The sequence below is a fragment of the Pogona vitticeps genome, chromosome 3 (assembly GCF_051106095.1).
Source record: "Pogona vitticeps strain Pit_001003342236 chromosome 3, PviZW2.1, whole genome shotgun sequence".
Lineage (NCBI taxonomy): Eukaryota > Metazoa > Chordata > Lepidosauria > Squamata > Agamidae > Pogona > Pogona vitticeps.
The window spans coordinates 34,047,914-34,120,002 of NC_135785.1; positions in this window are offsets into that span (position 1 = coordinate 34,047,914).

The following is a 72,089-nucleotide window of genomic DNA, read 5'->3' on the forward strand; positions in this document are numbered from 1 at the left end:
ACTAGTAAAAATGACTTTTTCATATAATCATTTTAGAGACATCGTTCATGCATATCTTGACTTTTAAAATTCATTTTCCACAAAATTATACACAGTATCTGAACAGTTCATTTTGTCAAATTATTAAATTCCTGATGTGAGTCCTTTTGTTCCTCTTCAATGTCACTGTTATCTAAGCTGAACAAATTGTATAATAACAGGCGACTGAATTTTATGCTCCTCACCATTAAACTTTCAGCAGATCATTAACCCTAATCCACCACCAGGACATTTTAATCATCCAGATCCCTGTTTTATTGCAGAATCCATGCAGAACTGGTCCCGCAACACCGGAATTCTGCAGCATAGTTCCCTGAACAGTTCTAAAACAATGTCCAATTCTGCAGCATAGTTCCCTGAACAGTTCTAAAACAATGTCCCCAAAACACTTGAATTTTTGAAGGAAAATTGCCCTAGCAAATCTTGTGCTTTGCTACTAGGCTACAAATCTTCTGTAGTGTACAGAAACAAAAAGAAAGCTTTGTCTCAATTGGCCTGTTGGTTGGTTGGATGGTTGCTTGGCTGGTGAACCACAAAAGGTAGGCGTAAGATATTCAGGTTTTTGGTAGGTTGCCCCCACAGAGGGTAGCACTGAGATTCTCAGTGGGATCAGGAAATACAGGAAGTGTGTACTAAACTTTTCCATTTGCCCTATCCACAACATCAACTTTAATGCTAACCCTCAATACATTGGAATTCTCAGTCAGAGAGTTACTCATAGTTCAAGCAGTGCAGGGTTGTTGTTGTTGTTGTTTTCATTGTGATGCATGAGAATTAGGGTTCCTCAATCAGTTCGGATAATAAATTTTATTTTAGTGGAATATTAATATAGAATTCTTTTTTCACTCCTCTCAAAAACACAGTGTGAAATCTGGATTTCGCCAAACAAAAGACTTAGTGTAAGTATCTCTCCCAAAACACTTTAATTTTTGGATTTAGTTTCCTGTAATCTTCAATCTATTTCCTGAAATGTGTTGTGCTACTTTTCAAGGAGATCTGTAGAACAGAAAGATTAATGCAATGCTACCTTTTACAATAATAATACATGTTTCTTGTTCAGTGTTTCATTGATATTCCATAAAGTGAAGATAAGTGCTGTTTTGCTTTCTAAGCTTTAGACTTGTCACCAGGCAATTTATAGTTTGCTCGTCATCCATCCCCATAGACATTGAGTGGCCTTAATATTTCAGTTTTCCAGATGGACTGATGGAATGAATGTATGAATAAACTGTACCAGTATACATTGTAGAAGATAGCAGTTCGGAAAATAATCTATTACATAGTACTGCTGTTGTCTGCTAATGTTGTTCATATGTCCATCTCTTCTTGTTACCATTGAAAACTCTTGGGACAAAGAAGACTTTTTGAAAATGTTTCAGATATCTATATGATGCCTACCCATGATGCTACTGTGATTAAATACCTTGGGCATTAACAATGCTAAGAAATATACTTAATTTAAAATATGAATTTAGGTACAGCTGTACCCAAAGAATTGTATTCTGAGTACCAAAATACATTAGCTCATTATACAATTTATACTTTCAGACTGTTGATTAACGTGAAGATTGTTGTGTGCTAACAGGGAATGCGAGACAGGATTACATTATTATCAATAAATTAAAATGTTTTAGCCACAGAAGCATAGCATAGCAGCTGCAAGTCTAGTGGAAAAATAACTAAACATCCACCATCAACATGCCAGATTTATATCTTATCTGATTTTCTGTTTTGTAATCTTGTCTTAGATGTGCAATCTCATCTTGTGGATCATATAGGCCATCCATGTGTTCAGAACAGGAAACCCAGCACTTGTGAAACAGCAGATCTGTTGTTACCATCAAGATCTCACTCCTTATGTTCAACTGAAATTTAACTTTCTTTAATTTAAACCTAGGATTGCTATTTTAGGGCCACTTTGCTTTCCCACAGAACTTGCAAGGCTGAAATCTCTTCTGATACCAACCAGTCGCTTCTGCTTTTCAAAGAAAAACCTAAAACAGATGGGAGGAAAAGTACACGAAAATATCATGTTCTCAGAAACCAAAATGGGAACATGGAGCAAAAAATGTTCCCCTAGGGGTAATTTAAGGGGTCCTGCAGAGTCATCCTGAGGGGTCCATGGGCTGCATTTGCCTTGCCTTGGATTCAAATTAATTAGTTCTAGTCCTGTCCTTTGGGTATTAGAGAACAGATTTTTGCCCTCTATATGGTGGCCTTCTGGGTGTTTGAAGGGTGCTGATATGTCCCAACTTAACAAATAATTTCAGACATTCAGCATTCTAACTACTACAGCACCCTGACTCCCAGTCTTGATGTTTCAGCCATATGTATGACTTTGACCTTGGTTTCCAATTACAATCTTTGCTAACTCCAAACTCCTCCTTTTTAAAAAAATTTCAAAACACAAAGGAACTTTTTTGGAAAACATGCAGACAACATATCTTTTTTATTTATTTGTTTGTTTGTTTAGAGTTTCTGTTATCAGTTTTAATATTTCTATTTTCATTTGTGTTTTCTATTTTACGAGATTGTAACCCACCCATAGTAGTGCTGCGACACTAATGGGAGCAGGATACAAATTGAATAATAAATTATAAATAAATATAAATATGGTTGTTGCAGGTTTTTCGGGCAGATAAATATATCTGCAGTACTTTAAGTCCAATATAACTTTTCTTCCTTGATTTGCCTAACTCAAAGAAAGGGTTAGGAAATTGGAACATAGCTTTCCAGTCAGCATTCTGTAGGATGAGCATAGAAACATTAATTTACCTGAGAAATTAAAGGGTGTGTATGTTACTCCATTATATGTGTTGTACTTACTCACACCTTTGCTTCAACATTTCATTAAGTCCAAAACATTTCTTCAAAATATTTTAGCACAGAGTGACTACAGCCACATCTAGCTGTTCTTTCTTCTGGCTTCTCCCAACAACCATAGTACAGATCATGTGCTTATCTTCTGGGATCTTCTATCACTGGGTAATTCTGGAAAGCAAACACTATGAGGAAAAGACTGAAAGAACGCAGCATATTTAGCCTTGAGAAAAGTAGACTGGGGGGATATATAACACTTTCCAAGTACTTGAAAGGCTGTTATACAGAGGAGGACAGGATCTTGGTCATGCCAGAGTGCAGGACACAGAATAACGGGATATTGTTCCTCTGGTTGGGCCTCATCTTGAGTCCTGTGCCCAGTTATGGACACTGCACTTTAAGAAGGATGCTGACAAACTGAAACATGTTCAGAGGAGGGCAACAAGGAGGATCAGGGGACTGGAAACCAAGCCCTCTGAGGAAAGATTAAAAGAACTGGGCATGTTTAACCTTGAGAAAAGAAGACGGAGGGATAGCTCTTTTCAAGTACGTGAAAGGCTGCCATACAGAGGAGAGGCAGGATCTGTTCTCAGTTATCCCCAAGTGCAAGACATGCAACAATAGGCTCAAGTTACAGGAAGTCAGGTTTCAGTTGAACATCAGGAAAAATCTCCTTCCTAACTGTTAGAGCAGTACAGTACAACAGTGGAATTAATTACCTCAAGAAATGGTGAGTGCTCCAACACTGGAGGTATTTAAGGGATATTTGGACAACTGTTTGTCATATCTGCTTTGATTGGGTTGGGCTTGATGGCCTTATAGGCCCCTTCCAAAATTATTATTCTATGATTCAAAACAATAAGATATGGCCTCTTCCCTGGAAAGGAGTCGCTATTGCAAATTACTATAAAATCCTTACAGCAAATCATCATCTTTGATTTTCTTGTGATCTGTTCCAGTCAATGGAAGGGACAGCATTCCCTTTGAAATGGAACTGCTGGACCATTCCTTAGACCAAGGCAGATTTTATTTTGAGGAAAGAGGAAGTGAGTGGGACTGCGAAGAAGCTGCTATTTGAGGATTGCCAGGGAGAAGCCTGCCTTCTGGAGCACACACCTATTCCTTCATGAGGCTGAAACAGTTTATCTGAAACAGTTTATCTGTGTATGTTGTGGGGGGGGGGGGCTGGGGCTTTAAAGTAAAGGTGAAGAAGTAAAGGAAGCAAGCAGCAGCGGTGATAGCCCCAACTGCCCACCTGTCCTTCAATCCTCTTTCCAAGCAGAAGATGAGAAAGAAAAAGAGAGTGGGTATTTCTTCTGTGCAGAGAAGAATCCAGCTGGATTTCCTGAAATGAAGAGAAAGGATCTTGCCTCATCTGGATGATATGGGGTAGAAAATAGTGCTCATGTTTAAAAAGAGTAGCATACTGAAACAGCGATACATCAATCTAGCATGGTATACATATTATACATATTGTACGAAAAGGCACCTCCAGTGTATTGCATGGCATCAATTAGGGAAATATTTTAAAAAGAAACAAAAATAGAGGAGGGGATTTCTCTGTTTTTCTTTTTAATGTTATAACCAACTGAGTACATCACAAAGTTTTTACCTCAAATAACACCACCCACAGCATCATTTAGGTGTGAAGTAACCATTCGCCCAGGCTGTGCAACAGGATAATTAGGAGAATGCCAAATTGGGCCAGAAAGCCCAGAAGCCCTAGCACTGTGTCAGAAAAGAGTGGGATGGCTCTAAAAATGGGCAGGATGGAGCACTCTAAGTCAAAATATGCAGGGATGCCATAATTTGATTTGAGGTAAACTGCACAAAAAGCAATCCAAATAGTGAGCTATATACTCATTTGGACAGGCCCTACGATTCTGTAGAAGTATTTTCACACACCCTTTTCCATAGTCTAATATAGTCTTGCCTGGCACCTTCCAGTACTCTTTTCTCATTCAATGCATTCATTTCAGCAAACAAACAGCCAACTAAACTATATGCACTTTACTTTCAAACAACCATTGGCAGGTGAGGACTGAAATTATCATATCAGAATATTATTTTGCTAATAGTAGGTTGCTGATTGTATTCTAAACATTTTGTCTTATTTTTAAAAAAATATTCATACATAAATAATAATAATAATAAACAGAGTAAAATAGTTGTACTACTCTTAATATGTTGTTGTGACCTTTAATTCGGGTTTTCAGCTTTAGCTGGGCATGAATTTCTTGGTACAGCAGCTGCTACTGTACAGCATTGTTCAAACTATCCAGCATAAGGTAATGACATAGAAATGGTTGGACCATTTATGAATTTGTGGCTTGTAATGTCTCCTTAGAGGAGAGGTCACTGCTCAGCTCCACCACAGGAGTCCATGGCTTTACTCTGTGGCTGAGTTAAGAAGCTAAATATTGGAAAAACATCAAGTTGCCAACCAATTTATCCTGCAAACTAAACCTGGGGGGCACAACACCAAATGTCACAATAACATTTTGTCTGACCTTGAAAAATCAAAATGAAGCTATTCTGCCCACTTCCATTTTTGTGGCCCTTTCAGCAGATTCTCAATTCACATTCTCACATTTCATTTTTTTTTTCTTAACTCTTCCCGGATTCCATTTATAGTACACACATAGAATATATCAGTTTATCTTGTAAAAGTTGTTACTTATGGATTGAATGACCCCCAGGCCCCATAGCTATAGTATATTACAAGAACAAGAAATGAAGAGTGACTGCTCCTCTAGAAATGATTGTCCAAAACCCATGTTTGTAACCAGGATTACAGCATGTTTGGAAGGAATGTGTTTTCCCCTCAAAATGAACATTTTGCAGTCCCAAAGACCTTTAGAATGTAATCTTGTATTACCAGTTCAACAACACTAGTTGTTTCCCAAAGAGGTCATATAGTTCATCTCAAGATGAGGCTAGTCTATTAAAAGGGAAACCAACAGTATTTTATAGGATTTCAGCATTTTATATTCTCAGCTACTGGAGCTACCAAAACCAAAACCAAAAAACCCACAAAAAACCTAAAGCTTTAAGTGATCCTGAGTGTAACAATTATCTGAATTACTGCTGTTTTTTTACCAAGCAGTCAGCCCAGTACTGATGTCTGAGTTTCTCTATCCAGGAGATACCATGGCAATCATATTTCCTGCAAAAAAAAATATTGTATAGACTCTCTGGCAGGTGTCTTCATTCTTTTTTAATTTTTTAAAAATTCATGTGCCATCTTAGCATCCGATTTCAAAAACATTTGAAAAAGCAGTTTTAGAAATCAATCCAATCCACAGATCATGAAACATTTTCCCAATTAAAGGCAACAGTTTGGGATGCACCCTATTAATGTTTATTTCAAAACAAGAATACAATACCCATTCATAATCATAGGCATCCTTCAGTCTCGAGAGACCATGGTAACGTGCTCTGTATGGAGGACTTCGACGCTGTATGCAAAGCTGGAGTGTCCTCTCCAGAGCATGAAGCCTGGGTAAAATAATATGGAGGATAGGCTGTTACCCAAGCAGCAAATCCCCCCTCTCCACATCACTGAAATAGTCCAATGGAAAGGCAAGAGCCAATACAACTGGTTCCAGCACTGTTGCATTATATAGATGTATAAGCGCTGCATTCTTTTAGAGTGTTTAAGTTTTGTCTCAGAAGACTTTGACTCTTCAACTATTTTGGTCTTCAACTCTCAGAATTCATGATCAGCATGGCCAATGGTAATGAATTATGGCAGTTCATTAGAAACTCCATGCTCTAGCTGTGAGGAGACCTGTTTGGCAGCTGGTTTAAAAAAAAAAAAAAAAACAGCCACCAGCCAGTTGACCAAAAGTTCATTCAAAACATTTCCAGTCATGAGTCTTGCAGCAATGTTACTAAATTTACCACAGTTCTCTTTAAAAATAGAACTGTCCCTGCTGGCGCATGCATAAGAATTCATGATCCAGTTCCTTCAAGTATTATTATAACTATCTATTTGGATTGGCCAGCACAATTGAATCAAGTCATAACTACTTCCATAGCCATTCAAACAATTGTTCTGCTATTTTCCTTCATGGGAGGTAGGAGGGGGCTTGGAGGAATATCATTAACAATAACAGCATTATGAATCACCACAGTGTCAGGGGAAATTGTCAGAACAGAAAAAAGTTAGCTTAATAAAGGACAGAATATCTCATATGAAACTATTGGAAAAATTTGCAGGAGTTCACAAAAAGAACAGTTTCTATTTTTTCAAAAAGTATGGGAGAAGCATAGAAATGATACCAGATTTTCATCTTCTATTAACTCATGGATTAGTTGCCTAAAAAAGAAACTAATTTGGAAAAGGATAGATGCAATGAAGCTGGTCACAATGACATGGAACATAAAGCTTTGCTTTCATTTAAAGAGATAGACTCTAACTGACATAAGAATATATTGAATTAAGACTCTACAATGTGCCAGTTCAAAACTTTTGATAGCTTTTTCCAGACAGCAGACCAAGTCTAATGTGGAAGATGATGTCTGAAAAGGGCATTCTTTTTCCACCAGTTTGATTTTCATCTTATTATTTGACATATGACAGAAAATAAATCTGCCTGATATTAAAGTAGGAAGTAGCTACAAGTACAGTCATGTGAAAAAGAAAGTACACCCTCTTTGAATTCTATGGTTTTACATATCCAGACATAATAAAAATCATCTGGTCCTCAACAGATCTGAAAATTAGGTAAATAAAACCTCCTCTTACACCATGTTATGATTTATTTTACAAAAGTAAAGCCAAAATGGAAAAGCCATGTGTGAAAAAGTCAATACACTTATGATTCAATGACTCGTAGAACCAACTTTAGCAGCAATAACTTGAAGTAATCATTATCAGTCTCACACATTATTGTGGAGGAATTTTGGCCCACTCTTCTTTACAACATTGCATCAGTTCATTGTGTTTTGCGGGTATTAGTCTGTGCACAGCTCTCTGAAGGTACTGCCACACTCTTGTCTGGACTTTGACTGGGCCATTGCAACACTCTGATTCTTTTCTTTTTCAGCCATTCTGCTGTAGATTTGCTGTGTCCTTGGGATCATTGTCCTGTAGCATGAACCAATTTTGGCCAAGCTTTAGCTGTGGGACAGACCTCACATTTGATTCTAGAGTTCTTTGGTATTCAGAGGAATTCATGGTCGACTCAATGACTGCAAGGTGCCCAGGTTCTGGAACTGCAAAACAAGCCCAAATCATCACCCCCTCCACTACCATGCTTGACAGTTGGTATGAAGTGTTTGTGATGATATGCTGTGTTTGGTTTTCACCCAACATGGTGCTGTGCATTATAGCAAAACATCTCCACTTTGGTCTCATCTGTCCAAAGGACATTGTTCCATAAGTCTTGTGGTTTGTCCAGAAACAACTTAGCAAACCTAAGGCATGCTGCTGTGTTATTTTTAGACAGGCTTCCTCCTGGTAACCCCTCCAAACAAACCATACTTTTAACGTTTTTTTTTTCCTAACTTTACTGTCATGGATTTTAACATTTAGCATGCTAACTGTGGCCTGAGATGTAGCTCTTGGGGTTTTTGCAATTTCTCTGAGTATTGCACTGTCTGACCTCGGGGTGAATTTATTTGGACGTCTACTCCTGGGAAGTTAAGCAAGTGTCTTGATTTTTTTCTACTTTTGAATAATCTTCCTCACTGTAGAATGATTGACTTTAAATAGTTTAAATGGCCTTTGAACCCTTCCCAGATTGATGGGCAGCAACAATGGCTTCACTGTGATCATTGCTGACATGTTTCCTCCTTGACATTGTGTTAACACACACAAATTCTCCAGAGCAACAAATGGGTAAAACTTTAGCTTTTATAGAGGTGGTCACACTTGCTGATGATCAGTTACTCAAGGGCATTTGGTTAGCAGCACTTGGCTGCTACTTAGCCTCTTAATTCCTATGGAAGCATTAAGGGTGTACTTAGTCTTTCACACATGGCTTCTCCATTTCAGCTTTATTTTTATAAAATAAATCATGACATGGTGTAATATGTCATGAGTTGTTGTTCATTTGAGGTTGTATTTCCCTAATTTTCAGACCTGCTAAAGACCAGAGGATTTTTATTATGTCCTGACTCCTGGTATGTAATAACAAAGAATTCAAAGAGAGTGTACTTTCCTTTTCATATGATTGTATGTTGTGGTAAAAGATAATAGTATTGTTACATAACAGCACTGATGTTACCTGTCTGTCATGGGTTTGGAGGGAAAGTTCCATCCTATGGGGAGTGGAAGGCGGGACATCAGGAGGAGGGGCTGTACTGTATAAATATGTGATGCCTGTGTGGTGAAGAGGAGATGCTGAGACAGACTGTGAGACACTGGGTTGGGACGAAGCAGCAGCTGGGGAAGAAGAAGCTGTTGTGGGAGTCTGGGTGTCTGACAGGGTACTACTGTGTGTCAGAGTACCAGCCTGAAAGGTTCAGGGGTCTGTTGGTTAGCCAGAACTGATGGGTTCAGGGTCTGTGCTTTAAGTTAAAGGTTCTAGGTGAACCAAACTGTATGCTTGTGTGTGTGAGAATAAGCCACGTTACTTTATTTTATTCACCTGATTGTTTTATTTACCCTGTTTGTATTTAAAATAAACCTTATTCTTTTGTTGTTTAAAAATCCATCCCTGGTCTGTGTGACTTATTATAGGGAATGGTTGGTGGCAGCTTAGTAACTGTGTGATAGATCCCAGTAGGTCTGGGTTTGTCACATTGATTGGTGTCCAGCGTGTGGGATACGACTGGTCCAGTTGTCCAGCGGTCCAGCAAAGCCTTGGCAGGTGTGCCCAGAGCAAGGGGGGTCTAGTCAGGGACAGTCTGAGGCGCGTAGGTAATCTTCTAGGTGTACCTCACGGGGAGGTGCGCTAGTAGAAGAACGTGCCAACTGGGGAGACTTAGATTAAGGTGCTCTGAGGCAGCCTAGTTTTGGCGGGAAAAGCTGAGGAAAAACTGCGTAGCAACAGCGAGCTAGCTTGCCAGCTGAGAGGCCCAGCAGAGGGGGGTAGGCTCTGACTCGATACTGTTGCAACTTTAGTGCTGAAGAACAGCAGCAATCTCTAGGGAGAGCTGGTTCTGAGGTAAAAGGAAAAAAGTGGTCGTTTTATTTTGAGGCTTGACTTTTTAAAGCAGCCTGTTCTGAGGGGGGGTATGCCCTTGACTCGAAGCCAAGTAGCAGACATGAGTGAGGTGAAAGACCCCCAGATTGACCAAGGTTCTGAGGATGAATTTGGCTCAGTGCAAGGTGACAGCACAGGAGAGCAGGACCCAGAACTCAGAAAAATACTCCTAGCCCAACAGCATGAACTGAGGGTGAGGGAAATGGAGGAAAGATTAGAGAGAGAAAGAAGAGAGGAAAGGGAGAAACAGAGACAATTTGAATTGGCATTGGAGAGAGAGAAAATGGCGTTTGAATTAAGAAAACTGGAACTGATAAACCAGAACAATAATAATAATAGGGATTCTGAGGGAGGCCAATTGTCTAAGGCTGACCTGAAGAAATTCCCTGTGTACCACAAGGGAGATTGTCCTGAGGTGTTCTTTTCCTTAGTGGAAAGAGCGTTTGTGGACTTCTCAGTAAGGGAAACTGAGAAGATGACCATCATGCGGTCTTTAATCAGTGGTAGCCTGGCTGAGGTTTATGCCGAGATGCCTGAGGAATTGATGAAAGATTTTGCAGAGTTTAAAAAACTGGTGTTTGCAAGACATGGGATAAATGCAGAGCAGCTGAGACAAAGGTTCAGGTCCCTCACTAAAAAACCAGAACAGACTTTTACCCAAGTGGGGGCCCAATTGGTGAGGCTGCTTGAGAAATGGCTATCGCAGGAAGGGACAGAGACCTATGAGCAGCTTAAAGACTTGATAGCACTGGAACAGTTCTATTCAGTCCTGCATGGGGAATTGAAATTCCAGGTGAGGGAAAGGAAACCGAAATCTGTGGCAGCAGCCGCAGAGATCGCAGATTTTATTTCCCAAATAAGAAAGCCCTTGGGTGAGGGGAAATCTGTAGGTAAACCCAAAGAAACCTACAGCAAGTACTCTCAGGGACCAGGGAAAAGCCAGCAAGGGGGAGGGGCCCATGGTGAAGGGAAGCCCTCAGGCATGAAACCAAGCCCTCAGAATTTGGAGGGAAAACCGAAACAAGAGGAGAGAGAATCCAAATACACTAGAAAATGTTATTTCTGTCAGGGAAAGGGTCATCTAATCTCAGAGTGTGAAAAATTAAAGCAGCTAAAAGGAATGGTGCCTCAGAATTCTAGTGGGACCAAGCCAAAAGCTGTGTTCTGTGTCCAGAAAGAGCAAGGCTCAGTGTCACAGAGGGAGCCTGTTGCCATGGCTACTCAGTCTGGGACAGCTGCCTCTGCTGATCAGGCTGAGGAAAATGGTCCTCTTCTGGAGGTAAAGCGCTGCTTGCTGATAAAAACAGATTCTCAGTTGTTTGAGACAGCAGGGGTGGACGTAGGAATACTTGACCGTCAGTATAGGGGGCTGCGGGACACTTGTTCCCAAGTAACCCTATGCCATCCAGATATCATTCCTAGGGAGTTTATAATCCCAAATGAGAGCATGAAGGTGGCAGGGATTGAGGGGCAGATAATCTCTCTGCCAGTAGCAGAGGTACCTGTCAACTTTCAAGGCTGGAGGGGAGATTGGCGGATAGCGATTTCATCGACTCTGCCAGCAGCCGTGCTCGTGGGAAATGACCTGGCTGAACATGTGAAACGGGTGCTAGTGATTACACGCTCACAAGCCACCACAGGGACAGTTCAGGGGGGTAATGATGAGCCAGAGACGGAAGCAGGTGGGGGAAGTTCAGAAGCTGTGGTGGAAACCTTAACCACAGACAGCAGATTTGGACAGGAGCAGAAGGCAGACGCCACTCTCCAAAAGTGTTTTGAACAGGTGACTGACGCCCAGCTAACACCTGAAACCCCAGTGAGATTTCTGGAGGAAAAGGGGATTGTATATAGAGAAACCCTGAGGAATATCTCAAAAGGGGGAGATGGGATCAGAAGTCAGCTGGTGGTACCTGAAAAGTATCGCCCCATGATCTTACCAAGGGGTCACTCTGACATGTTTGCTGCACACTTAGGGGTGAAAGGGCCTCTTGATTTGATCAAACAAAATTGGGAGCAGATCACCCAGGATGACCCACAAGACGTTGTGACTTACATAGACACCTTGATGAATGACCTAAAGCGAAATCTAGAGCTGGCAGCAGAAAACCTGCAAGCGCAGAAGGTCAAACAGAAAACAAGGTATGACCGCAAAGCTAGAGAGAGGCACTTTGACCCAGGGGAGGAAGTGCTCTGGCTTAGGCCCTGCAGAGAGAATAAACTGCAGCTCAAATGGGCAGGACCATATAGGGTCATTTCCAAGATGTCAGACCTGAACTACCTAATAGAGCAGGAGGAGAACCAAGCAAGGAGGGTGGTTCATGTGAATGCCCTAAAACCCTACTACAGAGGGGAACAGAGGGTTTTATTCGCGATAAAAGCAGCTGAGAGTGAGGAAGCGGAATTACCCTTCTGGGAGGGTAGAGGGGAAGTAAAATACAACCCAGAGGAGGTAAAGATCAGTCCTGCACTCACCCAAGACCAGCAGCAAGAACTAAAAATGCTGCTTAGAAAATATCAACAGGTGTTTTCCAACAAGCCGGGGATAGTGAAGGGAGTGATGCATCGGATCCACACAGGGGATGCACCCCCGCAGGCAGTATCCCCATACCGAGTAACGGGACCCTATAGGGACAAGGTGCGGAAGGAGTTGGACGAAATGCTGAGGGAGAACATAATCGTCCCCTCTTCTAGTCCTTGGTCCTCTCCGATAGTCCTTGTGGACAAGCCTGATGGGAGCATTAGGTTTTGTGTTGATTACAGGAAATTAAACCGTGTAACCACTCCTGATGCCTACCCAATGCCCAGGCTAGACAACCTGATTGAAACCATAGGGGGTTGTCGGTTCATCTCATCATTGGACCTGGTAAAGGGATATTGGCAATTAAGAATTGATCCCAGGGATCAAGAAAAGACTGCCTTTTGCAGCCCTTTTGGTCTCTATGAGTTTCGAGTCCTGAGCTTTGGTCTCAGAAATGCACCAGCCACATTCCAAAGGCTGATGGACCAGACCTTGGCAGGGCTCAGTGACTTTACAGTGGCCTACATTGACGACATAGGGATCTTCAGTAATACCTGGGAAGATCACCTGATACACCTGGAGTTAGTGCTGCAGAGGTTAAGTGCAGCAGGGCTAACAGTAAAGGCCAGCAAGTGTCAGCTGGGTAGCCCAGAAATAAAATACTTGGGTCACATGGTAGGGGGAGGAATGATAAAACCCCTGAAGGCCAAAATAGAAGCTGTTCGTGATTGGCCTAGACCCAACACCAAGAAAAAAGTCAAATCATTTCTTGGGTTGGTGGGCTACTACAGAAAGTTCATCCCGAGGTTTAGCGAGATTGCGGCTCCGCTGACCGATCTGACGAGGAAGAAGGCTGATGACCGCATCCCGTGGACCAGCGACTGTGAGGCGGCGTTCCAGAGGTTGAAGGAGGCGTTAATCAACTATCCTGTCCTGCGTGCTCCAGACTTCGACCGGGAGTTCATCATCTACACCGATGCGTCTAACAGCGGGGTAGGAGCAGTTCTGTGCCAAGAGGATGAGAATGGTGACCAGCATCCAGTGTCCTACCTGAGTAGGAAACTTCAAAAAGGTGAGAGACATTTGGCAACCGTGGAGAAGGAGTGTTTGGCCATAGTCTACGCGATCCAGAAGGCCAAGCCTTACATCTGGGGAAGACATTTTGTTCTGTGTACTGACCATTCACCATTGCAATGGTTAAAGACAATGAAAACCCACAATAGCAAACTTATGAGGTGGGCTTTAAACCTACAGGACTATGACTTTGAAGTGAAGGTGGTCAGAGGGTCAGTGAACTGTGTTGCTGACGCCTTATCAAGAAGACCTGAAGACTGAAGACGGCGAAAGAACATGGACTATATGTATATAATGAAAACAAAAAGTTAAAATGTACCTGGTTTTGAATTTGGTTGGTATTAATAAAGGTAAATTGATGTACTGTATATGGTAAAATGTTTAAATGCATATTTGCTATGGTTAACTTGGAGTGTAAGTATATGTAAGTATTATCTGGTATGTATAAATGTTGTTGTGTATTTTATGCAGGTTGTTTTTTTGGTGAAAAGCACTTTTAGCTTTCCCCCTACAAAACAACTTTTAAAGAGGGGAGGTGTTACATAACAGCACTGATGTTACCTGTCTGTCATGGGTTTGGAGGGAAAGTTCCATCCTATGGGGAGTGGAAGGCGGGACATCAGGAGGAGGGGCTGTACTGTATAAATATGTGATGCCTGTGTGGTGAAGAGGAGATGCTGAGACAGACTGTGAGACACTGGGTTGGGACGAAGCAGCAGCTGGGGAAGAAGAAGCTGTTGTGGGAGTCTGGGTGTCTGACAGGGTACTACTGTGTGTCAGAGTACCAGCCTGAAAGGTTCAGGGGTCTGTTGGTTAGCCAGAACTGATGGGTTCAGGGTCTGTGCTTTAAGTTAAAGGTTCTAGGTGAACCAAACTGTATGCTTGTGTGTGTGAGAATAAGCCACGTTACTTTATTTTATTCACCTGATTGTTTTATTTACCCTGTTTGTATTTAAAATAAACCTTATTCTTTTGTTGTTTAAAAATCCATCCCTGGTCTGTGTGACTTATTATAGGGAATGGTTGGTGGCAGCTTAGTAACTGTGTGATAGATCCCAGTAGGTCTGGGTTTGTCACAAGTATTACTAATTATGAGTGACTGTCTGCAGGATGTGGAACTTGGTTTGTTTGTTTATCTAGTTATCTCCTCCAGCCAAGGAATAGGAAGCAAGAAATCCCCCCTCCACTTGCAGGTCATTCCTCTGCCCAAATTTCTCTGAAAATTGGCATAACTATGGAGCAGATTTTAGGAGATATACTGTAGAAGAGGAGATGAAAAATTCTGTTGCATGGTATGCGTGCATGATACTCAATACTCACCTACTGAGAGTTATCATAACAAAAAATTACTATATAATTAGCTGGTCAATCTAATGATTGATTAGATTTTTAATTAGATCCTTAATTTTAATAAGCTCCATTGCTACCTAACAGTCTTAAGTGAATGTCATTTACAAACCACCTTTCCAAGCGATATGATGAAGGATTGTTGTATTTGATAGACTTATCTGTATATCATCTTCATGCAGTCCTTTACCTCCATTTCTAGTGATGAAAAGGGAAAGCAGAGAGTCATCAGGCATGGTGACTTGTGTAATTGGATTTTTCACTTTGGTACTCAGGCCTGGCAATATGAATGACAGACAATTTCACAGAGAAATTGGGTCAAAGAGCTTTTCAAGCAAGGAAGGGTCTTAATTTAACAGAGTTTCTCTATTTAACTCATTTTATCCTCGCTGTTGTGCGAGTCACGTTCGCACAAGCATGGTTAACAGTACATTGAAGCTGTTATTATTGGGAAAGAGGGGAACAGTGAATACTCTCCAGGTTGTAATCCAGACTTTAAAGAAGCTACGCGGGAAGCTGAACTCCATTTTGGTACAGGGCCAGTTCTTTGTGAAACCTAGATTGTAAACCCAGAGCACCTTATGGCATTGGAGTTTCTAGCCTCCACTTGGCTATAAATGTGAACACTGGAAACAATAGCTATGTTTTAGCCACCAAGAAAAGATCAAGCAAAAAACAAACAACACTGTTGCTTCGCAGACTATATTGTCACAATTTCTACAGTTTAATAAGCCATAAACCCATCTTGTGACAGCACAGAACACCATCTCTAAATTAGAAAAATATAACATGTAAATGGCATATGTCAAAGACCATTCCAGTTCACAAATTAATTTTGAAACTGTTGTATTACAGTTTGTTCCTAACAAAGCCCCCCAGAAAAAAGCTTCAGAGTTAAAATTGGCAGGTTGTTGGGAATCTGCCTCTTAGAGTCATAGAGTCATAGAGAGACATAGAGTCATAGAGTTGGAAGAGACCACTGAAGCCATCCAGTCCAACCCCCCGCCGTGTGGGAACATCCATCAAAGTACTCCCAACAGATGGCCATCCAGCCTCTGCTTAAAAACCTCCAAAGAAGGAGAGTCTACCACCCTTTGAGGCAGCCTTTTCCACTGACAACCAACTCTGACTGTCAGGAAATTCTTCCTAATGTTCAGATGGAATCTCTTTTCCTGTAGTTTGAAACCATTGCTCCGTGTCCTAGTCTCTGGAGCCCTGGAAAATAAACCTGCCCCCTCCTCAACATGACATCCTTTCAAATATTTAAACATGGCTATCATGTCTCCTCTCAGCCTTCTTTTTGTAAGGCTAAACATTCCCAACTCCCTAAGCCACTCCTCATAGGATGGGGCTTCCAAACCTTTAACCATTTTAGTCACCCTCCTCTGAACATTTTCTAGATTGTCAACATCCTTTTTGAATTGAGGTGCCCAGAACTGGACACAATACTCCAGGTGAGGTCTGACCAAAGCAGAATAGAGTGGTACTGTCACTTCCCTTGATCTAGACACTATACTCCTGTTGATGCAACCAAGAATCACATTGGCTTTCTTGGCAGCCACATCACACTGCTGACTCATGTTCAGTTTGTGGTCTACCAAGACTCCTAGATCCCTTTCACAGGTACTGTTGTCTAGCCAGGTGTCTTCCATCCTATATCTATGCAGTTCATTTTCTCTGCCTAGGTGTAGGACCTTACATTTCTCCCTGTTAAAATTCATTTTGTTAGTTTTGGCCCAGGGCTCTAATCTGTCAAGGTCATTTTGAATTTTAATCATGTCCTCTGGGGATTCAGCAACCCCTGCCAATTTGGTAAAATCTGCAAATTTAATCAACATACTCTCTATTCCTTCATCCAAGTCATTGATAAAGATGTTGAATAACATGGGACCCAGAACAGAACCCTGGGGCACCCCACTAGTCACCTTTTTCCAGGGCAAAGGGGAGCCATTTATGATTACCCTTTGGGTTCACAAATAGTTCCCAATTACAAATCCACCTAACAGTAGCACTATCTCTCCCACATTCTACTAGCTTCTTTGCAAAATATTGTGAGGAACCTTGTCGAATGTCTTATTGAAATCAAGATATGCTACATCCACAGCATTCCCTTCATCCACCAGGCCTGTAACTCTATCAAAAAAGAGGTAAAATTAGTCTGCCATGACTTGTTTTTGAGAAACCCGTGTTGACTTCTAATAATGACAACATTGTTTTCTAAGTAATTACAAACTGTCTGCTTAATGATCTTCTTAGAATCTTTACTGGAATTGATGTCAGACTGATGGGGCGATAGTTATTTGGGTCTTCTTTTTTCCCCTTTTTGAAGATAGGGACATCTGCCCTCCTCCAGTCTATGGGGACTTCTCCTGTCCTCCAAGAATTCTCAAATATTATTGCCAATGGTTCTGATATTACTTCTGCCAGTTCTTTTAATATCCTTGGATGTAATTTATCTGGCCCAGGAGACTTGAATTCACCCCCAGGTAATCCTGTACTATTTCTCTACCTATTCTGTGCTGCATTTCCCACACTACTTCACCTGTTCTTCATCCCTCAGGTTGAGCACTATTTTCCTTTTTGGAAAAAACTGAGGCAAAGAAGGTGTTGAGTAATTCTGCCTTTTCCCTGTCCCTTGTTAATAATTGGCTATCATCTCCGCACAGATACCCTATCGTTTCCTTCTTTTTCCTTTTACTGCTGACATAACTAAAAAATCCCTTTTTATTATCTTTACACTTTCTAGCAAACCTAAGTCCGTGCTGTGCTGCAGCTTTTCTTACCACCCCCCTACATGTACTGGCTGTTTGCTTGTATTCCTCTTTGATGCTTTCCCCATTTTTCCATTTCTTGTACATGTTTTTTTTTAAAACACTTAGGTGAGTTGAAAGTTCTTTAATCAATCGTTCTGGTTTCTTTAGACATCTCCCATTTTTCCTTCTTGTTGGAACAGTCTCAGATTGTGCCTTTTGTATTTCAGTTCTAAAAAAAATCCCATCCATCCTGAACTCCCCTCTCCTTTAGTGCCTCTGTCCACAGAAGGTCAGGCAATAATTCCCTAAATTTACAAAAATTGGCTTTCTTGAAGTCTAGAATGTGTGTGTGATTACACTTGGCTTCCCCTTCCCACTGTATAACAAATTTCAAGAGAGCATGGTCACTCCCACCAAAAGCTCCCACCACTTCAACCTCATTAACAAGGTCCTCCCTATTGGTTAAGATTAGATCTAAAATAGCTGTTCCCCTTGTTCCCTGTTCCATCTTCTGGGCCATGAAATTGTCTGCAAGGCTAGTGAGTAATTTGTTGGACCTTGTGTTCTTGGCAGAGTTTAACTGCCAACATATACTGTATTACCATACAGTAGTTGAAATCTCCCATTACTATTGCATCTTTCCCTTTTTTAATGTGTGGCCATCTGTTCCAGGAAAGCTTCATGCAATTCCTCACACTGGTGGTTGCTGTGGGTCTTTTTGGGCTCTTTGGCTGTGTTCTGAAGGTTGTTCTTCCTAACGTTTTGCCAGTCTCCTTCAGAGGACAGGACTCGGAACTCTGTCTGTGCTCTGGTGCAGTTTGTTGGGATAGTATTTATAGCTGTGGGATCAGCTTTTGTCCTTTTCAGGAGGTGGGTGATTGTGGCGATCAACAGAGCACAGACAGACTGCCGAATCCTGTCCTATGAAGATGCCGGCCACAGAGACTGGTGAAACATTAGAAAGAACAACCAAAAGAACATGGCCAAAGAGCCTGAAAAACCCACAACAACCATCAGATCTCGGCCGTGAAAGTCATTGAGAATATATCCTCAGACTGGCTTGGGAGTCTGTAGTATACCCCCACAATGACATCCCTCACATTTTTCTCCTCCTTAATTATTACCCAGATGCTCTCAATCTGACTTTCTAGATGTATACCCTGGATTTCTTCACCAGTATAAGTGCTCTTAACTTATAAAGCTACTCCTCCTCCTTTTTACTAGTCTATTTCTCTGAAATAAGTTATATCCTCCAATTACATTCCAGTCATGAATCTCATCCCTCCAGGTTTCAATGATACCTATTCTGTCATATTTATTTTGCTCTATTAGGAGTTCCAGCTCATCTTGTTTGTTTTCCATGCTCTGTGCATTGGTGTATTCACCACAGCCCTTTCTGCATTCCTGTCTTCAAGAAAAGTGTCACCCTTCCCTTGAGAACTCAGTTTAAAGCCCTCCTTATTAGCTTAGGGAGCCTGTGAGCAAAAACATTCCTTCCAGGTGTAGTAAGGTGCACCCCATCCCTTCCCAGTAGACCATCCGTATAGAAATGCAAACCATGGTCGAAGAAACCAAAGTGTTCCTAGTGGCACCATCTGCAGAGCCAGGTATTCACTGTTATTCTTCTCTCCCTTCATGGGCCACATCCTTTAGCAAGGAGGAGTGATGAAATAACAACCTGCACCCCCCCCCCCAGGTCCTTCAGTTTCCTACCCATATCTTCAGAATCCTTTGTGATATTCTGAAAGGTGTGCTTTGCAGTATCATTGGTTCCCACATGGACCAAAATTGTGGAAGATATGCATTAAATACATGAACATGAACACTAATGTTCCACATTTGGTCTTCTGTTGTACATACCACTTGTGGCTGCAGCATATTTTGAACTGTACCAGGTTATTGCTTGACAAGCACTGTTTTCTAAAACATCTGTAGCAGGGGTGAGAGCATGGATCTGGATGCAGTGTTTTGAAAAACAGCCATATCTGGCCCACACTGATCTGGAAGCTGCCCAGTTCAACAAGTCTCAATCTAGTGATCTTTAATTTGAAAAGAGAAGTGTTAAAAGTACATCTTATTTCATCTGTGTAAAATGCTGAAGGTTATGGAGGGAAGAATAATAAATCAGTCTTGTATAGCTCTCATTTCATACCTAATGTGACGAACTTTACTCTGGAGATATACTTTTCTTACATTCACCTAATAGCACCACCATTACAAATAACAGAAATACATGTCCATAAAGTTATAAAACAGGAAAAAAATCTCCAAGGAGCATACACTAGCTAATATGAGAGGTTTCTCTACGGTAAAAGGATGACCCAAACCCACAAAAGACTGCCCAAACTACCAATACTATGGCAGTTTGAGTTAGAGAACCTTAGTCTATAAGAATTTTACCACAATATCCTGCCCCCAAGTCAAAAGACAAAAATCCCATTCCAGTTATTGTTTCCTACCACATTATGACCATGTGTCTCTATACTGTACCTCTTTTTTACGCATTAATATTTTACTGCTAACATCTCTTGGAAGTAATAAAATGTGGCATAAACACCTGCAGGTCTCAAATCAATTTTTATGACAGGTAGCTGTAGTGTTCTTTGTTCCTGCAACATAAAAGTATTGTTGAAAGTGATGTGTTGATGATTAATCCAACATAATACCTATTGATTATGGGACTGAGACTGGGGTATTACAGGAAATGAGGTAGAATCTGACAAAAACTTTATACAGAATTGTCTGTTCAAGAAAGGGCAAGAGGAAACTAAGAAAAAGAAATCTCTTGTTTCTAGGGCTTCTTTTCTGGAACAGGTAAATATTTAAGGAGCTAATTCACATGTCTGCAACTTTTCTATGTGGCGAGCTACTGAATTGTGGCATCACTGTCCCCAATGAATAACCCTATGGACAATATACACCTCCAAGCCTGACTGCTGGAGCTTTCCAAGTAGAAAGTGCTTGCTAGGTAAAGGTAAAGGTTCCCCTTTACAATTTTTGTCCAGTCGGGTTCGACTCTAGGGGGCAGTGCTCATCCCCATTTCCAAGCCATAGAGCCAGCATTTGTCCAAAGACAATCTTCCGTGGTCACAAGGCTAGTGTGACGTAGACACAGAATTCTGTTACCTTCCCACTGAGGTGGTACCTATTTATCTACTCGCATTTGCATGCTTTCGAACCGCTAGGTTGGCGGGAGCTGGGACAAGTGACGGGCGCTCACTCTGTCACGTGAATTGAATCTTACAGCTGAAGATCTACAGACCTTACAGCACAGAGGCTTCTGCGGTTTAACCCGCAGCGCCACCACGTCTCCTAGAAAGTGCTTGCTCGTTCAGCTGAACTTTGCTAGAACAGCCTCGCTTCCATCAGAGAGGCTGCAAAATGTGAAAGTGCTCTTGGCAAAAGGTTTCCTAAAGAGAGCTCTCCACATGGCCACTCTTTCTGCTGCCCTGCTTTTGTTGTTTTAATCTGGTGCAGAGGAGTTGGGAATGGCAGCTGCAATAAAAATTCTACCTGCCCTCCTCACCCTCCTTTCTGGCAGGCTATTGCCTGCATCATATACCTTCTGTGTAGCTGTGTGCTTTACCAATCAGATGCAGCCTTGTGAATACAGCTAATAAGGACACACAGCAGCAAGATCATCCTCTTACTGTTCTTGTGTCCTCATTGGTTGTGCCTTTCTATGGCAGCAACTGATTGGTAATAATGATAATAATAATCTTAGAACTGCAGAGCTGGATGCTATGAATTGAGTCCAACCCCTATCAAGGAGGCACAGTGGGGAATTGAACTCCCAACCTCTGGCTCCCCAGCCAGATACCTAAACCATTGTATTTATGTACTTCTACTCAGAAGGCTTCAGATAAATCAGATAAATACTTTTATTTCAAAATGGTGCAGCCATAGCCTCCCCTGACCATCCAGTACTTTCATTTGCAGCCATCTATCATTCCTTGTTGGGATGGTCGGTTGAGGAGCCTGGACTTTGGCAATACATTTCAATATAGCTCTTCCTGAGTTGCAGTGTCTTCTTATGTCCTTGATCCTGACTTCTAGCTTTTTCCTTAGCTGTGCCTTAAAACTTGCTCTTTGGTCTTAGGTGCTATTTGGCCCAACTCTGACTTCAAGAGTTGTTCGAGAGTTCCTGCCTTGTCTCAGTCTTCCTATTAACATAGCCTTCAGCGTGAACAAGCATAACAATTATGAATATCAGTCCCAGGATTTTGGCTTTATATTGATTTATAGATGATTCCCATCTTCAACAGATTTTGAAGATATTAGATTTCAAAAATGAATCTAATGCTGTTAAAATATTCCTTAGTTCATTTATTAATTTTCTGTAAAATATTCAGCCCAAAGAGAAACGAGATGGCTGGGAATGACAGTCAATTTGACAAAACATTCAGAAAAGTTCCCTCAAGGTTATCATTTCCCGTTATTAAAAAATGAATTATTTTGTGTATTCCAGATTGCATCAAAACACACTTAGAACTGCAAGGTTTTTCAAATGAAATGCTAAATTGCATATTTAACCTTTACATTACATTTGACCTTTAAATGATCAGTTTTTGAGATGAGGTTGGCAGAGGTACATCCAGCAAATAGAAATAGAATTGAAAATAATCACAGAAAAATATTTAATGAGGGACTTTGGAAGTTTGGAAAATACTACAGATAACCTTTACAGATGGGAAAGAATTAGTAGTGACAATGTTGTGTCTTCAAGATGTACATACACAGATAATGTCTGTTCACAGCCCCAATCAAATTCATGGTCTAGACCAGGGGTCTCCAAACTACAGCCCAGAGGCTACATCCAGCCCACCTTGCCTTTTTATATGGCCTGATCCAGACACTAGGATCTTTCCCACCCCACCCCCACTGCCCAGCTTTCCCTAACAGTGCCTGGAACAGGATTGGTCTCCTGCTCGTCCCCTGCCCTAACACATACACTCTCTCCCTCTTTCTCTCTCTCAACCTACCACTGTAGCGAAAGAACAAAGTTCACACCCTTCCCCAGGCTTCTCTCTTGTGGCCCTCATACTGAAGACCCCTGATCTAGACCATATGAACATTTACTATGTGGCAAAAGCACAGTTCAACAGAAAGGCTAGGACAAATGTCACTAGTGTTCTTTCTATTATGTTATACTTGCTCGGGTGTTAGTCAGATAGGGCTTAAAATCCAGGTATTTGAAAATCAATCATGCCCAATCCTTATACTTATAAGTGGGGTTTTGTACAAAAGTACTTTTTTTTGCTGAAAAGTTATATTTTGCGTAAAATATGTTTTTATGTGAAATACAAGGTTTTCTGCACAAAGTAAATATTTTTATCCAAAAATATATTTTTTAATGTTTTGGATTTTAGAGGTGGTTGAGTTGTTTTTTTTTTTTTGGTTTTGGGTTTTTTTCTTTTGTTTTTCTTGCTGCTGTCAGTTTGAAAAATACTGGCCTTTTTGCTCTTATTAAGGAGTAAAAATCTTTATTCCACCCATTATTGTGGAGGGCAAACAAACTGAGAAATATTTGATACATCCTGACACTTTTTCAGATTACACAGAAAGGTATGCGTTTGAATGTGCATAGTTAACTTTTTAGCTGGCTGGATACCTCAGTGACTTAGGCCAGAGGTTAGGAGTTCAATTCCCCTCTGTGTGTCCTGAGAGTAGAGCCAGCCTGCACAGCCATGGGGGAGCTACACAGTCCCATGGAGCCCCCAGAAGAAGGGAATGGCAAGCCATTTCTGAGTGTTCTCTACCTAGAAAACCCTGTAAAGGGTCATCTTAAGTTAGAATTGATGGCACACGATTATTACTTAACTTTCTACAGATGCTTTGTAAGAAATACATGTTTTCTCATTTTCAAAACTTACTCTCACTAGTTCCTGAGAACAGATCACCCAACCAAGCCACTTTGTTTCAGTCAGTAGTTTGTTTATGTGGGACAGCTCTCTTGAGTCTTGCAAATGTTTTACATCAGTGGTTCTTAAACATTTTGAAAGAAACGTTCCCTTGAGCCATTGAGGAAGTTATCATCGCATCCCTTTCTGCGGCAGTGGCGTGGTGGTGGGGCTGCCGTAGGGAGGGGGGTGATGATAACTTCCTCAATTGCGGTGGTGGCGCTGGCGGCACCACATCCACTGTCATCACCAGCTGCTCTGGATCCGGCTGCACCGCAGGGAGGGGGTGATGATAACTTCCTCAATGACAGAGGCGGTGCAGTGGCTCCATCACCCCTCTATCGCCCCTTCTGCTTCTTCACCCCTGCATCGCTCCTTTTTGTTCCATCGCCCCCATGAAAAATAAAATCACCCCCCTGGGGGGTGATATTGCCCAGGTTAAGAACCACTGCCTTATATGATCCTGTCCAACTCACTCTTGTTGCAAAGCAGTGCTTTCGGAATGTGATGGGCTGCAGAGGTACTATTTTCTCCTATGTATAGGTTACAGCTGAGGAAAAAGTTGTTTCAGAACTTTTTACTCATAACTTCAGAGTGGGGAAAATAACAGTTATTGCATACTTGTGCAAGATTTCTCTTAGGGTAGATGGATGAAAAAATTGCTCTGGTAAATTATAACTTTCGCTTTGTAAAAGCTATTTGACTGGTTTAACTACACAACTGTGTCAGCTGTCAGAACTTGGGGAAAAAAGAAAATACCTCTAATTATATGGGTCAGGAGATGTCCTAGCTAAAGATAATACTGGCCCATCTAGTGCAGGCTGTCTACTCACCGTAACCTTCCTTTGCTGTGGAAACCTAGTCCATGCACAAGACATTGTTCTTTTGTTAGTTTTGAGATGTATAGTTTTTATGTTAAGTTTGAATGTTAAACGGTGCATCAATAGAAGGACAATGTCTCAGTGGTCAAACACATGCTTTTGGGTGGGCAGAAACAGATAATATCTCTCCTAGAATGTTGAGGGAAAAACCTGTTCAGGTTCCCATTCACTTCTAATGCATCCTGCTGATCCCATAAGAATGTAAGAAGATCCTTGCTGGATCAGAAGAATTGCCTATCTAGTCCAGCAGTCTGTATCCCACCATAATCAATGAATCCTGGGCAGTTACTCACTGAAGGCTTGTCCAATGGAGAAAATGGAGCAATTCCCACCTCTAGCTCAGACTATCCTCAATCAGTCCTTCCTGCCTTCTTACCAGAGGTGGATGGTCAAGGCTGTGTTCCCCTCATGCTGAACTCCTAGCCTCATTGCTCTGTGTATGTAAGTGAGGAGGGAGAAAGCAAATAAGAGCAGGATTGTGAGTTTTATAATCAGGCACAGAGGGAAGCAGCAGTGGGTGAAAACATTTCTGATTTGGGGCAAGTTATATTTTTCCACTGAGTTGGGGAATGAGTTCATGAACTGGCACTGAGGCAGCTTCTGAATCTTGCTGCTGTAGATCTGTGTGTGGATGCCTGTTTTCCTGCCTGTTTGAGTGAATGCGTTAATATGTTCACTTAATGCCCACTTCTGACCCTGGCTGTGCCTGTTACCTAGGACTCTGCTTACCAGTGGCTGCTTTGCCTTCTGCCCTATCATCCACAATGCACATCACTCTTATTCCTAACCCACCCTGCAAGGTTATTATGAGGATAGAAGGGGAGAATGGGTGCACTGCCCTGGTCACTTGAGGTGAACAGTGGAATTTTAAACAATGTAATAATAATATGTACATTGAATCATAAGTTCAGCGTGCAATTACTGATCTCATGGAGCATAGCTAGAAAAATATATACAGTGTCTGCTTAAGATTCTCCAGAGCTCATTATACAGTCTGCTGCCACTGCTATAATTTAAATGTTATGCATTAAATATCTGAAAGAAAATCCTTTTTTTTTTTTTTTTTTTTTTTTTTTTTTTTTTTTCAAACAATGACCTGGTTGAAAGACCCCTGCAACTGGTTTATATATTCAAGGAAGCTTTGTGCTTGTTTTTCTCAAACAGAGCTCCCTTATGCTGCATGGCAAACTTATTTTGCAGTAGAGGAAAGATTCAGAAACAATTTGTGATATAGCAGGAGGTTAGCTCTACGAAGTACAATGGCAAACATCCAGCTGGGGCCTTGCAATTTCTTGGGGATGCCTAAAGGAGCTTTTTGGCTTCTAGCTTATCTTTCTACACAGGCAATTCTGAGCACGAGGCTATTGCCCTGAAGATTACAACACTTTCCCATCTGATCCTTTCCTATTTTCGTTTGCTGGAGAGATGCTATGTCTAATCAGAGGGAGAGAAGGGGATCAGAATCATAGCACAAAACTTTGCATTGAAGACAGACAGACAGACAGACAGACAGACAGACAGACAGACAGACACACACACACACACACACACACACACACACACACCCTTCCAAGACAAATATGGACACACTACAGTATTCTGTTAGTTAGAGAAATGTTAGCTTCTCTCTAAACCACAGAGTTAACATATTGATAATTCTACGCACGGAATGACATTTTTCTTCATCCTGATGCAATTCAATTTCATGGTCTCCTGAGTCTGGCACATGGACACATGAGCTGTTGTTCAGCTCTCTCTTATTTTCTCTCCCTCCCCCACCCCCCGCTTTCAGGAACAATGTGTACAAGAGCTTTATGCTATGTTGTAACTTAATGAGAAAGATAATATATATGAGCAGGTATTTTTAACTGCATTTTAATTAATGTCTGCTCCTGAGTCTGCTGATATTTAAGACTGCAGCTTCATGTTAACTTGTGAATAGCTTTTTTTTTTCTTTAGAAAACTAGACTAGACAGCCCTTTGGTCTGATATATTACGGCTCTTTGTATGTTCTCATTGTTAGAAAAACATACTCTTCTTTGTGGGATGACGGCACACAGGATTTAGAAGGCTCCACTACTGAGTGCATTGTCCGAAAACAAAAGTAAAATAAACTAGACTTGTGCTGAAAACAATTGTAATTTTTACTTCTGTGATACTATTACTTAGAAAGCAGGGGTGTTGTTTTGAGAAGGTATACATGATGTGCATCAACCTCTTATTTACACAGAATGTAATTTCATTGTGATGTTTTCGGATTATAGTATTAGCAATAAACAATGGGGGATTGTTCTAAACAATTTGAAGTGCAGCATTTTAGTATCAGAAGAGAAGACATAGTGTGTGGATCTGACAGGTAAGTAGGAACAGAGAAGTGAAAAATTTCCTCCCATCTGCATGGTGCGTAAGCAGGAACACATGAATACATGAACACACAAACATATCCTGGAAATGGTTGTTGTGGGGTTTTTGGGCTCTTTGGCTGCATTCTGAAGGTTGTTCTTCCTAATGTTTCACCAGTCTCTGTGGCCAGCATCTTCAGAGGACAGGCGTTAGAACACTGTCTGTGCTCTGGTGCAGTTTGTTTGGATAGTTGAGTATTTATAGCTGTGGGGTCAATTTTAGTCCTTTTCAGGAGATGGGTGATTGTGGTGATCAGAATGTTTTTTGTTGTGGGTGTATTGTTGTGATAAGGGGGAGAGATTATCTGTCAGTGTGATTGATGTGTGTTGTTAGCTGGTCTTTTGTGTGCAGTGATCACTGTCTTTGTAGCTGGGTAGAGTTCGTTGACCTTTTCTACGCTGTATTTTTCAGTGCTGGGAGCCAGGCTTCGTTAAGTTTTAAGCTTTCTTCTTTTTTGTTGAAGCTCTGCTGCTGTTTGTGGATTTCAATGGCTTCCCTGTGCAGTCTAACATAATAATTGCCGGGGTTGTCCAGTACTTCAGTATTTTGAAATAGAATTTCATGTTCAGCTTGTTTTAGGGCATGTTCAGCTACTGCCATTTTTTACGGTTGTTTTAGTCTGCATTGTCTCTCATGTTCTTTGATTCTGGCGTGGATGCTGCATTTTGTGGTTCCAATATATACCTGGCCACAACTGCAAGGTATCCAGTATACTCCTGCAGTGGTGAGGGTGTCCCTTTAGTCCTTTGCTGATGGTAACATTTGTTGTATTGTTGTATTTTTGTGGTGGGCATGAATACAGTTTGTAGGTTGTGTTTTTTCAAAAGTTTCCTCATGCAGTCCGTGACTCCTTTGATGTATGGCAGAAATACTTTATTTGTGGGTAGCTGCTTTTCCTCTTCAGTTTGGTGCTGTTTTCTTGGTTTGATGGCTCTTGTGATTTCATTTTTGGAGTAGCCATTTGCCTGTAGGACCCAATTCAGATGGCTGAGTTCAGTACTGAGAAATCGAGCTTCACAGTTCCGATTTGCACTGTCTACCAGTGTTTTGATTATGCCTCTTTTTTTGCTGTGGGTGGTGTTGGAGTTTTTGTGTAGGTACCGGTCTGTGTGGGTGGGTATTCTGTAGAACTTGTGTCCCAATAGGAGGTCAGTTTTGCATATGACCATGACATCTAAGAAAGAGGGTTGGCCCTCTATTTCTTTTTCCATGGTGAATTGTATATTTGGGTGGATGCTGTTGAGATGGTTTAGAAATTCTTCCAGTTTTTCTTCATGGTGGTTCCAGATTGTGAAGGTGTCATCCACATATCGGAACCAGACTGTGGGTGCGAGGGGTGCCAAAGCCAGGGTCTATTTTTCGAAATGTTCCCTGTAGAAGTATGCTATAACCGGGCTGAGGGGCCTCTGACTCCTGTCCTCTGAAGATGCCAGCCACAGAGATTGGCAAAATGTGAGGAAGAACAACCTTCAGAACACAGCCAAAGAGCCCAAAAAACCCACAACAACCATCAGATCCCAGCCATGAAAGCCTTCGAGAATACATATCCTGGAAAACGTACGTTTAGGCAGTAAAAGTAATTACAACTCTTGGCTGGAAAGTTTAGAAAGCTGTAGTCCAAAAAAGGGAACTTTTTAAAGCTCTTGGTGTGTGCAGGCACACACATCTCTGATTGTGATCAGACATTTGTGATGGCTTACAGTAAATATCAGATTGAATAATCTAGATAAAATAGTAATCATTTCACCTGACTCAGTGAAACTATAAAATAACTGTAGAACTCTTTCAATATGATCTTCAGGCCACTTCAAGACTTTGATAAGCTTCAAACAGGTATCCAGTAGTCTCCTTAAGGTTTCATTTCCTTCTGGGATAGGTTTCTTTACAATGGGCCTCATTGTTTTATAACAAGATCCAGTGAGACTTGACCATGTAGCTTTTGAGATTTTGATGTGAATGTATTAAATATTAATGTTGTATAGTTAAAAGTAAAATGGTTGATTTTACCTGAGTCATGTATAGATGTATTCAGCTGTGGTATCAAGGGTTAAGACTTAATGTTGTACAGCTGTGTACATGATGAAAATTTGTGTAACAGAAAATGAAGTAATGTATTTTCTGGTTGGTCACAGAACTGTACATAAGTCATGTGTAAAATGACCTTCTTTATCTGCTGTAAGGCAGATCACTTTTTCCTATGATGTGTGTTGCTTCATGTCGTGTTATGCTGCTAGAGGAATGTCTATTCTCTATGTATATATGTAAATATATACTGTCTCGGTGTCATAGTGTCATAAGTATCTCTGCTAACCAATATCTCCTTACTCTGCTAATATTATGAGAATACACGTTATAATCAAAATTCTCAACAGTAGCAGCATATATATTCTCGAAGGCTTTCACAGCCGGGACTTGGTGGTTGCTCTGGATTTTTCAGGCTCTTTGGCCATGTTCTGAAGGTTGTTCTTCCTGATGTTTCACCAGTCTCTGTGGTCGGCATCTTCAGAGGACTGGAGTAGGAACTCTGTCCCTGCTCTGTTGCTATTTGTTGGATATTTGAGTATTTATAGCTGTGGGAACATCTTTTGTCCTTTTCAGGAGATAGGATGATCAGCGTGTTTTTGTTGTGATAAGGGGGGAGAGATTATCTGTCACTGTGATTGATGAGTGTTGTTAGCTGGTCTTTTTTGTGCAATGATCCCTGGTCCTTGTGGCTGGGTAGAGTTCACTGACCTTTTGCAGGCTGTATTTTTCAGTATTGGGAGCCAGGCCGTGTTTAGTTTTAGGCCTTCTTTTTTTGTTGAAGTTCTGTTGATGTTTATGGATTTCAATGGCTTCCCTCTGCAGCCTAACATAATGATTGCTGGTGTTGTCCAGTACTTCAGTATTTTGAAATAGAATTTCATGTCCAACTTGTTTTAGGGCATGCTTTTTCTGTTCAACCAGAAAAATCAGCAGTAGCTGAACATGCCCTAAAACAATCTTTGTGGCTGGCATCTTTAGAGGACGGACTCAGAACTCTGTCTGTGCTCTGGTAATCACCACAATCACCCATCTCCTGAAAATGACAAAAGCTGATCCCACAGCTATAAATACTCAACTATCTAAACAAACTGCACAAGAGCACAGACAGAGTTCTGAGTCCTGTCATCTAAAGATGCCAGCCACAAAGATTGGTGAAATGTTAGGAAGAACAACCTTCAGAACACGGCCAAAGACCCAAAAACCCATCATTCATTCATTCATTCATTCATTCATTCATTCATTCATTCATTCATTCATTCATTCATTCATTCATTCATTCATTCATTCATTCATTCAATTTGTATCCCACTCCCATTAGTGTTGTACCACTACTCTGGGTGGATTGCAATCTCATAAAACAGAAAACACAAACGAAAATACAAATATTAAAACTGATAACAAAAACCCTAGAGAAAAGAAAAGAAGACTAGATGGCACCAATTAATCTCAGAGTGGATGGAGGAAAAGAGGGGAGGGAAGACAAGGAAGGAAGAGGGAGGAGAAAGGGAAGGAAGGTGGTAAGCTGTGGAAAGCCTCCCTGAAAAGCAATGTATTTTATTGCTTCTTAAAAGTCCACAGGGAGGGGGCTAGGTGGAGCTTCTCCAGAAGCTGGTTCCATAAGGTTGGAGCCACCACAAAGAATGCCCAAATTACACACTAGGTCTCTATACTAGAGGGCAGTACCATCCAGCCTAGGGACCATCCTCTCTAACCTATCGGAGCGCCACCCCCAGAGCAAAATCTCCATTTTGTCTGGGTTCAGTTTGAGCCTGTTAGCCCTGGACCATTCCAGTACTGCAACCAGGCAACGCTCCAGCATCCAGACGCCATGCACTACAGAAGTGGTAATGGAGAGATAGAGTTGTGTGTCATCAGCATACAGTGGTTCCTCGCAAGATGAATGTAATTTTCCACAAGAATCGCTGTCTTGTGAAAAAATAGTCTTGTGAGGTTCCCTATGGGAACCTCGCAAGGCGAATGAAATTTATTCATCTTGTGAGGCATCAGTCTTGAAAAAAAATCTTGCGAAGCATGGCCATAGAAGAAACCATCTTGCGAGGCACCATAGCGATCACAAAAAACAATCGTCTTGCGGGTTTTTCGTCCCGTGAGGCATTCGGCTTGCAAGGTACCACTGTACTTACTCCAAAACTCCTGATGCCCTCCCCCAACAGCTCAACATAGATATTAAACAGCTCAACATAGATATTAAACAGCATTGGGGATAGTGCCAATCCTTGAGGAACCCCACTCCAAAGGGTCCAAGGTGCTCCTCCTCCCCAAGCTGAACTCTCTGGATTCAGTCCTCAAGGAAGGATTGGAGCCAGCTCAATGCTAAGCTCCCAGTCAGAGAGTCTGTCCAGGAGGATACCATGGTCAACGGTATCAAAACCCGCTGAGAGATCTAGGAGTACCAACAGGATGCATCTGCTCCTGTCAGCTTCCCTTAAAAGGTCATCCTGCAGCACAAGCAATGTAGTCTCAGTACTCCATTGTGGCCTGAATCCAGACTGAAATGGGTCAAGGCAATCCTGCTCCTTCAGGTATTACTGCAGCTGATTGGCCACCACCATCTTGATCACCTTGCCCAGAATGGTATGTTAGCAATTGGACAAAAATTGTTAAGATTGTCTGAAGCTAACTGGGGATGTTTGATGATGGGCTGGACGATGGTTTCTTTTAAATTATGAATTAATGAACCCAGATTGTAGACTAGAAAAAGCAGGCAAGGGGTAACAGTAACACAAATAATCTTAGAACTCTACAGTGCAAACTTGTATAAAGTGGTGCCTCGCAACACAAAGGCCTCGCAGGACAAAAAATTCACAAGACAAATGGTTTTGGCAATGGGGTTGATGACTCGCAAGACGAATGTTCCTATGGCCATGCTTCGAAAGACAAATGTTTTCCGTTTTTTGTTCCTGCCTCACATTTGCTGATTTTTAAATGTTTTTCTATGATGTTAAAAAAGGTAATGTTTTTTGATTGAAATTTTTTAAATCATCTGCACAATATGTATGGCTTTAAAGAGTACTTAATAAACCCTTTGTAAACCAAATTTGACTTCGTTCTGACTTTTTTTGCCCATAGGAACACATTAATTAGTTTTCAACGCGTTCCTATGGGAAAACGCGTTTCGCAAGATGAATTTTTCACAAGATGACATTAACTGCGGAACAAATTAAATTGTTCTTGCAAGGCACCACTGTATATTGAAGTAAAACACATTGAGTTTAGTGGGCCTCACACAGGAAACTGGACATAGAATTCAACCTAAGATACAACTGTATTCATACACATTTTCTCCTTTATCTTGGTAACACCATTTAGACTCAATTGTAATTTTAAAACTTTGCAATTATGTTCTTTAATCTTCATTTTTACTAATACAAATGCTGGAACCAGTAATACCTTTATGGGACCATTTTTACTAAAGATTCATTGATGAAACTTTGAACACTGCAGAGGTGGAAAAGACTCAACACTCTCAAACGGCTTGGGCCCTGGATACCTGAAGGACCGCCTCCTTCCATATGAACCTACCCGGCAGTTAAGATCTAGCCAGGGGGCCCTTTTGAAAGAGCCGTCCCTTAAGGAGGTAAGAGGGACGGCTTGTAGACAAAGGGCCTTTTCGGCAGCTGCCCCCAGACTATGGAATGCCCTCCCGACTGAGATTCGTCTGGCGCCGACGCTGATGACATTTCGGCGCCAGGTCAAAACCTTCCTGTTCCAGAAGGCTTTTAACTGAAATAATATTAGCTGTGGGTCTGATGGCAATTTTAATTGTATTTTAATTGTATTTTAATTATTTTATCTTTTGCTGTATTGAATTTTAATTATTGTAAGCCGCCCAGAGACCTCTGGGTAGTTTGGGCGGCATATAAATTGAATAAATAAATAAATAAATAAATATACTCTCTTAAACATATCAAATGTGACAGACTGTGAATAGAGAGCAACACAAAAATATATTTTTAATGCTTGTCACAATGAGTTTGAAGAGAATTAACAAGAGATAACTGCAGTGTTTCCTAGTTTTCAGCTGAGTAGTTTGTGAATTTGCCTTACAGCCAGCTCTTGTCCATTTCAATTGAGGCTGAACACTATGTTCAAAACAGACAGCAAAAACCATTATTTTTGTAGTGAGAGACTGGTTTTCTTTTAGGCATTACATGAGGAAGGCTCAAAGTCCAGATACCCTTTGTCTTCTCTAAATTTGGTTGCATATCAGTTCCAATATACTGTAATAGAATGGGCAATTTGAACTGTGGAGCAATTCAGTTTGTATTCTCCATTTATGACAAGAGCAAGGCAATGAAAAGTTACTTTCTGGACCCCCAGAATTCCTCAGTCTGCATTGCAATGCTGGGATTCTGGAGGACTTGCAGTTCATAATGCAGCTTTTCCAGACTTTGGATATAAATCTTCTGAATAAAGCATTGCTTTATAGGAAGCCATGTACAATTCATGTTTCTATTCTTATTTGTTGCAGTAGCATATACACGTGCTTTGATGTGTATACTATGTATAAGTAACACAACAGATATATATTATTACCACATGTGCCAGCTTAAATGTGGGGTCATATTTATTTTTGTGTTTTCCATTTTGCCAGGTTGGAAAAACACAGAAATGTGAAGCATCCTGAATATTAATACATTTTATTTGGCATAAGCATTTTTGAGCTACAGTCCTTTTCATCAGATATAATAGACCCATTTGGCCACATTGAATTGATTATATTTTAATTACCTCTAATTAAAATTGTGACTGGTGCTTTTATACATAGGAACATTATTTTTAAAATACAGGTCATATTTGTCTGTGTCCTGCTTCTATTGGTTTGCATAAGACTATATTAACAGCTAACAGCTATTAATAGCTAATACCCTGGAAACAAAATTCAAAAAGGTTTTGATAGGCTCAAGCACTGAGCTACAAACAAAAGAATGAAATTTAACAAGGATAAGGGCAAAGGTCTACATCTGGGGGGGGGGGGAGAGAAACAAATGTACAGTTACAAGACGGGGAATATTTGGCTCAGTAATACTATGAACAAAAAGAATCTGGGAATTGCTGAAGATCACAAGCAAAATATGAGTCAACCGTGCAATGAAGCACAAAAAGAAAAGACAAGAAGAGAAAATGCTATTTTAGGCTGCATTAACAGGAGTAGTTTCCAAATCCTGTGAAGTAATATTCCCCCTCTATTCAGCACTGATTAGACCTCATGTTGAGTACTGTGTCCAGTTCTGGACACCACACTTTAAGAAGGATGCCAACAAACTGGAACAAGTTCAGAGGAGGGCAATAAAGATATTCAAGGACTGGAAAACAAGCTCTATGAAGAAAGACTGAAAAAAAAAACTAGGCATGTTTAGCCTTGAGAAAAGAAGACTGAGGGGAGCTATGACAGCACTATTCACATACTTGAAATATAGTAATACAGAGAAGGAGAAGGATATGTTCTTTATCCTCCCAGAGAACACAACATGTAATAATGGGTCAAGTTATTGTAAGTTAGATTTAGGCTGAATACCAGGAAAAATTTCTTAACTTTTAGAACACTATGACAATGGAATCAATTCAAGAGTAAATTAAACAACCATCTGTCAGATATAGTGTGATTTTGATTCTTGCACTGAGCAGAAAATTGGACTTGATGGCCTTATAGGTCCCTTTCAACTCCATTATTCTGTGATTCTATGATTTTATAATATATCAAATCCCATTAATTCTGTGTTGTAAAATCTGTAGCACAAATGGTAAAAAAAATACTGAAAAAAAGTCATTACATTTATTTAAAAACGAAAGGAAACATTTTACTGAGGCATGATATTGATACTCAGGAAATTATTTGAAATCTGGACTAGTCAATTTCTATTCTCCTATCTCAGCCATTGCTAACCTTCAGTAACCCATGTGTTCCTAGACTGCAATTCCCAGAAGCCTTTATCACCAGCTGTGCTGGCCGGGGTTTCTGGGAACTGCAGTCCAAGAAGACCTGGGTTAGGAACCATTGCCTTATCCAGATTGATTTCTATACTGCTCCTTTAGTGCTAACACTACTCTGTGTAGTTTAAAGATTAAAACTAAAATCTCACAAGAGCCCTTATAACAATATATTCAATATGGTGATTCACAGGATTCTAACATTCTGTGTTACAAAAGAACAACAATAAAGGGGGGGGGAATTAAATTAGTATTAATAGCATATATGGGATTAGTTACAGAAGGCAGTTTTATATAATTCTGTTTTCAGTAATTTTCTGAAAATCAGAAGGAAAGAAACTTGGAATATCTCAATTGATTGTTTATTCCAAAGAATGGGGGCCAACACCAAATGTTAATGTCGCTTAAACATTCACAACTAAAGCTAGTAACCTATGACTAAAAGAGGAAAATTCTTACTAAAGCATCTCAATGTGTCATGACCTTTCCTAATCTCTGAGATTAAACAGATTATCTTCCTTATTCAATGCTTTGTCTTTAGGATCGAAGTATGTGAGTCTTGATTTCACAAACATGGAAAAACTGCCTCAAACATCTCTTTGCCACAATTACATGCTTTCATCTCTAACTACATCCTATCTCTAATGTCTATTTCTGGTCTAATTTATTTTACTCTTTTCAATTACTTCATGTCTTTCTCTGGATTGGGTCAAGGTACTCATCTATGATATATACTGTATATGCCTGGCTAAAACATCAAAAGGGAATTGTTGCCAACAATTTACGCCTGTCTCTTGTGTTACTTACTATTGTAAACATGCCTGGAAAAAATGGTGGTGGCGGGGAAGAGACAGCCATCTGTCATTTGCATAAATTAATCCATACAAATGAAGCAGGTTTTAAAATGACGTAGCATTAATTTAGCTTTTTAAAGTTTTTTTAAAAGTGGTGGCACACTGACCAAGCAAAATTGTGACACACACCCCCATCTTGATTGCAAGTTGCCAATCTTTGTGTAAGACTATGGTTAATACGAACCTAATTATCATTTCATTTTCCCCACTTAAATTATTAGGCTTAATGTATTTGATTTGATATATTTTAAATGTATAGCAGCGCAGAGGAGCAGCTCATAAACTGGAATGAACGGCCACTTCACCCCCAACATTTCAGCTGGTACGTTCCGTTCCAGTCACTAGTTTTCTATAGCACGGTGTTATCTCACTACAAATTCTTTTTCTTGTCTTTTACTATCATGGGCAATACATGTGGGAATCAAATTTGTTTATCAACTAAGGCAAAGTCAGTATTTCCAGCGGTGGCTATGTAACATGGTTTATGAATTAGAGAACTTGAAATGATAAAATAAGCTACAGAGAAGGAAATGATTACCCTTGAGAACTAGATAGATAATAGAAGATGAGTCAGAAGAACTGGGCATTTGCTATCCATTTAGGTACAAAATGCCAGATGGTTGTTGAAGGACTGAGAAGAAAGAGGAACATGAGGCAATCCAGGGAGTATATTAGCTCAGTCTTGCTCAAAAGATAGATGAAATTTTACTGTAAGAGTCTACCATATGGAAGCCAGAAAAAATAAACAGGTAGACAGACATAAAAAGAGTGATTTTTAAATAAGATCTAAGGACACAGATGCAGCATACCTTCCACTTTTCACCAATTCTTATAATCGACTTTTTTTGTCTAATTCAGAGAATCCCTTTTATTTAATTGAAAAATTCAATCAAGATCACTTTCCCCTGCAAGTTTCATTTTGAGAAGCTCTTGTGTAAATGCTTTCCCACATGATGTTTACCACCATCTGAAACATGCTTCAAAACATGCCCTAGATTTAAAAAATTACATAGTGTGGAAAGTTGAAATCTAAAATTTAAGAAAATCCAAAAGGGGGATCCTTTATTTCCAATATTATTCTCCATATTTTGTGAAAGGGGGATAGAGGGTCTCATCCGGGGAGGTGCATTTGACTTGCAGGCTACACTATGGCTATACCTATTGTTTTTATGGGATGGGCCATGACTTAGTAGCAAAATGCATGATTTCTATGTGGAATATTCCAAGTCTATGACATCTTGATGTGGGGCAAGGAATGATTTTTTTCTGAAATGCTGGAGAGCAACTACCACTCAGATTCAAACCTCAAATTACCTTTCTCCATAGCACTGAGTTATATAAGTTCTTTTTATCTGTATACTTTGCTGTATTGTATGTATATATATTTATATATACATAAAATTTGTATTTCATTTACTTTGTTACACCTCCTCCCCAATGTTGGCTAGTGGCCATTTTGGAAACAACTTCCACAGTCTAATGCCAGCTTGCTCCCTAACAGTTACATACTAACCCTCATGGCTGAACCTTAAAAATAAAAAATAACAACAAACAAAAACATATCAAAATAATGCAAACATAGAATGCCAGTGATCAGAGACAAAAGGAAATACAATATAATCCAAAGTATCTGAAGGGCAACATATTGTCCACCCATGGTTTTTGCTAACATTCTACTAGAATGATTTTGCCGGTGGGAATCTTTGAATGTCTTGTTAAGATGCCTGCCCACCATTACCACATTAATTACATAATTTGTTCCCTCATATGTATGTATGTTCTGTGTCTTCAAATTGAAATTGACTTATAGCAACCCTAATAGGTCTTTCAAGGTAAATAAGATATTTAAGGAATGGTTTTATCAGTTCCCCTTCCCCAGTGAGCTTCCATAGCTGAGGGGAAATTGAACCCTGTTCTTCAGAGTCTCAGGCCTTGAGTTTGATTCTCAAGTCTAGGGCGGAGGCCAGGAGGGGTTATACGCATGCACCTGTCTTCCATTCCCGGAGCCGGCCGTTGCCCTGTGCATGCTCAAAAGCAGTGGGCCTGGCTCACTGCCTACCTGCACCTGCCACTTTCATGCCTCCACTCCACTCCACTGCCTACCTGCCACACCCCAATCTCCTAGCATCCCCTGGTGCCTACCTGCTCATGCTGCTACCACACATCACTGTCCTCAGAAGCAAGCTGTAGGTTTGGCTTTCAAGAGCCAGGCTGCTGCTTCTGGACATGCTTAGAAGTCTGGGCAGGTCCAGAAGTAGCAGGCCTGGTTCCTGGAAGGGAAATTAGACCTGCTGCTTGCTTCTGATGACAGCGGCATGCCGTAGCGGCAGGAGCAGGTAGACACTGGAGGGGCAGTGGAGGGACATGACAAGTGACTAGAAAAAATGGTTCCAAGTTGCAAGTCAAGTGCAAATCATTGGGGGGGGGGAATTAAGCTAAGTCCAAGTCAAGTTGCTGCTGCAACTTAAGTGTGACTCGACAACTCTTAAGTTGCAAGTCCCTGTCTCTGCTATTCACTACACCACACTTGGAATCGTTCCCTTATATATGCCTGTAAAAATTCCTCAAATGTTACTTCAGGACAATTTTTCTTTTTACCGCATTAAGCAAATTCCTTTAAACACCAGCCATGGATGAAATTGTAGGTGGGGTGAGATTTAGTTGTCATAATAATTCTCTCAGTGTTGTCTGGTTTCTCCACAGTTTTGATTGGCACTGTTACAGTACATCTCACAGATTGGAAAAAGGAACAAAAAAGTGTGAAACTGAACCTGTGAAAAGGAAAGGAATGTATGGCACGTATCAGTTTTTTTTAAAAAAAAAATTAACTCAAAAGGCAGGGTTTTTCCTATGAAGGAATTATTTAGCAAAGCTCCAATGATCTATTACAAGAACTCATCATAGCTGATGGAGTACACCTTGAAAATTCAAATAATATAATGTATATAATATCCTTATCTGCGGTACCATTTGATATTGGGTGTCTGCTGGTGTTTGAGTGAGAACTGCTTTAGATGCCCCAGCACTTTCTCTCTCTCTCTCTTACTTGATTCATGTGGTTGCTTATCAACACATGCTTCCTGGATGTGATACAGTATAAAGGGATGAAAAAACACTTAGGTAAAGGTTCCCCTTGACATTTAGTCCAGTTGTGTCCGACCCTAGGACATGGTGGTCATCCCTGTCTCCAAGTCGTAGAGCCAGCATTTTGTCCGTAGACAGTTTCTGTGGTCACGTGGCCAGCACAACTAGACATGGAACGCTGTTACCTTCCCACCGTGGTGGTACCTATTTATCTACTCACATTTACATGCTTTCGAACTGCTAGCTTGGCAGGAGCTGGGACAAGCAACAGGAGCTCACTCCGTTGTGTGGATTCAGTCTTACAACTGCTGGTCTCCTGACCTTGCAGCACAGAGGCTTATGTGTTTAACCCACAGTGTCACCACATCCTGAAATAACAGTTAAACACATGTAAAACAACACCAACAAAAGTAAAATCCAACATATAACCTTCCTCACTGGTTGACCAAATCTGTTAGCAGCTGGAATTATCACATTCAGCTTACACAAAGCATCCATATTTAGTTTGTTTTAAATGCCATTTAAAAGGCCTGGGAAGCTACAGCTTCCTGTATCAATTTTGGTAATTACAAGGACTTATATTTGCAATCACCAGAAATACTGCTGGGAAGCTGCTGCTGTTTCCGATCTTGCACATTTAATTGCAAGCTTTTCTTGTGCTGAGGATAGCTTGGTCTCTATTGAAAAGCACTGTATTATTATAAGTGCTGACCCCTGACTGAGCCTCTATTCCGCACCTTTGTTCATGAAGTGTGTGCAATGGACTATGAGATCCTTGCTAGAGCCAAGGGGCGGGCTCAGAGCATCTTGCTATCAGTAGTAACAGACAGGTTGTTTATCTTCTAATTCCATATACAGAAAGTGTTTGATCTAGCAGTCTTACTTCCAACAGTGGTGACGAAGCAGTATTCTCCACTACACCTGAGGCAACCACACTATTTTAGAGCATTTAGGGAAGACTGTTTCATTGTGCTTCACACAAGACCTGCCCCCTCAGTTGGCCTAATGGTAATTCCCTAGATTCCCTGTAATTCCCTAGACCAGTATCTCAGAACATGCTAATATAGGAAAATAGTGTCAGATCAACAAAAAAAATCAACCTTTTATAACCAGATGCCCATGAGAAGCCTACAGAAAGAAAGTATCTCCAATCTTGGAGATAATAGTATCAGTACCTTTCAGCCTTGTTGAAAAATAGCCCTGACAATTGCTTTGTGTTCAGGTGAGTAGTAGTTAACTGTTGAAAAAAAGAAGTCTGCTTCTGGGATTTCCTCTTGCCTGTCATCAGTTTGTGAATAGTACAAGAGAGTAGCATGTAGAACAGAGGTATCCAACCCTCGGTCCGTGGTTTGAGCCAGACCTGGCCATGGAGACAGACCTCCCCCCCATGCACTCACCCCCGCACAACTGATTTGCACATGCATCTGGAAAGAATGATTGGCTGTCAGGGGATACAGATATGAAGCTAGGGAACACAGCTGTTCAATTGTTTCTTTTGGAAAAACCATGAGAATTCTATTGATCTCCAAATTCTTGATCACAGGGCAGTATCTTCTTTATTTCAAAAGTACTTTTTAAGGAGAAAGAAGGCAGAGCGAGGGTGTTTGTATGTTACAGGAACAGATATAGAGAGGTTGAAGAAGTCCCCAGTCACATTGGATATGTTCATGTGCCCCTAAAAATTATGGAAGTTTAGTGTTTCTGGGGTTAAAAATGCTGAAATGTAAAGACAAATACTCAGTGTTACTTCCTGTAGCACAAGAAATAAGTACCAAAAACAGAGCAAGACTGTGAGCTGAAATCCCAAAGAAAGCCATAGCTTCTTCTGGAATCACCAGCCAATGATCACGGAAGGAAGGAAGGAAGTTGTTAGAATCTTTGCCTAGAAACTGGAGATCCACCACATTCCCAACGATTATTCTCTGTAGCATTCCCTTTCTCTACTTCAAATCATAGCACTTATTTTACACAATTTCAGGGTTTCCTGTTGTGGTGCCCAAGCCTCCATAAGGAGCGCTTAGTACTTGGTCAGAAGTTCGACAGGCCACCTACCTACCACCTTTGTGCTGAGGCAAGTCCCAAGACCTCAGCAGTGCGTAGTGTAAGCCCCTTGAACAAGTCTGACTTAAAAGAGCATTTTATTTTTGCCCAGTACTTTTGCAAATACAGACACATGGGGTTTGTGATTCCTTAGAACTCACAACAGTTCAGTTAGGTAGGACTCTTAAAGATAGCTAGTTTGTGGCCCTCTCCACTCCCTGGATTTAGCCAGACCCTGCTGAGACCAGTCCTTTTGTAAGAATTTTTATAATTATTTTTATTAGAATAATAGAGTTTCATAGAATCAGTTTATATTGCTCAAGCTTTAGCACAAAGAACATATTCAAAGATCATCACAATAACTAATCCCCATTAAAATAATAAACACTACTAAGCTGGTCTAAGGTGGGCTAGCCCCACCTCCTCCTTTCTCTTTACTCACATTCTCTCTCCTTCAAACCACATGTTCAAACCATCAAGTTCTTTTGCTCTCCCATCATCATGGAATCAAACGTCTCCCACATAACCCATCGTCCATCTTCTGCATTCTCTAACTCCTCCCTTTTTCTTGACACTTCATGGCTGTTAACCAATTAGCCTCAAAGCTCTAACACCTTCTTCCACTCTCAATTCCCATGAAGATCCAGGTTTTATCTCTTCTCTAATTAGCTTGGAATGTTGAGGCTTTCACAGCTCCTTGGTCTGACCTTGAGATTTATCTCGAACCACACTGTACCAGTCTTCAGAAAAACACTCTCATAGCACTTAGAAAAACACATTCCAATGTCTCTCAAATCATCTTCACACAGAACCTGTCTGACTTCATCTTACATTTCTCTAACTACATATCCCACACGGCTTCAACTCCATCACACTTAAAACATGCAAATACATATAATAATCTGCAAAAGCTCAAGAAGAAGTGAATTCATATCACTTGCAGAATAGCTCAGAGGTGGTGGTCCTGATTTATATGGCAAATACTTGGATACAGATTGGAGTAGATGGTATTCACACAGCACTAATAGATATAATGGAAACAGACAGCATTAGGATACAAATATAGTAAGTAAATTTCTGCATTTGTCATTTCAGTTTGCATTCTACAAGAAACTTCAGATATAATTGTGACAACCATTGAAAATGAATAAGCCGACTTTCAACCCAGATGAAAGGAAAGAGACTTGTACTCGGTGTTATGCTTATTATGAGAAGCATATTATTCCACTATTGACCATATGTTTCTGGGTCATTCTGCTGACTTATTTTATTTAGCTATGTATTTGTTCACCTCCTGGCAAATAGAAGGGGTAGATACGGAGGCAATGACAGATTTTACTTTCTTGGGCTCCATGATCACTGCAGATGGTGACTAAAATTTGAATCTCAAGTCCTAGTTGTAACTACTAGACCACACTTGATCTCTTAAATCTCTAGCCAATAATGGTGGTCAAGAGAGGTTGTTACAGAACCAAGAGCTGGCTCTATTGCTCTATTGGAGTGAGACAGCCACTTCTGGGATGACTCTGACTATCATGAAAAAGCGGCAATTTATTCTTTATTAAATAATTAATCTTTGCTCAGACAAGCATTGGTCTGTGACCAATGCGTTGAGTCTAGTTGAAATTGGCAGTTGGACTTCGGCCATTGTACGTAACTACCAGGGATGGGGGAAGTGCTTGTGGGAACCTCTGTCTTATATAATTTGTCTGAATATCATGTACATTGACATGGCAGGTATCACTTGTCAACAGCTGGTACCGTATTTCCCTGAAAATAAGACATTAATTATATTAATTTTTGCTCCAAAAAACACATTAGGGCTTATTTTCAGGGGATGTTTTATTTTTTTCATGTACAACAATCTACATTTATTACAAACATCCTGAAAAATCATACTAGGGCTTATTTTCAGGTTAGGTCTTATTTTAGGGGAAACAGGGTATAAGCACATGATATTCTATTTTCCCCAACCCAGCCCATGAATCTGCATAAATTTATATTTCCCTATTCACATGATTTTTGATAAATAAATAACATTTTAGACTGGAAACCACATTGTTTTCTCACTGCAAGGAAAAAAATCCTATATGTCTGTGACAGCCTCATTTGGGAATGGTCTTTCCAAGCAGGCTTATTTGGGATCCCCCCAATATCATTTCAAGCATCAGGCACATACCTTTTGTACTTTTCCAAGTTTTTCAGCCCTCTGGACATTATTTCTATTCTACTGGGTCTTGTGATTTACTGACTGCTTCATGTTCTTGTTTTAATTTGTTTTGCTGAAACAGAAGCTTTCTAATGGCTACACTGGGATCCTGCTGAAAGGCAGGTTATATACATGAAATACACACAGCCTGCTTGGCACTAGCTAGCAGGTTTCTTCTCAGTGTTCTAAATGTTTCCCTTAAGCTCCATAGTCCTTAATCTCAGATTTTTCTTACTTTGATAGTGTGGTACAGCTGTACAGCAAACTGACGTCCATAGTGTTCTCACATGTCCATTACATTCCCATACAGGTGCTTATCTGACTGTTCACACATCAACCTGCTAAGGAGATCCAGCAAGCTCAAGGCTTAACTGACAATATAGTAATGAAGTTAACATCATCTTGTGCCTATAATGTCCCATATTTTGTTGTTCTATTGTAAGACCGAGGAAAGCAAAGTGTGCAAAAGTACAGAACTGCAGAATCGGAATCAAAGTGTAGTGAAATTACTTTTTTGGATTGCAACTTTCAGAATCTCATAGCCACCATGACCAGTTGCTATGAGAGCTGTGAGGGTTTTTTTTTAAAGCCCTGTTCCTAACTCTGATTGGAAGGGACCTCAAACGTAATTGGATCTTGACCCCTGCTGATGAATCCCTGAGAAATGGCCACCCAGCCTCTCTATGAAGAGAGGCTCCGAGAAGAGAAGCCACACATTATTATCATCATTCAACAAAAAGAAAACAACTCCAGCTTGAATTTTGTTTCCTAATCCAGCTATTTTAGCTAATATGACATCCAAAATTGCCTCTCATTAAGGCTTTACCTCAGGATGGGATGTTAGGTTTTCCCCATTCCACAAAAGCATAAGCTTTTCTCAGCTGAATATGTAAAACCAGCTTTTCAAATGGAGCAAAGGGATTAATTTTTTCAAAAAGGATTCATTCACAAGCTGGAAATAATTTTTTTAAAAAGAGAGAGCTTACACTGTTTACTTCAAAAACTGGAAATTACAGGCTTCACAGACGAATTTATCTTTTTCATTTAACATACTTTTCCTGCCCTTCACCCCATAAGCATCTAGTAGGGACTGAAATTACTCTTTCATTTCTACGTTGTCAACTGGTGTCAACTTAAACTGTGGAATAGGGTCCTGTGTCTCCAGAAGCTTGGCACAGAAAAGCTTGAGTGAGTATTTCATTCCTAGATTCATAGGAAAAGAAAATATTATAGGTGCATACATATGTGCGAACTATCCAAGAAACAAATAATCATAATTCTTTTAATTCATACTCACTCTGTGCCTCCCACACAGGGCCGGCCATGTCATTAGTGAGGCATCTGTCTCAGACAGCATATCTTGGATTGCATGAAAGAGCAGAAGTTTTGTAATTATTTATTGTTGTTCTATTTTTACAACCAGGGGTGGGGAGGAGGAATATTGTAGCATTTTCCCTCCTCAGAGCGCACTGGCTGGCTTTGAGTACTGTGCATCTTGACTTGGGAGATGGGTGCCATTTGCTATTCTGTTTCATGTCACAAAGTATCTTAGACCAATCGTACTCCTACAAACTCCATTTGTATGTAACTGACACTTTCAGCTCTTAAACATCTTTCTAACCAAATGTAATCAGAGTGCCGAAAATTTAAAGGAAGTTTTAAAAATACTTAAAACTTAAAACTTTATATGAGTATACTTATAAAACTTATATGAAAACTGTTCATAGAAATTTAAATAGTTTCTAAGAACAAACAGATGGAGTGGCCATGGGGAGCCCCCTCAGCCCGGTTATAGCAAACTTCTACATGGAGCATTTTGAAAAACTTGCCCTGGCTTCGGCACCCCTCGCACCCACAGTCTGGTTCCGATATGTGGATGACACCTTCGCAATTTGTAGCCATGGTGAAGAAAAATTGGAAGAATTTCTGAACCATCTCAACAGCATCCACCCAAATATACAATTCACCATGGAAAAAGAAATAGAGGGCCAACTCCCATTCTTAGATGTCATGGTCATACGCAAAATTGACTTCTGACTGGGACACAAGGTCTACAGAAAACCCACCCACACAGACAGGTACCTACACAAAAACTCCAACCACCACCCACGGCAAAAAAGAGGCATAATCAAAACACTGGTAGACCGTGCAAATCGGAACTGTGAACCTCAGTTTCTCAACACTGAACTCGACCACCTGAATTGGGCCCTACAGGCAAATGGCTACTCCAAAAATGAAATCACAAGAGCCATCAGACCAAGAAAAGAACACTGAACTGAAGAACAAAAACAGCCACCCACAAACAAAGTATTTCTGCCATACATCAAAGGGGTCACAGACCGCATGGGGAAACTTCTGGAAAAACACAACTTACAAACAGTATTCAAGCCCACCACAAAAATACAACATATGTTATAGTCAGCAAAGGACAGAAGGGACCCCCTCACCACTGCGGATACCTTGCAATTGTGGCCAGGTATATATTGGAAACACAAAACAAAGCATCCACACCAAAATCAAAGAACATGAGAGACACTGCAGACGAAAACAACCATAAAAATCTGAAGTAGCTGAACATGCCGTAAAACAAGCTGGGCATGCAATTCTATTTCAAAATACTGAAATACTGGACAACACCAGCAATCATAACGTCAGACTGCACAGGGAAGCCATTGAAATCCACAAGCACCAGCTTCAACAAAAAAGAGGAAAGTTTGAAACTCAACAAAGTTTGGCTCCCAGCACTGAAAAATACAGCGTGCAAAAGGTCAATGACCTCTACCCAGCCACAAGGACCGGAGATCACTACACAGAGAACACCAGCTAATGACACTTATCAATTACAGTGACAGATAATCTCTCCTCCTTATCACAACAATACACCCACAATAAGACACACTAATCACCCATCACCTGAATAGGACAAAAGTCTATCTCACAGCCATATATACTCCACTCCCAAGCAAGCTACACCAGAGCACAGAGTGCCGTCCTCTGAAGATGCCAGCCACAGAGACTGGCGAAACGTTAGGAAGAACAACCTTCAGAACATGGCCAAAGAGCCCAAAAAACCCACAACAACCGTTTTTAAAATACACAGTAAAAAACATTGCAAAGGGAACCGGGAATATTTTAAGTTGGACCAGATAAAATTTAATGGTTAGTAAATTAACATTTTCCTCTTTCTACTCTGAAACATGAAATTGCACCTGCTATTTTGAACAATTGCTCTGCATCTGTGGGAGTAGCTGTGTTTTCAATTACCTGAGGAGAGAAGGAAGCTGGCAAAAATAAAGGCTCACTTCAGGCACTGAATTTAGTCACCAGGAAGTTAGCAGATAGTGAATAAGCTGTTTTTATTCACTAGATGTGAACATTTCAAACAGAGCACAGTTATTAATAGGGACGTGTTAGGGCTTAAAGTAAAATTGACCGAATTTACTGTTTGAGCTCAAGTTCCAAATCATGAGATCTGGTTAACAGGATTCAGAGTCATTCACTGGAGTGCTCTCTTTTCCTCCACAGCATAAAATGCAAAAACTCATCATCTGAATATTTGACTACTGAACTAAAAATGATGACCATGCCCTGTCTGAAATCAGATACTTCCAAGGCACATTGAATTTGGAGGAAGAGCTAGAAATGTCACTGAAGGTTCACCTAGATGGATATTTGATCTGCTCTTTGTCCCATGTTCCTCATTGATCATATAGTTGTTTTCTCCAGATAACAGTATCAATCCCGAGTAGATCTGATCTTTTTGCATGAGCATCTGGTATGCATTGTTCAGCTTTCAGTGCTCCTTTTTTGTTGTTACTTTTATTATATTTGCTCACATTTATGGTTCCAAATTGTATTGTATGAACAGTTTTTTCCTGGTCCTTCTGGAGCACTTCTGTACATGTCTTGAGAACACAGATCAAGATGTATTTTATGAGCTCTAGTATAGTAGTAAGAACTTCTGCCTCTTCCATCCCATGGGTTTGCACTGCCACTGAAATAATATGTAAGAACTTTAGTTTTTTCTTTCTTTCTTTCTTTGGGATCTACAATAATTTCACTATGATATTAGTTGACTGTTTCAACAAGTTTCATGCTATTGTGATATAACAATAAATCATTTCACATGAATCATTTCAGGAACTCAGATGGCACTATCAACACACAATAACTTTGACGTCCTTGCTGTATGTGTGTGTGTCTATCTATCTATCTATCTATCTATCTATCTATCTATCTATCTATCTATCTATCTATCTATCTATCTATCTATCTATCTATCTATCTATCTATCTATCTGTCTGTCTATCTGTCTATCTACCTACCTACCTACCTACCTACCTACCTACCTACCTACCTACCTACCTATCTATCTATCTATTAGAACACATACAAGAAATTCAGCTCCTTTCCTTTGCACTGATAGCTCAAATATTTCACCATGGTATAATTGTTATAATTAAACAATTGTTTATTTTCAGGCACAATCAAACTAGCTGCATGGAGTAGACTTCAGTCTAGATGGGTGGACACTAAACAAACAAACAAACAAACAAACAAACAAACAAACAAACAAACAAACTTAACAGAATCCATTTTTAGTGATCTATCCCTCCCTCCCTCCCTCCCTCCCTCCCTCTCTCTCTCTCTCTCTCTCTCTCTCTCTCTGTGTTCTGTGCCATCAAGTCGGAACTGATTTATGGCAACCCTAATAGGACTTTCAAGACAAATGAGATCTTTAAAGGAGTAGTTTGCCAGTTCCACTCCCCCAGTGTAGTTTCCATGGCCAAGTGAGGATTTGAACCCTGTTTTCCAAAGCTAGTCCATCACTCTGTCCACTGCACCACACTGGGAATCCATAGAGGTCTAGTGGGTAGCTTTTCTCAACCATAACAAGCAAAAAGTCTGGGATTTTGGCAATGGGGTGAAAAATATATAGCTCTCTTGTAAATTTTGAACAGGGTTAAAATCATCTCCAAAGTTTGTCAATTTATAATGAGCTCACCTGAATGCCAGATTCTCCGGGCCTTCCCTGCTATTAGATTCCAGCCTTTCAAAGTAAGTTTAGGAGATGGAAGACATAGAAGAAAGAGAGCTGGTAGAAAAGATTCTCTAATCTTACAACACTTTTTAAAAGAACTGAGTTACTTTGCAGAGTTTACTGAGTAAGGTCAGAAATTCATTCTTCTGAACAGAGGTGTAGGAGAGTGATAAGGAAATACTACTTAATGCTACAGTCTCATAGACAGTTAACCTGGGAACCCCAGTGAAATTATTGGGAATGTTCATCTTAATAGACATGTATTTTGGTTTTAAGTAATAGGTGGGAAGCTATATTCAGAGGTGTTTAAATTGTTTTAATTTTTTTTTAATCACCTTGATCTTAGTATTAATAAATGTTTTATTGTTTTTATCAAACTTTTATGGTGTTTTGTAAAATATGTGCACTGTACAGTTTTAACTGTTGTGAGCCACATTCGGTTCCTGCAGGGAGAAAGGCAACAAATAGTTAAATAAATAAATAAACTGGTTATAGAACACAGGCATTTCAAAACACAATATGCACCATTGTGTAATGGTCAGAAGGCTGGATGAATGGATTGGTTTTTCTTTAGCTTTTTCTATCTTTCTATTACACTTCTGCTTTTCTTCCATTGATATCAAGAGATCAGTGTCATAATCCGTTATGCTGAAGTCTGAGAATGTCAGCTTCAGATTAGATGACAATCAAGATAGTAAGGGCACATTGTAGCACAGTTTTGTTGAAGCTAAGTTACTTATCAGTTTGGCCAGTTTCTTTATGAGAAGCTACATGTTGTTTAGGTATATGTAGGTTGGTGGTCCAAGCCATGTATTATACATACAAATATATAAAATGCCTCAAAGTCTTCTGCATCAAAAACAACAAATGTCTTGTGCCTTAAAGATTAGCAAATTTTATCTGGGATAAATTTTGAAAGACTGCAATTATAAAACCCATTAGGTTTTTAAGATGGCACCAGGCTCTTCATTGCTTTTGCTCTGGAAATATCAACTCTTAATCTTCCATGCTGTTAACCAGAATTTCACACTGTTTTGCTGCAACATGTTGTATATAAAATATGACCTGATTTAATTATGTTGCTTCAAAAGCCACATACTACTAAATTCAAATAAGATTTTCTTCCTAGTGACTGTGTTGACTATGGAATATTATAGAGAAAGACACAGTTGTGCAGTTTGATCCAGACCTGGTTTCTCAACCTTTACAATCTATAATAATCTTGGAACTGTGGAGCTGGAAGGGACCCTATGGATCACCGAGTCCAGCTCTTGTCAGGGAGGAAGAGTGGGTAATCAAACTCCCAACCTCTGGCTCTGCAACCAGATGCCTAAACCACTGAGCTATCCAGCAGTTATGACTGGCTGTTCCCATTTATTTCTATGACACTAACTTAGTCTGTATTCAACCTAGATTTTGCACTTATGTTTTTATGTCCATATTCTGAAGCCTAAATATGCAGCATATTTGTAACATGATCTTCTATTCTGAGTCCATCAGTTCAAATGACAGAGGAAAAAATTAACCCACCATGAGTCCCAGCATTGGGGAAAAAGAAAGAAAGAAAGAAAGAAAGAAAGAAAGAAAGAAAGAAAGAAAGAAAGAAAGAAAGAAAGAAAGAAAGAAAGAAAGAAAGAAAGAAAGAAAGAAAGAAAGAAAGAAAGAAAGAAAGAAAGAGAAAGAAAGAAAGAAAGAAAGCTGAATTTAGACATGACTGATGAAAATCCCAGAGGCAAATGGTATAAGGAAATCAATTTAAAAATAATTTAAAGACTGTTAATGACATTACTTTTCTAAGTACAATGCCTCATGTTTATTTATTACTCATTGTTACGCCTAATATATTGCCATTTTGCAATCATTTGTGGATATTTTTGTATTTTGAAGCATGTTTCTGAAAAACAATAAAAGGAATTTAAAAGTAACTAAAAATTCATGTGCTAGATACATATTACAGATTCAAAATGTTAACGAGTTAATTTTGGAAAATAAAAAATATTTATTTATTTAACTAGTATCCTGCCTTTTTCTTTTGCAGGTCCCAAGGCAACTAACAACATCAATTTAAAAATAGATCCAGTACATAAACAAAATAAATTACAGTATTTAAAGTGTATTTAATAAGATTTCCCATGAAAACTACTGAGCGATAGTTCTGCATATGTAGAGACCAATGCCAGCTCAAACAAGTAGAATGGTAGAATTTTCCCATTTTAAAAATACCCACTCTTTAGTAAGAAATCCAGGTTAGTACATATAAACCACATGATAATGTAGTCTATTGAGTTTTACTTGATCACACCAGCTCTTCATTACCCTCTAATTAAGTCTGTTTATGCAGAGTCAGCCATGTAGAATTAAGTTCTCTAGGGATGACTGACTGCAGATGGTGCTGTTATTGCAAACATGTTAATCTTTAAACTGATAAGAGACTGAACAAAAAGATGACCAAGAGCACTGGGTCGGGGAAGCAGAGAAGTGAACTGCTGACTTCAAAAGACTCTGCTAAAATTTGTGATATATGTTAAACAAACTGAAACAGTTCAAGCAAGCAAGGTAATATGCAGAATACATTTCTGTGAGAAAGCTTTAGAGATCAAAGATCAAGCAAGATGAAGCACTGCAACATCTTGGTCCTGCTTGACCATTTTCTGTAGTGTTTTCTTACTTTGTGGATCAGTACCATTTCAAGATAATTTGCTGCTGGGGTTGGGGGGTGGGGAGAAAGAAGGGTGTCCTGCTCCCATTTCATGTCCAAAAGCCAACTGAATTGATTGTTCACATTTATTTCAGTGCCAAGAAATAAGAAACAAACAAACAAAAAATCTTCCATGACAACTGAACTGAGCAGACTATTCTAGGGGATGTAAGTCAGAGGGTCATCCAAGAGATGGGAATGGAAGCAAACTCAAGAGCACAAACCTCATTTTGCCCAATAATAGAGGCAGCCAATCTGTAATCCAAATTGTGCTTTCAGTGAAGAAGTATCAGTGACAGCAGTTGACTGAAATTTTCAATTCAGTGCTACTTTAGATGAGCAGCCATTGGCTTCTCCATCACATATTCAGTTACTGGGCTGAAATGTATGATACGTACATAATAATAACATTCTACACTAACATTTGCTTTACTTATCATTGTTGGTAGCCTATTCAGAAATAACCAAAACTAGGAAACTCTAGTCACTGTTTGTATATGATTCTGCATGGATAGGATATGGATCATTCTTTTATTTAAAAGTGGGACATGGCGGCGCTGTGGGCTAAACCACAGAAGCCTGTGCTGCAGGGTCAGAAGACCAAGCAGTCGTAAGACCGAATCCATACGACGGAGTGAGGGCCCGTCGCTTGTCCCAGCTCCCGCCAACCTAGCGGTTTGAAAACATGCAAATGCAAGTAGATAAATAGGTACCACCTCGGTGGGAAGGTAACAACGTTCCATGTCTAAGTCACACTGGCCATGTGACCACGGAAGATCGTCTTCGGACAAACGTTGGCTCTATGGCTTGGAAACGGGGATGAGCACCGCCCCCTAGAGTCGAACACGACTGGACAAAAATTGTCAAGGGGAACCTTTACCTTTACCTTTATTTTAAAAATTGAAATGCAAAATGTATAGAGTAAAAGCATTCAAGAGAAAAGAGAATTTTGCTGAGATTTGGTTCCCATTTATTTTGTTTGGAACTGCATTGAGCACCAATATGTCAGCTGTAATTTTGGAAAGAAGTCTTTTGCATTATTATTTATGATCCTGTTTCTTGTTGTGCAGTCTATTTTTTATTTAATAAAAAAATGAAATAATAATTTACAAAATCCTACAATACACAGTGGAGCCTGCTGCATGATTATAGGCCAGCAATGAACTGATGACTTTGGCTTAGCCTTGGGAGCAGGTGCAGAAAGCAGTCAATTTGGGAAGTGAAGACCTCTCTTAATGCTGCTCTTGGAACACTTATAAAGGGTTCCAACATGGCTTGGAAATTCTGTTCTTCACCAGTTTATATAGGTCTAATCAACATGAACCTCTTAATGAGGGTGAAAGAGGAGAGCGCAAAAAATGGTATGAAGCTCAACATCAAAAAAACTAAAATCATGGCCACTGGTCCCATCACCCCCCTGGCAAATAGAAGGGGGTGATATGGAGGCAGTGACAGATTTTACCTTCTTAGGCTCCATGATCACTGCAGATGGTGACAGCAGCCATGAAATTAAAAGACACCTGCTTCTTGGGAGGAAAGTGATGACAAACCTAGACAACATCTTAAAAAGCAGAGACATCACCTTGCCAACAAAAGTCTGAATAGTCAGAGCTATGTTTTTTTTCAGTAGTGATGTATGGAAGTGAGAGCTGGACCATAAAGAAAGCTGACAACCAAATAATTGATGCTTTTGAATTGTGGTGCTGGAGGAGGCTCTTGAGAGTCCCCTGGACTGCAAGGAGAACAAACTTATCCATTTTGAAGGAAATCAACCCCAAGTGCTCACTGGAAGGACAGATCCTGAAGCTGAGGCTCCCTGGACTGCAAGGAGAACAAACCTATCCATTTTGAAGGAAATCAACCCCAAGTGCTCACTGGAAGGACAGATCCTGAAGCTGAGGCTCCAATACTTTGGCCATCTAATGAGAAGGCAAGACTTCCTGGAAAAGCCCCTGATGTTGGGAAAATGTGAAGGCAAGAGGAGAAGACAGAGGATGAGATGTTTGGACAGTGTCCTCGAAGCTACCAACATGAATTTGACCCAATTCCGGGAAGCAGGGGAAGACAGGACAGCCTGGCATGCTCTGGTCCATGGGGTCACAAAGAGTCAGACACGACTTAATGACTAAACAACAACGAATCAACATGTGGTTTCTCACCAAGACACTGGCTAAAATAGCCTCAAAACTTTATCAGAATTATAAAATTATAGAGTAAGAAGAAGGTCCCAAGGTCATCTTTTCAGCTCCAAGAGTTCCTGGATATGACAGAATATCAATCTGGCTTCAGATCTGCTTTGGTAACCTTGTTGAATGACCTATGCCAGGAATTGGGTGACAGAGTGTTCTATTTTTCCTCTGCTAGCTTCTCACACTTTTAAGGTTACCAATTATCTCTCCCCTTTCCATCTGATGGAAACCCTTGGATCATCTCAAGGAGAAAGACAGCATACAAATAATAAAGAACATTCTAAAATCTACTCTAACTCAGAATGCAGGAAATATAGCTAAAGGCTCTAGACTAAATGTCACTCAGTCTGTTTAAAACTAAGAGTCTAGCACCTTCCACCACATTACTACGTGCCCTCACACTATCCTGATGCCACCTAGCTTAAGGTAAAGATCCAACAACTTTATTATGATATTTCAAGATTCTGGTTCTTGGAATTTGAAGTAGGAAGTAAGAAGGATGAAAGAAGAAGTAAATTGAATGAAAAATTAGTCTGTGCATCCAGCATTTTAAATTTTAAACAATGGTGTATATTCTTAGCTCTTGAAAGGCCTGTGCTTTGCAGCTAATGTTATACATTTATGCATGTTTTTAGTACTGTTTCCATTTAATTTTAAAAATATATTTGTTTAATTCTTTTTTCATATTACAACAATGTCTTGTTTTTATCTTTTAATATTGTTTCTTTTCAATTATGTAAGCTGCCTTTGGTCGTTTTAGAAAAAAGACAGGATATAAATATTTTAAATAAATAAATAAATACTGTGATAGTTCAAATTTCAAAACGCAATGTTTATTCTCTTACATTCTTTGTCCTTCAATTGTACTTCTTAAGGAGGGATGTGTTTATTAGGTTTTCAAACTGAATTATTTTTGTTGCTTTTTGCACCACAAATCTTGTGTGTTCTGTGCCATCAAGTCAGAACTGATTTATAATGACTCTAAACACAGCTTTCTAGATAAGTTAGATATTTCAGAAGTGGCTTTACCCGTTCCACTCCCACAGTCAGTTTTCTATCGCTGAGCAGGGATTTGAACCCTGTTCTCCAGAGTCCTAGTCCATCACTCTATCCACTATACCACCCTGGGAATTTGTTGCAACATTGGAAATCAGTGCATTAATAAATCTTACATTTTACTAATGTTTGATGCCCAATTTGACAACATATAGGTGGTTTAGAATAAGAAGAAAATGGACTGTAGGAATTTTAGATATGGATACGTTTCTATGCTCGTTTGTTTTCCTGAAGTCAACACTAGCAGGTTGCCATTTTTTTCCCCAGTAAGAATAGAAGAATTGGTGGGGGGAGAATAGAAGAAAATCTGTTAACGAACTGCCGCTTCCTTGATTTACTTTATTATTAATAATTTTCATCTACTTCCTCTTGATAGAGAAATGGCTGTTTTAAAAATCACAGTATATAATGGCATATTACACATCAGTCTTAATTTTGTATGTTTGCAAGGGAAAAGGGGTAGTAATGAGGTGTGGATTTTGTTTGGTAATTATGAGGGAAAGGTTTTTAAAAAATTTAGATTAAAACCTTCCCTTTTAGAAAGAACTGCTTCATACCCACACAGGAAAAACACATTTGAGACCCATGAAAGATCTGATAAATCTTCTTCCAGAATGTAATTGAAGTTGTTAGCACCAACCTGTTCTGACAGACTCCCTGTTGCATACTGGTTCTTGCACTGGTTGTGAGATCAATCATGGAATTGTTGTGCATTGAAGAGTTTATAAAACAGATGGGGCACTTACATGATTGCCCTTCTGCTATGTATTTAGGCAAATAATATTGACCTGTATATACAAATTGTGTGGCTTTTCATAGAAGGAGGAGTCTCTTTGGATAGGTGTTGACTTCCCAGAACCCATAGTTAATTGAGCCAACCTACTGTATTAGGAGCCTTGTGGCATAGTGCTTGCACTGCATTATTACAGTGAAGGCTCTGCTCGCAGCCTGAGTTTGATCTTGGGCTTAGGTAGCTGGCTCGAGGCTGACTCAGCCTTCCACCCTTCCGAGGTCACTAACTGGGTATCCAGCTTGCTGAATAGGGATGTGTAGCCTGCATAATTAAACTCTAAACTACCCAGAGGGAGCTTTAAGCATGATGGAATGGTATATAAACAGCACACTTTATTCAAAAGTGTCCTTTTTCATTTCAGGCAAAACAATTTCTCCTTAACCCAGAATACGAGGAGCACTGAATCCAGAACTTGGAAATCTTACTGTTTTGGACTACAACTCCTAGAATCTTTCCACATGCATGGTCAGTGATTTTTTTGAGCTCTCTGTCTTGACATGCTGGGATACTTAGCAATATATTTGGATAAGTATACAATATTTACTTAGATAATAAGTGCCTGCTTTTCTTTATGCAATATGAAAAAGTCAGTTTATTCATGAAACACTGGTATCTTAGTTGTGCTGTGAATCATGTTTTGCACCTTTCAGTTAGTTGTTGTTTAGAACAGCTGGCTAAAAACAAGAACAAGTGCTACACCCCAAATCTGAAAAATGTTTCTTTTATAAATTACTCAGGTGGAAAGAATTTTATTACCTGTTGGCATATGTTTCTAAATTTGTGGGGTTGCTGAAACTGTCACAGGAATAATTTATAAACCTTTTTTTCACACTGGCAAGGTCAAATGTATGACACTCAGACAATTACCTCAAAGCACTACAAGATGTCATAACACTCTTTGGTAGTTTGAGTCTGTGGTTTTTCACAGCTAACATTTATCCCTGAAAGGGTTAATTTCTTAGTGTGAGGTCAGACAACCCTATCAATTGCATTAATCTTCATTCAGATATCAAGGTATAAGTTATACAAGGTATAAGTTATACAAGTCTGACCTAAAAAGAACACTTTGCACTTACTTAGTACTTTGCAAGTACAGGCACATGGACTTTGTGATTCCTTAGAACTCACCAAAGCTCTGTGAGGTAGGACTCTTAACTGATAGCAACTCCGTGGCCCTCTACATTGCTGGAGTTAGCCAGAGCTTGCTGTTCTAGAGATCAGTCCTCAGTAAGGATTTTTAAAATTAATTTTTAGAGGAAAAGTAGAGTTTCATTAGAAATCAGTTTATATTGCCAAAGCACTAGCATACAAGAACATATTCAAAGATTATTGCCGTATATAAAATACTTATGTCCTATTTAAAATAGTAAACTACTAAACTGAACTACAGAAGGTATTGGGCTATAGTGGGCTAGACCCCACCTCTTGCTTTCTCCTTTACTTACATCCTCTCTCCTTCAATATGCTCATGCTTAACTTTTTGGAAGTTGTACCATCTCTCTCCGTCCCCTATTCCCATGAGAGTGCAGGTGCTGTTACCTTTTCTCCAGTTAGCACAGAATGTTGAGTCTTCCAGGGCCTCTTGGTTTGGCCTTCAAGATATCTCATTCCTGACTATAACGATCTTCAGAAAAACACTCTCATGATGCATAGAAAAACACATTCCAAAGTCTCTCAAATCATCTTCACACAGAACCTATCTGACTCCATTTTACATTTCTCTGACTACATATCCCATCATCATGACAGAGATAATAGCCTTTTACATGTATTTTGCCAATCTGGTGAAATTAGCTGCTTGCCTTGAAGTAGCTTTTAATAGCTATGCAATACATTTCTGTTCAAACAGATATGCTTTGATTGTATTCCTGCATTGAGCAGAGGGTTGGACTTGATGGCCTTGTAGGCCCCTTCCAACTTCACTTTTCTATGATTCTATTATTCTATGAAACTTTCATTTTATAATCACATCTCACAGTTCCAGGGTTACATTTCTTATACTCCTCCAATCACCTTAACGCTCCATTTATACACATTCTTGCCAGTGTATTACCAACAGGGATGATCAAATCCCCAAATATTCAGATTGTTTTAATCTCAAACTCTTCTCATATTATGTGAGATGAAACCTGTGGATTTTTTTATTAGAGACAAACCAAAGAAAATTCCCAGCCATGTGTACTGGCTAAATGCATGTTATACACTGATTGCTGGCATGAATTTTATTTTAATTACTTTCATAAATTTTCTTTTTAAATATCAGAATGCTATGAGCCTCTGGCAGACAACATGAAACACATCTAAAGTGGTGAGGCCAGGCACCCACTGTAATTAGAGAAGTAACTGAAGTATCTAAACAGTTACAGTTAGACTGCAGAGGCAGATAAGCTATCCCTCATTATTTTAGAATCATACTTGCTAATATCCTACTGTCCTTTTAAACTGATGTAATGGTGTAACTTTGGGTGATGAAGTCCTGCAAATTATAATTTCAACCTAGAACTTGTTTAAAATCTGGAGTCGTTCAACTTTGCATACAACAAGGTTTATTGCATGCTATTGTATTTTTGTATTATTCTGTGTTATGATTTTACAGTATTGTATATTATGAACTGACCAGAAAGGGGCAACATTAATGGCAGTATAGAGATGGAAATAAAAGAAATATAATTATAAATAAATGCAACAGATAATAATTATGCTGACTTTCTAACTTGAGGCAGATCATTTCTAAAAGTTATTTTGTTTGCATTGTGCTAAGCTGGATAAGTAATAGAGCTTTGGTCAATGTAATTTAAGTACGTCATGTAATTTACCTCTTGCAAAAAGGAACTAATTACAAGCAACTTGTCATTTTTAATAAGTTCCTTCCAAGTTCTGCCTGCCTCCAAATACTTCTTAAAATTCAAGTGAATACATGCAAACAACATAGTTAAATGAAGAATTCTTCAGGGGTTATAATTGTCTCTGAGAAATAATTACCACCCAAAGTCATGGCTTTTGGCTTCCTTTTGACACAGATGAATTCATCTCACCCGGGAGATTTCAGGGATGAATTTGGAACCTTCAGCTGTTGGGAGTTAATGCAATGGTTGTGGAAAGCTACTGCTGAAGACCTGAGGGGTGTATCTTGGCGATCACACAGTCCCAGTAATACATCAGCCACTGCAGAATCACATATAAAGGTATAACAGAAGACAAAACGAAGAGTCTAGCGGCAGCTTTGAGACAATGGATTTATTTTAGAAAGAGCTTTTATAGATTACAGTCTACTTCTTTGGATGCACCCGAAGGCATGTCTGAAGAAGTAGAATGCAATTGATGAAAGTGCATGCTAAAATAGATCTGCTAATATTAAAGCAGCCACAAGACTCCTCTGTTTTCATTACATTGAAATAGATGGGCACTGAAATCCTACCTCAAAGACATCTTCACCTTAGCGGGATTGAATTGGACAGAAGTTATTGGAGCTTTTACAACCTCACATGTTGCCTATGGTTTGAGAGACTGGGAGAGACTTTTTCTGGGCTTGGGTGACTTTCAGTCAGTTCAGTACTAACCAATCCTTCCCTCCCACTTCCCTGTTGAGTATTCCCTTTCTCTCTTCTTAGGCTGTTGCAGGGGTTGTTAGTTTGCTGTTGATCTGTTCACAACTGGTAGTAATGAAAGGTTTTTATTCTTTCTACTACTAATGTCTCAGAGTGAGTTATTGAGACTGTAAGTGCCAGTTAATGAGAAAGGGGTGATCTGGGGAATTTGAAACTTTTCTCTGTGAATCTCTGAATGTCTACTGTGTAGCAAAAGGGAATTTTAATCAGAAATTCAAAACTCTGCAACAGAAATCTCTTTTGCCAACAGAAACTCTCTGATGCCATCAGAAATGCCCTTGTGCAAACAGAACTCACTTCAACTGACTGATCTCAGGGCAGAAGCCACTAAGTTAGCAAGAATTTAAGCCAGAGTGCAGGCAGTCTTAAGCAATTTCCAACTCTCCTAAATAATGAGAGGTTTAGTAAGCAAATTTTGCTATGATCAGTGACCAATGCAGGAGGATATAGGTTGAGTGTGCCTAATACTCAGCATTAAGCTGGCTCCAGTCCTTTCTCGAGGACCATGTCCAGAGAGTTCTCGAGGACCATGTCCAGGGGATGAGTTGTCAGACCCTTGGATCCTTAATTGTGGGGTGCCCCTGGGTTATCAATGTCCCCAATGCTGCTTAAAATCTATGATAAGCCACTGGGGGAGGTCATCAGAAGATTTCGAGTAACACCCTTTACCCCTTCTGCAGGGGAGGCTATCCAGATGCTTGAGCAATGCCTGGCTTTGATACTAGAATGGACTAAGGTGAACAGGCTCAAATTAAATTTGGACAAGGCTGAGATTCTGTTCCTGGGGAAAAGACAAAAGTTTGAGGGGATTATCCATAGACTGTTTGGCACTGCCCTCTTGTTTAGGGATCAAGGTTGTAATTTGGGTATTTTTCTCAACCCAGTTCTTTCATGGGATTCCCAGATTGCAGCAGTGTCCAGATCGACTTTTAATCAGTTTAGGCTTATTGATCAAACCCTCCCCTACCTAGATGAGAACTTCCTCAGGATGTTGATCAGACACTGGTAATCTCCCGGACAAACTACAGTGGTGCCTCGCAAGACGATGATAATCCGTTCCACTGAAATCGCTGTTTAGCGAAATCATTATCTAGCGAAAAGCATTTCCCTATTGGAATGTATTGAAACCTGTTTAATGCGTTCCAATGGGGAAGAATCATTGTTGTCTAGCGAAGATCGGCCATAGGAGAGCTGCTTTGCGAACTGCCAATCAGCTGTTTAAATAGCTGTCTTGTGAAGCTTAGGTCCCGAAAACACCCGTTTAGTGAGCGCGGAGGGAGCTGTCAAAATCGTTGTCTAGTGAAAATCAGTTTGTGAAGCAGGGACCAAACATTATCCAGCAAAATTCCCCCATAGGAGTCACTGTTTTGCGAATCGCTATAGCGATTGCAAAAAGCCAATGTCTAGCGAAAAAAACTATCATGCGGGGTAACTGTCTAGCGAGGCACCACTGTACTGCAATGCTCTCTACTTGGAGCTTCTTTTGAGACTGACTCAGAGACTACTGCAGGTCCAGAATGTGGCAGGCAGACCAGTTGCTGGTTTGAGCAAATTTAGTCACATCACCCCAGTACTAGACAGCCTCCACTGGTTACTCATTCTGTCCCAGATCAGATTCAGCATTCTGACGTTCACAGTTTGGGACCATGTTACCTGTCACTGAGTATTTCCCCAGGGTCATCTGCCCGATCTTCTCAGGCAAAACTTCTCTGTGTAGCCACCCTGAGAGAGGCCCAAAAGTCATCTACTAGAGGTAGGGCCTTCTCAGTGGTTGTACCTATATTATGAAATCAACTCCCAGAGGAGCTACGCCTAGCATCCTCCCTATACTTATTCAGGAGGCAGTTAAAAATACTACTTTTCAGAGAGGCCTTTCACATGAACGACAGTTCAATGCCTCATCTTCTGCCTTGGCTCACTCCGGAAACTGGTTGTGCCAATTTTAGACTATGTTTTTGTTACTTATGATGTTTTTAGTTCTGTGTAGTTTGTTTTAACTGTCTGTAAAGTGCACAGAATAGTGCTTTGGCACTAATGGGGCAGTATATAGATCAAAGTAATAAATAAATAAAATAGTAAATAAACTGTGCAATACTGTTAAGTTTTTTTTTTTCTTGGCCATATAGCTCTTCCAAACCCCTTTCCATGGTAACATGTAGCATATGGAAGGCAGTGGAGGGTGCAGTAACAGGAACGGGAAGAAAAAGCAACCTACTGTTTGTTGTGCCCATTAGAGATACATTGTTTAGACATACATAATCTTGTCTTGTTAGCAAGGTCGTATCCCTTATGTTTGCAGCACACAGCACTCCATGCAACACTTCTGTGGCTCACATGCTGAGATGGTTCTTGCCATCTATGCAGCCCAATGCTTTTTAAAGGGAAGTGTCAATTAAAATGGTCATTGTCAAGGACTCCTGCTGGCAATTGCTGCACAGCACTGTAGATGGAAATTATTCCAGTAATTCCCCATTTAGCAGAGAGGATTCATACATGACACTTGGGATTCTGGGTTTGTCAGAGATGATAAGATTGTATTAACATACTAAAGAAAATACTTTATGTGCTATGATGATCCATAGGGTCCCTTCTAGATCTGTAGTTCTTTAGATAATTATTAGTGCATTCTATCTAAATCAAAGGCTAAAGTGGCATTATTCATGTCCTTGGTCAGGTTTTGGAGATACTATCAGTCGATCTCGTCCTACTCATTTCATGGCATGGTCTAAGTTGTTTGAGCTTTCCAAACTTGGCCTGATGGCTGATAAAACAGTCACCATGCAAGTACTTTTGGAGTGTGCCTTTAAACTACATTCAGTGCGAGTCAGAAGTTAGTGAAGGTATTTCATAGGGTTTGTGTTAGACAGGGGATTCTGAGAGCTGTAGTTTTTAAAATGCTGAGCTCTGATCTGAGTCTCGACTAGCATGTGATTTTCTCCAACACTGAACAACTGCTCTCACTGCATCAGAGTGCAGCATTAGCCTTCTATATTACTGATCTATTTTGTTTTTGTTACAAAAGGTGCACAGTACCCAGCATTAGAATAATCTAGCAAACCCAGAACACAACAGCAACATGCCAGCTCAGTGGGTCCACACTACTGTCTTAGTATGTCAGATGACACATTAAACCTTGAGCAAATGCAGTAATCACATGGAATCAGAGAGTAATAAATCAAGTTTGTCTGACTCATTAATGCTGAAGGTTTTCCTGTCAAATGTCAATACAACCTACTATGCAGATGGAAGGGTTTTGTAGCAAGGATGGAAAATTTCTGGCTTTTCAGATGTTATTGGAGCCCAACTCTCACCAGTCCTAGCAAGAACAGGCAATTATCAGGGCTCATGAAAGTTGTAGACTAACAGCATCAGGGGGACACACATTCCAGCTGGACTTTTTACAATCCCACATGCTGTCTATGGTAGGTGTGGCTGAGGTGACTATCACTCTCTCCAGTACTAGCCCATCATTCCTCCCCACCACTGAATTCAAAAAGAGCTCTGGCTCTTTGCTGAGTGCTTCTTACCCTCTGTTTTGTCTGTCGGAAGCAGTGTTGTTTGTTTTGCTGTTGGTACATTCATAACTGTAAGTAAAGAAAAGTTTTTTATTCTTTCTCCTACAAATGTCTCAGAGCATATTACTGAGGCCTTAGATGCTAATTAATGAGAAAGGAGCAGACTAACTGGGGAACTTGTAGATATTCTCCTCTGTACTTGTGCTGCAAGAGTTCCCACCTTTGAGAAGCAGACCCATCTCCAGCACAGAGTAAGTTTCCAAGAGGCACAAAGACCAGGAGGTTGGACCTTGTCTCATTACTTGATAACAAATGGAACTACAGCTGCCCTATTACATATTGCTGTTTGCACCACTAGAAGCAAGTGTTTTACAGTATCATCCAAAAGCACTGTTTGTGTTCAGATAGTTCAGGCTTAGAGTGAAAAATGCATTCTGCCATACATGATTTGTGTGAATTGGCCTTCTGCCCCACCCACAGTAGGAAAGCTCCCTTCTACCTTCTGAAAAGTGATCAATGTAAAATGTATAACCAGTAAAATATGTGGAGAATTAATACCAGCTAAAAGGATGAAATTAATCAGCTTTTTGTAAACTTATGGATTTGCTGATTTCAACAAGGAATCCTTTATTTATATAATTCATTAGCATTATGATAGATTTTTATGTTTAGGAAAATATTAATAAATTGCTGGTTTTCAAAAATTGAAGTTAGAAAACAACAGATTTTCAGGGATCAATGTATTTGCATAGTAGAACAAAGGATGAAGTCCAAGGATTTCTTGATCAGCAAAATTATGCTGTCTGCCATCCCCCACAGAACTCCAACAGGTAAAGATAAATTTCCCAGCAGTTTCCTATATTGCTGTAATCTATCTGTGTTATTCTAAAAAAGGGTTTTGCTATAGCTTGATCTCTAATGGACAATTCAGGGCCACTAACATTACAAAAGAACTGCTCTTGTTGGAGCTGAAAACCGCTCATTGATTTATTGATATGGATCCTTCCTTCTGCTTGTCAATTTGGATGCTCCTTGAGCATGGGGGTAACAAGGTCTGTCATGATGGATGCCTGTATTTGCAAATTCATTATGTACAACTGGAACAGAAGAGGTCTGGCCAGCTTTATCTTCCTTGGATTCCAGTTTGCCTAAGTTTGAAGAAATATAGCAAAATGGATTAAAATACATGGGCTGGTAGAAGCAATGGCATTAACCTAGTAAGACAGATGTAAATTGAAAATTTCACTAAATACGCACATTTGGGTCCTATAGGAATAGATATATTTTTTTTGCCTTTTTCTTTTCTGAAGAGCTTTTGGACAGCTAGGTCATCTTTATTGAATGAAATGCTAATGAGTACTATAAAAAGCTGATTAGTGGGACTGAGCTATCTTTCTCAGTGCTTTAAGTGATGCCCATAATAGGATTTGCTCTTTTGTAGCTCTTTGAGAGCAGACATGCAAATCTACTTGAAGAAATATTGCTCTTCTTTTTTCCTCCCGCTTTTTAAAAGCAAGTGATCTCAAATATATAGATGCTGGGAAATATGAGTGGAAACTGATGAGTGTCTCAGTTTAGTATTTACGTTTACACTCTTGTGCACCCATAATAGTGGCACTGCTGATCATGGGGAACTGGAGGGAAATGTAGTACAGTCACTGGCTGTCAGTAGTAGCACAGTGCAATGCTTCTGGACACTTTGGGCATCACTCTGGATCGAACCCTGATCTAGAAAATTGCCACCGCAAATAACATACCAGGGCTGTGTGGTATAAAGCAGCACATGCAAAACAAGTGGCAGTAGCTCTTAATTAATCTTGCAGGATTATTAGTGGCTGCCTGAAACCTACACCCACTGAAAAAGTCTATTATTTAGATAGCATTGTCCTTCTGGAAATATGTCAAAAGATGCCAGCAAATTCATTAGGCATCCTTCAGTCTCGAAAGACTATGGTAGCGTGCTCTGTATGGAGGGCTTGGAACAGCGCCTAGTGTGGCTGAGAAGGCCAATTCGAGAGTGACAGACCCTTCCACACTGAAGACAAACCCAGTCTGTCCCCTGTCCGGCTCCCTGGTTTTGCTGCTTATGTGACTTCCTCTTTGCCTCGGCCTGCTGGGCAAGAGTCTCTTCAAATTGGGAGAGGCCGTGATGCACTGCCTGCCTCCAGGCTGAACGGTCAGATGTCAGGGTTTCCCATCTGTTGAGGTCTATTCCTAAGGCCTTCAGATCTCGCTTGCAGATGTCCTTGTATCGCAGTTGTGGTCTCCCTCTGGGGCGCTTTCCCTGCACTAATTCTCCATACAGGAGATCCTTTGGAATCCGACCATCAGCCATTCTCACGATGTGCCCAAGCCAACGTAGGCGTCGCTGTTTCAGTAATGTATTCATGCTGAAAATTCCAGCTTGTTCTAGGACTGCTCTGTTTGGAACTTTGTCCTGCCAGGTGATGCCAAAAATCCGTCGGAGGCAACGCATATGGAAGGTGTTCAGCTTCCTCTCCTGCCTTGCACAAAGGGTCCAGGACTCACTGCAGTACAAGAGTGTGCTTAGAACACAGGCTCTATAAACCTGAATCTTCGTATGTGTCGTCAGCTTCTTATTGAGCCATACTCTCTTTGTGAGTCTAGAGAACATGGTGGCTGCTTTGCCAATGCGTTTATCCAGCTCGACATCTAGAGAGAGGGTGTCAGAGATGGTTGAGCCGAGGTACACAAAGTCATGAACAACCTCCAATTCTTGTGTGGAGATGGTAATAGAGGGAGGTGAGTCCACGCCCTGGCCCATGACTTGTGTTTTCTTCAGGCTGATTGTTAGTCCAAAGTCTTGGCAGGCCTTGCTGAAATGATTCATGAGTTGTTGGAGGTCTTCAGCAGAGTGGGCAACAATGGCTGCATCATCCGCGAAGAGGAAGTCCCGCATGCATTTCAGTTGGACTTTGGTCTTCGCTCTCAATCTAGAGAGATTAAAGAGCTTTCCATCTGATCTAGTCCGGAGATAGACGCCCTCGGTTGCAGCTCCAAAGGCATGCTTCAGCATGACAGCAAAAAAGATCCCAAAAAGTGTTGGTGCGAGGACACAGCCCTGTTTCACTCCGCTTTGGATGTCAAAGGGGTCTGATGTTGAGCCGTCAAAAACTACAGTGCCTTTCATTCCCTCATGGAAAGATCTGATGATGTTAAGGAGACGCGGTGGACATCCAATCTTGGGAAGTATTTTAAAAAGGCCATCCCTGCTAACCAGATCGAATGCTTTTGTAAGGTCTATGAAGGCCACTAAGAGTGGCTGTTGTTGTTCCCTACATTTCTCCTGCAGCTGTCGGAGGGAGAATACCATGTCAGTGGTGGATCTATTAGCTCGAAATCCGCACTGTGATTCTGGATAGACTCTATCTGCAAGCACCTGGAGCCTCTTCAGCACAACACGGGCAAGCAGCTTCCCTACCACACTAAGAAGAGAGATGCCACGGTAGTTATTGCAGTCACCCCTGTCACCTTTGTTCTTGTACAATGTGACGATGTTTGCATCCTTCATGTCCTGTGGTACTCCACCTTCCCTCCAGCAGAGACAAGAGACTTCATACAGTTCGGTGGTGATGATCTCCTTACCGCATTTCAGCACTTCAGCAGGGATGTTATCCTTTCCAGGTGCCTTGCCGGAGGCGAGGGAGTCCAAGGCCACTTTTATTTCTGCTAGGGTTGGTTCGTTGTCCAGCTCTTCCAAGACAGGCAGGCACTCAATGTTATTTAATGCTTCTTCGGTTACTACATTCTCTCTGGAATATAGCTCAGAGTAGTGCTGTACCCAGCGTTCCATCTGCTGTGCTCGGTCCTGGATGAGCACACCTGTAGCAGACTTCAGGGGAGCAGATTTCTTCTGTATTGGACCTAAGGCCTGCTTGATACCGTCATACATTCCTTTGATGTTACCTGTGTCCGCTGCTAACTGTATCTGAGAGCAGAGCTGGAGCCAATAATCATTGGAGCATCTCCTGGCAGCCTGTTGGGCTTGACTGCGAGCAGCTCGAAGAGCTTGCAAGTTGTACTCGGTAGGACAGGCTTTGTATGCTGCTAGAGCTCTTCTCTTATCCTCGATGGCTGGCATTAACTCCTCTGAATGGGCTTCAAACCAGTCAGCCATCTTTTTGGTCTTCTTGCCAAAGGTGGACAAGGCGGTGTTATAGACAGTGTTCTTGAAGTGTTCCCATCGTTCAGATGCATTTGCATCAGCCGGACCTGGAAGGGCTTCCTCAAGTGCTTGGGTAAATTCCTTCACTTTTCTTTCATCGCAAGTCTTGCTGATGTCAATACGTGGTCTTCCTTCCTTTTTCGTGTGATATACTCTCTTTGTTCGTAGTTTTACTCTACTACACACCAGGGAGTGATCAGTATCACAATCAGCACTCTGGTAACTGCGTGTGATCGTAATATTAGGAAGGCTGGAACGTCTAGTGAGGATTAGATCAAGCTGATGCCAATGCTTGGATCTTGGATGCCTCCAGGAAACTCTGTGTTGCAGCTTCGTGTTAAAGAATGTGTTGCTGACACAAAGACCATAATAGCAGCAAAACTCCAGCAAGCGTTGGCCATTTTCATTCATCTTTCCAATGCCAAAACGGCCTAGACAAGTGGGCCAAGAATTATGATCAGCACCAACTCTAGCGTTAAAGTCTCCAAGAATGAACAGTGCCTCTCTTTCAGGGACTTTTTTGATAGTAGCTGCCAGATCGTCGTAGAATTTGTCTTTCACTTCTGTAGTGGATGACAGTGTTGGTGCATATGCGCTAATGGGGGTTACTGGTCCTGCTGATGAGTGGAGCTGCAGAGACAGGATTCTTTCACTCCCCACAGTAGGTGGAACAATGCATCTCAGAAGAGTATTTTTGACTGCAAAGCCAACACCATATTCCCTGGTCTCATTCGATGGTTTTCCCTGCCAGAAGAATGAGAAGTTTTTTTCTTTGACAGATCCAGAGTCTGGCAGTCTTGTCTCTTGTAAGGCAACGATGTCCATCTGCAGTCTACTCAGTTCCATGTCAGTGACAGCTGTCTTGCGCACATCATCTATTTCTTGCAGGTCGTTAGGAAAGCCGTAGTCAGGAAAGCCAGGGGTCATTGTCCGTACATTCCAGGTGCCCAGCTTTAGGGCAGAAGTTTTCTTACGATTGTTGCATGGTGCACGGTTATCGATCTGCTTGTCGGGTTTGACCCTAAACCCCACGCACCCCGTGGAGTTAACAGACCGTGGCGAGGTAGCACCTTACTGGCTGGGGGCTGCCCAGCTTAAGGCGGGCGGTATCTACCTAGTGAGGTGCAATGACCTCTCCCACCGTCAGAAGTAGCCCCTGGCGTCCTGCTCTACGCCAATTGAGCAAAGACTTATAACCGGTAACTGCTACTTCCCGTGTTGTTTCGACGCTGTATGCGAAGCTGGAGTGTCCTCTCCAGAGCACGAAGCCTGGGTAAAATAATATGGAGGATAGGCTGTTACCCAAGCAGCAAATCCCCCCTCTCCACGTCGCTGAAATGGTCCAGTGGAGAGGCAAGAGCCAATACAACTGGTTCCAGCAACGTCGCAGGAGTTGGCAGAGTGACACAAGTGCCTCCGGGACTCCAGCTCCGGATTTTGCCTCGAGGTTATCTCCTGAAGCCCTTTCCATGAGTGGATATAGCCACAAGGCAGTGGAGGTTTAAATTCGGAGTTTTCCTTCTCCTAGATGGGCTGCCTTCCAGGGCTAACGAGCCCCACCTACCCGGCCTGCTCTCTAATAATGTGGGAGTATGCAATGTTGAGTGGCTTTCTTATTTCCCAAATTAGGGTAAGAAATAGGATTAGAGAGTTTCATGCACCATTAAACATGCTCTCTGGCTCATCCTCCTTTAATGCTAAAACTCTGCCCTTCCTCAGGTAATTCATATTTACCATATTAGAATTGGGGTTAAGAGTTAGGGTATTTGAGAAATTCGCGCGCCGTTAGGCGCGCAGTCCAGTAAATAATGAACCAAATAATGAACCAAATAAGGTAATACAGCACCAAACTCATCCACCTCATGGACACCAACTCCCTCGGTGACAGGTAAAGTCAACCTTTTCCGAATTCCTCTCAAGCGCTAAATATTAAAATAGAAGAGGCCAGGCTAAATCTATGGATAGCAACAACACACATGTCCAAATGGATGAATGCCAAAGAGTGTCTTCCACCAGGACAAGATTCTGGCTGGACCATCTGGAAGCTACTTAATAGACTTTGAAGCAAAGCAGAAAGTTCAAAGAATAATTAAGTAAAATGGGGCTATTCAGATGCAGGACAATTTTCCTGTGAATGTGGAGAAATTGAATCAATGCAGAATTTATGTGTTTAAAATTTGTGCCCCACAACATGTACTGAAGAACTCTAGTAAATTATTGAGATAACACTATTGAAATAGCTAACTTCTGGTCAGAAACAGTCTAATCATTTTAACATTTTAAATTTGTTTGAATTTTATTTATAGTTGAGATATTTTAGGGGTTCACAGTGTGGTGTAGTGGACAGAGCGACATACTAGGACTCTGGAGAACAGTTCAAATTCCCATGGGATTCAGCCAATGGAGGAGTGAAACAGATAAAACCACTCCTTAAATATCTCCCTTACCTTGGAAGCCCTATTAGGGTTGCTGTAAGTCGGTTCTGTCTTGACAGCACATAACACACACTATATTTCATACATATCTATAATGGTGCAATTCTCTGATAGGCAGCCAGCCAGCCAGCACTGTAACAGGAAGGTAGCAGCAAAACCAGGTGGGGCAGCCACTGGCCAAGCAGGTTGATGGATTCTAGGAAGTAACTTTCCAGCTCTCTCTTAGGCACTACCTCACATAAGATCCAATAGGTCCCAACTGCTTATCTATCCAGTACTCATTTAAAGATATTATTATGAGAAGTGTAGCCCATAAAAATGGCTTTTGCAACCTTTATAAGAACAGTCCTACAATGAATGGGTGAGGGACTTTTCCTAAACCTTCAGTGCCTCTTTCTATTCTGTTCCATTCTGCCCCTCCTTTTCTCTTAGCGCTTTCTCACATCTTGTTATGCCCTTTACCTTTTTAAATCTCCTGTTGCCCGACATTTGGCCCTCTCCCAATCCTCTTGCTCAATCAAAGCCTCTTTTCCTCTTTTGAACTCCCCTCTTCTTTCCTTTTCTCTCCTGTAGTGACTTTAAATCTTAACTCTTCCCTCAGTACCTTTTGCCCATGCTAAAACTAAGGTCCTTCCAGCAGAAGCACCAACCCTCAGCCAGTCACATATATTCTTTCAAGGTAAATATATATATATCAGTGTTTGAAAAGAATATGTAGAAATTCACAAATGGTCGATATGATATTTTTCATAGCAAGCATATGTTTTCTACTAAAGAGAGTGCTTTTAGAATCTGAACAGTTTAAAGCACAGTTTCCTAATTTGGGGGCCATAACCCCCCCAAGAGTCACAAAGTTTTTTGGGGGGTTATTGTGGTTACTTTTAGTTGCAATTATTTTTATATTTATTATATTAAATTTGGTATATACAATCCTCTTGACCGACAGAGGCAACCTAGATTTCTTAGTTAATTCTATACCCCTTTTTGGTGAAGTTTCCTTTTATGCATGTGTATCGCTTTTACCCTCTCCCAAACAGCTGGTGTTTATTTGGGCTCTTCATTGATGAGGCTGTTTGTTGGGGGAGAGAAGACATGAAGGAAGGGTCATTTTCATCTTCAAAAAACTCAGCGTGTATTGACATTTTTCCCTCTCAAACTTTATCTGTTAGAGTCAGATTTACAGCCCCCCCCCACATAATTAGGTATTATTACATTAATATTTATTTATTTATTTATTTATTTATTTATTTATTTATTTATTTATTTATTTATTTATTTTATTTATATCCCGCCTATCTGGTCGTGTGAGGACCACTCTAGGCGGCTAACAACACAAAAGAAATACAACAACATACACAAAACCATTTTACGTAACAAAGAAAGAAAAATATATATATATATACTAAACAAAATGGGGAGCTATAGGAAAAGGGAAAAATCGTCAGGAATTATCTGTTGGGAAGGCCTGCCCGAACATCCATGTTTTTAATTGTTTCTTGAAAATACCCAGCGAGGGAGCCACGCGAATCTCAGGGGGAAGGTTGTTCCAGAGACGAGGAGCCACCGCCGAGAAGGCCCGATTTCTGGTCTTTTCCTTCCGGGCCTCCCTCGGTGTTAGGCTCCTCAGTCTCACCTCTTGGCTCGCGCGAGTGACATGGGTAGACCTTGGTGGGAGAAGGCGTTCCGCCAAGTATCGAGGTCCTAAACCGTTTAGGGCTTTATACATAAGCATCAACACTTTGAAGTCGATGCGGAAACGGATGGGCAGCCAATGCAGTGCGGCCAGAGTGGGTGAAATATGTTGGTGTCTTCTCACTCCACTGAGTAATCTGGCCGCTGCATTCTGCACCACCTGTAGTTTCCGCAGCAGCCTCAAAGGCAGCCCCACGTAGAGCGCATTGCAGTGATCTAATCTTGAGATTATGAGCGCATGCACCAAGGTAGTGAGCGCCCCAACATCAAGGTAGGATCGCAGCTGGGCTATCCACCTAAGATGAAAAAAGGCGGTACGGACCACAGACACCACCTGAGGTTCCATAGTGAGCGCCGGGTCCAGATGGATCCCCAGACTGCGAACCCCATCCCTGACGGGCAGGGTCACCCCCCAAAAAATGAGGGAGTTTCCCAGATCCCCTAATGTGGGGGCGCCCACCCTTAGCACCTCCGTCTTGTCCGGGTTCAGCCTCAGGCCGTTCTCCTGCATCCATTCCAGTATGGCCTCCAGGCAGCGCTGAAGGGACAGAACGGCATATCCTGCGGTTGGTAAAAAGGAGATGTAGAGCTGTGTGTCATCCGCATACTGATGACACAATGCTCCACACCCACTTATGACCCCACCCAGTGGCCTCATATAGATATTAAACAGCATTGGGGAGATGATCGACCCCTGTGGGACCCCACAATTGAGGCTCCACGGGGCCGAGACACTCTCCCCAAGCTGTACTCTCTGGGGGCAGTCCTCCAAGAAGGAACGGAGCCAGGCCAAAGCCAGGCCACCTATTCTTAACTCAGAGAGCCTCCCCAGGAGGATACCATGGTCAATGGTATCAAAGGCCGCTGAGATATCTAGGAGAACCAGCAGAGACATTTTGCCCCTGTCGGCCTCCCTCAATAGGTCATCACACAGGGCGACCAATGCCATTTCTGTACCATGGCGCAGCCTGAAGCCCGACTGGAATGGATCCAGGGCATCTGTTTCATCCAGAAGCGCCTGAAGCTGATCGGCCACCACCCTCTCGACTACCTTGCTTAAGAAAGAAACATTGGCGACAGGCCTATAGTTGCCGATTTCGTCCACCGCCAAACTAGGTTTCTTTCTAATGGGCCTAATGAGTGTATCCTTGAGGGCAGAAGGGAATCTGCCCTCAAGGAAAGACCCATTAATTATTACAGTGGCCCATTCCGTTGTTAAGGACCTGGCTGCCCTGATTAGCCAGGCCGAGCAAGGGTCCAAGGAGGAGGTGGTGGCACGACAGCGATCAAGCGCCCTGGCCACAGTATCGGGCGTGACAGGCTGAAAGGAATCAAGTATCACCGGGCAAGACGGAGCGCTGGACATCTCAGCTCTACTCACTGTATTCAAAAAAGGAGAGAGGTCCCGGCGGATGGCCTCCACTTTCGATTTAAAAAATGCTGCAAATTGGTCCGGTGAAAAACTAGGGGGAGGCCCATCACTTGGACCAATTCCGGATAGGTCGCGCACTATATGGAATAATTCCGCCTGCTGATTGGAGGCTTTGCTTATCCGGTTAGCGAGATATGTTCGACTAGCAGCCTTTATCTTCGCCAGGTAAAGGTTAGTAGCGACCTTGACAGCTATACAATTGAAATCCGCCGGGCACTTTCTCCATTTGCGCTCTAGCCGTCTCCTGACCTGCTTCAACGCCCGGAGTTCCTGGTTATACCAGGGCACCGGGCGGTCTCTGCGGCGGAGAGGGCGTTTAGGAGCGATTGTGTCTACGGCGCTAGTCACGGCGGTAAACCAGCTGTCGACCAGAGCCTCGACAAGAGCGCCA